Source organism: Chroicocephalus ridibundus, chromosome 13 (assembly GCF_963924245.1).
Source record: "Chroicocephalus ridibundus chromosome 13, bChrRid1.1, whole genome shotgun sequence".
Taxonomy (NCBI): domain Eukaryota; kingdom Metazoa; phylum Chordata; class Aves; order Charadriiformes; family Laridae; genus Chroicocephalus; species Chroicocephalus ridibundus.
Window position 1 is genome coordinate 8789469 of NC_086296.1, and position 60948 is coordinate 8850416.

Below are 60948 nucleotides of genomic sequence, written 5' to 3' on the forward strand. Positions count from 1 at the left end.
CTCCTTCAGTCTGACACCTATTTAACATGATAAGATAAGTCCAGGATTGTGCAAATCAGAACAGAAGCAACGACAATATTGAGGTTTTCTGCCTCGGGTCCATAGGATTAGAAACCCTTGGGCTTACTGAAGGAGTTAACACAAAGTGATCTTTAACACATGTATTGCTTGTAAAGTTTTTCTTTGACACATCAGATTATTCAAGAACCACGATGCCAGTAGCATCAAGTTATTCTGAGGTATGATTTAATGTCTTCAGCACAAGTGTACTTCCATAAAAAATGTGAATGAATAAAGATTTAGAATTGCAAACAGTAGCAAGCCAAGATGAAAACATTACTAAAAGTCCCACCCTACAACTGGACCAGCTCAGGCACACAGACATGCCTGAGCAGCTGTGCTGGTACACAGTGTTTTGGCTGTGTAGAGGCAGATACTAGGCTGAGATCTCTGCCTTTGAAGTTTTCCTATATTATAAAGCCTACAAAAATAGGAAAAACATCACAAGTCTTGGATTACTTCTATGCTGAGACATCAGCTTATCATGCTGATCAATATTGTCTCTTTACCGTGTGTGCTTTCCTTTTATATCAAAACCGCACACAGTATGGAGATGACAATATGCCTTGTCTGCGTGTCTTTGCTAATCATAGCAGATTTTATTAATTTACCCAGTGCTATGAAGCATTTTTTTTGGCTTCTCCTGTACAGGCAAGTACAGGCCCCGCTGTACAAGAGGGACATAGAAGTGCTGGAGCGTGTCCAGAGGAGAGCTACCAGGCTGGTGAGGGGTCTGGAGACCAGGTCATATAAGGAGAGGCTGAGGGAGCTGGGCATGTTTTACTTGAAGAAGAGGAGGCTGAGGGTAGAATTCATTGCCCTCTACAACTACCTGAAAGGAGGTTGGAGACAGGTGGGTGTTGGCCTCTTCTCCCAAGTAAATAATGACAGGACCAGAGGTAATGGTCTGAAGTTGCGGCAGGGGAGGTTTAGGTTAGATATTAGGAAGAATTACTTTACTGAAAGAGTGGTCAGGCACTGGAACAGCCTGCCCAGGGAGGTGGTTGAGTCACCATCCCTAGAGGTGTTTAAGGAACGTCTAGATGTGGCACTTCAGGGCATGCTCTAGTGGCAGAGATTGTAGGTTGTTTGGTTGGACTCGATTATCTTAAGGGTCCTTTCCAACCATGAAGATTCTGTGTGATTCTGTGAAGTCGTATTAACTGAAATGTCTTACGCAGTTCAGACTTTCAAGCTAAGAAACCCATAACCACTGCATTAGGCAGAGAGGCATCTTTATGAAGCATCAAGAGGTCTTGGAGCAGTTTGCTTCCAGATTTTGTAGCTCAGGTTTTTCCCCTCAGACCAATAATGTTCTGAGTCTTGCATATACAATTACATATTACGAAATGCAGCATCAAAAAACAAAGCTGTAGGAATTGACATCAATAGAGGAAACCAGCACAACTCTGAAAAAGTCAGTGGATTTTAGAATAATAAATTCTAATATAGGATGTCTCTTTCATCACTTAATTAGTATTTTCTACTCAAATGTGTCTCAGATTGAAGTATTTGAAATAAATCATTGGATATAAGTACATGCCTTTAAGTACAGGTATCTTTTCCAACTTCATACACCTTCAGATGTTATCTCAATCATATATAGCAAAAGCTACGGTATTTAAGCACACTTCAATGAACAGTGGCACTGAGAAGTTTTTTAATTTTAGATTTATACCCAGCAGGTCAGTCACGAAGGTACAACAGCTCCACTGGCTTCCCTTTTTCCTCACTTGATCCCAGCCAAAGTGTGAATAGGAAAGACGAGAGTTTTGCGAGAGATGACAGTAAGCTGTACTAGAGAAAGGACACATGAATAAAGTGGCAAATTACATATGGCTTCACACTGACTGATTTGAAGGCGCAGTGTGTAGCACACTTCGAAAGCACCAGCTGTTGAGTATGAAACACTTGACACTGCTGAGATATTTGGAAGCCAAACATTGATCACTGAAAGAAAAACTTAAGGATTTTTCATCCAAGAAACTTTGAAACCTTAGAGGGAAGAATTAACTGGATTTGATTACTCAAACTGGCAATATCAATATGAAGGCACTTCAGCCTTCTTATTTAGCATCTCTTTGAATCACGGTGCCTTAAAAAAGACGGTGTTGCTGGAGGTCTTTGCACAATAGTCAGCTTCAAGGTGCAGAGAGCCACAAGCAACCACACGCAGTCTATTGTCCCACTGTGCCATCTGGCACTGGGTTAATGTCTCCATCGGTGACCGTTTTCCCACTCCTGAGCTATTACTTAGCTACATAACTGATAGATCAGTTGTAGTCTGCTTTGATTTGTAAGCTGTCTACCCAAAAGTTACCATTTTTTAAAGTTATATTCTGACTCAAAGAAATGTTTATTTCAAGAAGCATTTTTCAAATGTTTTAGACTTACAATTTTTGCTGCAGTAAGATCTAATGAAAAAGCATGCATGAAATACCACAGTTACAGCAGGTGTTTATTAAGGACCTCACGCAAACAAACTTTTTCTCCTAAATCCATATGATTACATCATTTCATGCACAGTATCAAAGGCTTGATAGCAACATTTCTTCCTACAGGCTTGTTAGGCAAGGTGTCCATGTGCTGGTTATTCTCATGGTCCAGACAGACTCCATCAGCAATTCTGAATGTAAGCCTTTCAGAAAACTTCTCTCCTCTTCACCCACACACAAAGGTGCAGACATGCTGATTTCTGTTTGGCAACAATCAACATTGCACCTCAACCTAGTCAAACTTTAAGTTATTTTCCATCAAACTTAAGCAAATCATAATTGTATTCACAGCTCAAATCCTACAATATGGTCTGAACTTGCTGCTTTCCGTTATGGATAACAAAACCCCCAGTGACATGAATGGCAGGCTAGCAAGCAGGTGACTCGCTGCACAGATGGATTAATAGACTTAAGAAATTGCTATTTGTGAACATTCACAAGAATTAGAAAGTAATTGTGAGGCAAACAACAACTAAAAAATCAAAACTAAAAGATAATAAAGCATACTTCTATCTGTTCACAAACAGTATGCCAACAAACGGGGAAAAAAATAATTTTTGGTGTTAATTTTATCTTTTTACACATTCCTGTGTCTCTTCTTATGGATTAAAGGAACCAATGAAATAAGTTTGTTGACATTCAACTACCAGCATTAAATACAAAACAAGATCACCACCCAGTATAGCCCCCGCCAGGGGAGGCTTAAGAGCTCCTCTGATGTCTCCTACCTATGAAAGTTTCCAGCATATTATCTTGAATGACTAATCTTTGGTAAAATACTTACAAATTAAATGCAAATAAACTGAAAATCTTCAAAAAATGCTCTGTAAAACAGAAGATCACAGAACATTAAAGAAGCTAATAAACAATAAAACTGCTGCTGCTCCACGTTTTTCCTGTAGGAATGAGTAGTCTACCCAGCCCAAATCTTTAGTAATTATTTCCACACAGGAGTGCGGTATTGATTTCTCTAAAGCATACAGAGGGCCAGGAGTGCTTTAGCATCATTTGAGAGAGACGCCTCAAAAAAGAAGTGGCTGCTGAAGAACATTTTCTACATTCATTTTATCATATAACATTAATAACCTGTATTTCCTTGTTATTAGTAATAAATATGGCCTCACAATCCATTAAAGCTAATGAATCTGTCTGGGGTTCTTTAAGCATACTACTATTGTAAATAAATAACAGTGGCTTTAATACAGGGTTACACAAGGGCAGAGTTTGACCTTATGATATCTGCATATTTCCAATGATCTAACGTACCCAAAAAAAAAAAAAAAAAAGCATTTATTTATTTGTTTATCACGCAGGGTTCTCTTCAAGCAGCAGATCAATGATCATCAAGGTTTAGTTAGGAATGCTATCACACCATTAGGAAAAATAAACTTATTTTCTGCATGCAATAAACCTGCTCAGCTATGACCTTTTCTCGTTTCTTCTTTTGCAGAGAGGATTTCTCTTAAGGGCTAAGAGGAGATTAAAAACAATTGGCCAGACTGTAACACAGTCTTGACTACTTTGTTGCAGGGAGAATTTAGTGTAAAACCTCCCTTCCATAAGACTGATAGGCTATCAACTTTGAAGGTTGCTGTTAAACACATCAGTGCTGTCTACAAAGTAGCAATTCATTTTGATTACTTTATCTGCAAGACCGAACATTACTTAAAAAACAAAACAAGCCCAAAACAGTGTCAGTTACTATCCAATGATACCATGCTTTGCAAACAAAACCATAGAACTCGTGTCATGGGTTTCCACAGTAACAACAAAAGCAAATCTATGATGAAAGCTGAATATACAGAATTTGGTTAATTATAAACTGATTATATTTTAAGACCATTTCATTTTCTCTATGAATCTTTTGCACAGTAACAGAAATTGCTTGTTGCAGATCTTAACTGAAAATGTCTCATACAGTTTTCCCCCAAAAAAGTGCTCGAGTATGAAAGCAAAGCTACCGTTACAAGAGAATTGAAGGGCAAACACAACATTGATTGTTAGTGCTACTCATAAGCTTTAATTTACCCTTTTCAAGCACAGGGTAGTAAAACACCTTATAAAATACAACAGTGAAGATGGTTTTGAATAAAGAAAAGAGAAAGCAAAGGGAAAGGAAAAGGGACAAGCTTTGTGCACAGTTTTCTGTTTAAGTGCATCTTTGCTTCTTACAACGACCCTCAAGAAAGGAGCTCTCAGGCCTAAAGGCAGTAACTGAATAAATTAGTCATAGGCAGGCTGTGAAAAACACACACAAAACCCAAAAACAAATGAAAAAAACCCTACCAAAAGATACATGGCATATCTGTGTAACTTGCCAGAGTAAGAAAGGTGGTCAATAGATAAAAACACTGTGCTAAAAAGAAGAGAGGGGGGTTTACTTCAATTTTTTAGTACAGTGAGGTAAATAGAATCTTTATACAATTCATACAAGAGGTAAGTAACTCTCTGGGTATAAAGTAAGCAACTAAGCTATGAATTACAGCAAGCTTATAATTAAAAAGAGCTGGAAATCCTTAACCACTACTCTGTACCCAGTCATTAATGCAGCCTGTTACATACTACAGTCATTAACGTACACATAAATTGTTTACCTAGCTACTGTTATACAGCAATTCTGTATTTAAAATGTGATTCCAATTCAATTGGATTGGAATTACCGTATGTTTTATACGTGGATGCTACAGTAATGGCAGAAGTAACAATAAAATCTGCTCAAAAAGTCATGATAATTTAGAGAATATCTTCTTTAAGAGAATAATTATGTACAATTTCAGTGTTCAAGGAAAACTCACAGGTTGTGTGCATCCTTCCCTAAAGAACACAGCAGCTCTTTAATTATAAGACACCACTGAGATAGAATAAGGAAGTCTGACAGCAGTGCAGGTTCATGCCAAGTTCCATAATGAACAAATGATGACCAAGAAAAAAAAAGCCTTAGATCTTGGCTCCAGCCTGACTAAGCAGAGCATTTTCTACCAAAACAACAAACCTACTTCAATGGTTTGAGAGTGCTAATGTCAAGACTAATATAGTGATACGCAAGCTTTCTATTTTTACTATAAAAAACCATTGTGCTCACGTTGACGCACAAAAGCCTTTATGGTAGCTCTCTCATATACAGTTTTGTCCCCTTATAACCAATACAAAAGACCACAAGCCTGTTTTTTGAATTTATACCAAATCCCATTCCCAAATTATAGCTTCTTAATTACTGAAAAATGGCATGTGCTTCTGTACGGAACTGCTTACCCATCCTGTGCTTTGTTTTCTGCAGGGTCTCTAATTCCAGAGCTTCATATTTCATACCTCCCATGTGCTTGGACTACCATTTCATGCATTCTGTTGGTATGCTGAAAATTCCTTTATATCGCTGAAATGTGATATAAATGGTATTTTTCTTTAGAATCAGCACAACACAGTTTTCTTTCAAGCCTACTTCAGAACTAAAAAGTAACGTATTACTATATACTTTTAACTAAACTGCAAAACCATACTAGATGACTGCACTTCCACTGAGACAGAGAAAAGGAGACTGGTATCAGCCCAGCAAAGAAAGACTTGTCCTTACGTGCTTTATTCTTGCTTTCCTATCTATAGCAAAATTAAAATAGAAAAAGTGAGAGGGAAAGAGATTAATTTTGTAAATTTTTCCTGTTACAGCTAGCCTCTCTTCATCACAGCCAGAACAGCTGGGACTAATCTGAATGAAATAACATGGGCATCCTACCATATATGACTTTTAAACAGAAGCTTATAGTAATTTCAGAGTATTTTTTTTTTGCTATTAATAGATATTAAAGTTGGATGTGTCTTTAAACGTGGTAAAAAAGCATCCCCTGCATTATGATTAGCATCAAGTTTCCTTCCTGATGACAACGTACAGTAAAAGACAAAAAAGTGGAAAAAAGTTTAGTTTTTTATACATACTGGGAAAAAAGGAAGGGATGGGTGCTTTTTTATGATAATGTAAATTCCTAATGCACTATGACATGCTTTTTTAAATACATTAAACATCCCCATATGTAGTCTGCTCAGGTTCCTACTTCTTTTCCTCAGATACTCAATAACGTGAAAAATAACTGTTGTGCTGTAGTCCTGTTCTTCCAGAAACCTCTCTTAATCTCTCTTCTGTTTACAGGGTAATTACATGTGAACAAATAGCCTAGAACATCACATGTTGTAATAAACAGCAAGATGCTGCGCCAGGCCTCAAGTTTCATTTTGTCCCCTTTCTCAAAAATAGACACGTGGTTCCCCTTTCCATTTCTTTACATTATATTCAAACCACCAAACTAACACAAATTAAGTCTTATCCCCTCCTGTTCTTAATAATTCAGTGGAAACATTTTCAGCACCTGGTGCTTTAGTGTTCCTGGGTGTTCTGGTCCCCTCTCGGTTCTTCTACAAATGGCTCAGCTGGCTGGAAAATTGCTGTTTGTTCACTTTTATCCATTTCACCATTAAAGAAATCATTAAAATACTCCCTCCATCTTTCCGTAATTGCATTCTTTGTAACTAAGATTTCCATTTTTGTCCTTTATCTGACTCATGCACAGGTCACATCCTTGTCTCAAATGCTGATATTCCAGAAAAATGGTCTGAAGTTATCTTATTACACTGCCACTTAACTGCACAGAGCCCTTCTTGTGCCATGCTATCCTTTTACTGAATCATTTGCATAACCAGAAGACTTATGGAAGTCACAAAATCCTCACCACATATCCATGTTCAATTGCCTTTCTTATACTCCCTGGCAAAAACTGTTTATTTTTCTCTTGGAGTTCTTGCCGTTGTTTTGTCTTGCTTTTTTCTTTACTTCAAACACTTCCCAGCTGGTATAAAATTGTCACACAATATTCAAGCATGTTGCCACCTGTCTCCTTGGTGTTCAGGTCTGTATTTTGTTTCTCAAAGGCGAGTGTTACACTTAGAACTGCTCTCTTCATTAAAACAACTCAGTCATTATTTTTATAAAATGGTAAGATACATCTGAAGCATCTACCTTTAGCAGATTTGTTCACTAATATCTTTGAAGCATCAGATAATTACTGGTAACTTCCACATATTCATTGCGAAGGATACAGATGTTAACTTTTGTAGATTTTTAACCATCTTTTCTAGGGCGTGGAATGGCAGGTGGAATCTGCATCACAATTACCTGACAGCAGCATTATAAAGTTTACTCAGATTCCGTAGTTCACTGTGAAAAATACCGTGGAAACCCCACGTATTGTTTTCAATTTAATGACTCTAGATTAATAAAGAGGCGTCCAAAGAAGTTTCTAGATTCCTCCTCCAGTAAGTTTACATGGTAGCAGGTATTTCTAAATGCTGACACAAGCTATCCATCTCTTTTCCAGTGCTCGTCCATTGCTTTTTGCACACTCTTTTACGTATTTCATCCCTTTGTGTACAATGATGCCAATAAGTTGTTCACACTGGAAAACCCCAGCAGCTCTGCCTGTATCTGTGGGCACCCAGCATCTGTCATAACGAAGGCTGTGGATTAACTCCCGCTGTGAAATGAAAAGCATGATGTGCTTCATTGCAAAATTTTATTGTAACAAACATATGCAAAACCAACGTGTTTCTTCATACTTCTTGAAGAGTGATGAAAATAATAATCCCGAGGCAAACAATATCAAAAATTTCAGCCCAGATTATACAATTTGAGCAAAAATAGTCTAACGTCTCGATTTTTTGGAAAAGTCCTCCTCAGCGCCACAGCCTTTCCCCTTCCCGCCTTGGCTGCCAGGCCCGCTTTCCCCCTCAATTTCTCATCTGCAGCCTGAGGTGAATCCTGCCGTCTGCTACCCCTTCCCACATCTCTGCCCTTCAGAGCCGCCCACTCCGCCATATCACCCTGCCCCATCGTCCTGCCGAGCCCCGCAGCCCTCAGTCCTCCATTTCCCTCGGCCGATGGCTCCCGCCGTCAGTCCCCTGGGGGGCTCCTCAGCGGGGCGACGCCGGGAGACGCGGCTCCCTGCCTCGTGCAAAGCCTCCGATGCCCCTCTCCCTCTCTTTTAAAACTCTGTATACGCATTTCAGCCGAGATGGACCACAAAAGCGTCCAAACTGCGCCCCCCGCCCCGCACGTCGAGCCCCAGGGTATCGGCAGGACCCGAGCATCCCGCGCCGCCAGGCCGGCCGTCTCAGCGGGGCCGCCCCGCCCCCTTTGTTCCGCACTTTCGCCACGGCCGCTGTGTCGCAGCCGTCGCCTGGCACCCGGCCGCTGTCGCCAGTCGCCACACTGTCCTGCCAGTAGCACGGACTCTCGCCGCACTATATTTTCCTTCGATTTTTACTGCCCAAACCAATCGCGAATCTGCCTGCTGCCGGAAGTCAGCCTGGCCTCTGCGCTACCAGAGGAAGCGGAAGCATCGCCATTTTGTTTCGGGTGATGGCGACTGTGGTGCTGTGGAGCTGGGGAGTTTAGTGCGGGCCTGGCCTTCCGGGGGACTCGCTTCTCGGACAGTCGTTGTTGCTGCGAGTTTCCTCCTCCTCGCTGCATCCCCTGGTGATGTACGGAGGGGTCGGAGGTTCTCGACGGACTGCAGAAGAAGCAGGCCCGCCGCCCCTAATGTTGTTGTCAGGCGGGGGAGCGGTCCCCGGGCCCCCCGGAGGAGGTGGAGGAGGAGGTGGAGGTGGGAATAGCCGTGTGGAGCTGCTGGTGTTCGGCTATGCCTGCAAGCTGTTTCGAGATGATGAGAAGGCTCAGTACCAGGAGCAGGGGCGACACCTTATTCCTTGGATGGGAGACCCCAAGATCATGATCGATAGGTCGGTGTAACACAACCCCCAGACTCTGCTGCGAGATCTCCTGTTATAGCCTCTTTCTGTTCCCCCCCTTATGCTGTGGGCAGGTGAGGGCGGGGGGTGAGCAAAGGGCTCACTCTGGCAGACGTGTGGGGATCTTCTTCACTGGCAGAGTTGGAGGGCAGCTCCTCCTGGTAGAGTGCGTTGAGTGCTGCTTTTGTAACGCCGCAGGGCCACCCCCCCCGGCAGCAGGAACTTGGGGTTCCCTGCTCTGGCAGTGTTGGGAGGTTCCCCTCCTTCTGACAGCCCATGTGCGTTGGGCCTTTCTGCTTCACTTGGTAGGTAGGGTTTGCAGGGTGGCGTGGAGAATGGGAATGATCTGTTCCTTTTCAATGCAAACCACAAACATAATCTTTTCTCACGTGGAAACCAAGGGAGCCTTACTGCATGGGAATACTTACTAGGCGCTTTGTTTGTTCTCTAAGCGAGAAGGGTGCAGTGTGGCAGTGGAAAGGTATTTATCTGCCTTAGGGGAAATACGGTTTTCTTATTTCTCATATGTAATCTGGCTGTGGGGTGTTGCTGGGATACCCCAGAAGCAATTCTTGGCCTAGTTACCTTTTCCTTGTGCCATGATTCGCTGTGTTAGGCAGAATCTCTTTGATTTTGGGTGCTTGCTTTTCAAATTTTCTGTCAGAGGTGGCTTTTTTTGGTTGTTTTGCAGTAGGTACAGGTTCATGGCCAGAGAGAGTAACAGAATCTACTTTGATTTTTTTCTGGTCTCTTTAAGTTGTTTCAGCAGTGCAGGGTGGGATTTAGAAATAAATTTATTCAAAATTATTTTTCTGAATATTTTCCTGGAGAGAGGGAAAATGGGAGGTCAGGTTGGGTATATTTGAGTGGAGCACTGAAAGTACAATTTAAGAGTTGTGGCTGACCCTGAAAACCTCAGTGGGAAAGATGGAAGGATTTTGGTTTGAAAAGGGTCACATGACATACTATAGATATTTGTTCCCTCAATTTCATCATTGTTTTGGTGCTATACATGATTTTTCTTGTTTTGATTTAACAACTGTATTTGGCTTGGAAAGAAGTCCGTAAGGGAAGGTCTATTCATTTCCTTCCGTAAGACTGGAGAAAAAAGAAATGCTTTTGCACTGTTTTGGGGTTTACGCCATTAATGATTTCTATGATTGAAATACTTTGTTAAATTGGAATAAGCATGAAGACATGAAAAAACAACCATAAATGTTTATAGCTATGTTTAATTTCTGACTTATATGAGAATAGAAGTGTTACGATGCACACTTCTAACCCAGATCACTGTTGTGACAGATTCATTAGTAGGCAGAGGCCATTTTTGTGGTCCTGTGCAACAGTAACCCAATTTACAGTCATTACAGAAATTGTTGGGAGCAAAAACTAAGTATGTGCATGTATGTACATAAAATGCTGAGAAGTCCAAATAACATACATTTGTAAGTTAAGGTAGCTTGCAATTACTAATCTTATAAACTCCTTTGGAAGCTTAGAGTCTTTTTATCTCCAGCAGCAGGAAGTCTTCATTTTCACCATTTTGAGAAAAGCACATTGCTATGAGAAGACATGGGTTGAAGTTTGCCTGTGGACAGAGCTTGATTAACCAGACCTACGTGTTTCATTAACTTTTTGCTATAAGAACATTTACTTTCTTTGTTTTTGGTCTAGCAAGTTGGCACAAGTCAAGAGTTGTGTGTGGGAAGACACCTCAGCGGAGTCGAGTTTACTGTCACTTTTCAATCAGTTTCTCTTACTGATGCATAAACATTATCCCAATTCAGTGCTTTTCCTGCAAATAAAATTGTTTTTGCTTAGTAGAAAGGAACTGTACGTCATTGATCTTCACCGTTTTTACGGTGAACCTCCTTAAATTGCATGTATATGTTACTGTTCCTATGTATGTGTGTCTCTCTATCACATAACCCAGAACTTATTTCCTCAGCCAAATGGCTAGGGGCCGAGCCTAGCCATGATTTTACCTCCAATGGACGCAAGTTTCTATGGTGAAGATATCTCCTGAGAGTTCGGGACTAGCAGAAAGAAGCGAGGAAATTTCGACCGTTTGGTTCTTACGGATAGGTATTTATGTATTCGGGTTTGTGTGAATGTAAGCTATTTGACTTTCCAGAAAAACGTATTTTGCAAGTGACATTGATTGGTTGGTTGAAGCACGTACGGTAAGAGCTGTTAAGGAAATGGATCCCAATTAAACTATTAAAGGATACCTTTGCCTTTAATTGTAATAATTTATTAGTTTCTCTGAGAGGAATTTAGACTATTAAACAAATTTTCGATAGTTGGTGACAAATGATTAGCAAGATTAAATGTAACTTCTAAAAGGAAATATGCTTTAACATATAAGTATTTTTTTTTCATTTTTAATGGGTAAGTATTTAAGTAGTCGCATAAACCCAAGCCCTAAGTTTTTTGCATTGACCAGCTGTTTCATCTTGCAGGTACGATGGGCGTGGTCACCTACATGACCTTTCTGAATATGATGCTGAGTATTCCACGTGGAACAGAGATTATCAATTGTCTGAAGAGGAAGCTAGAATAGAAGCCCTCTGTGATGAAGAGAGGTATTTAGCCTTGCATACGGACTTGCTTGAGGAGGAGGCGAGGCAAGGTATTGCTCAAGGAAACTTCCTGAGTTTAGCACATGTTTAAATAAATAATTATGAAATTAAATTTACTCCTAATTTTATACTCTCTTTTTCTGATGTTATCTTGACAGTACCCAGTGGATTCGAAAAACGGGAGTCTTTGCGTATGTGAGAGGACCTCGGGATAGTTTAAATATAGATCCACACAGAAATTGCCCAGATTTTGAGGGCAGGCTGGGATTTCAGACCCAAAAATCCCCAAAATAAACATTCTGCGTCTTTTTTAGTGTTGTATAAATGAAATTCTGTGCTCTTGTATGCATAATTGCATTAGAATGTTTTAACCTGCAGCCTTTATCTCTTCAGGAAGAAATAAATGGTCAGCATATGTATATGCTGCATTTTTCTATTAAATTTTTAATGCAAGTTAAAATGATTAGGTGAAAACTTCTCATTTAAAAACCAAAGTAAGAAATATTACTCTTTTTTTAATTTTATTTTTAAGAAATTAGCTTTTAAATATGTTCTAATGATGGGTAATTGCATTTTTGTTCAAGAGGAGGAATATAAAAGACTGAGTGAAGCTTTGGCAGAGGATGGTACCTATAATGCAGTGGGATTCCGTTATGGCAGTGATTATTATGACCCTTCAGAACCCACTGAGGAGGAGGAGCATCAGCCTGCAAAACAAAGAGGTAAGGGGTAAAATAGCAAGGGTTAGTTGAGAGGAAGAATATATCACCTCTGTGTCTCTCACTTGCTGCTGAAGGTTGAAAATGTGTGTTTCATTAACATGCACATAAAAAAAATCTCAAAGCATTTCAGCAAAATCTTTATGGAAATGTGCTACTGAGTTTTTGCAAACTTCACTCTTGATGTGCTTAAACGCTTTCCTGCTGTGGCACAGTCAGTACTACAGTAGTCAAGATAGGAAATTTAATTCTGCTCTCTTGTAGATTCTTATTTAGGAAAAAAAAATAGTAATTCATCTATGGCTGTCTGTTACTACTATGTTTCTTGGTCAAAAAGGAAAAGTTCATTACAAACAAACAGAGTAGTAATTAAGCAGAATATATGTATTTTTTTAAGTTTAGATTTTGTCATTTTAATAATTATAAACCAGTTTCTCTTCAACATAGCATGTCTCTCTCTATGATCTTAAAAATGCAGAGTTCAGGTTCTCATGTTCCCATCTTTAATTACAATAACTTTGCATTTTTAACATGAAGTCTTGAGGAAGCTTTCAAGTGTTACTGAGCTATGCCTTAGTAAAGTTGGGATTGTTTAATTAATGATCGGGTTGTCTAACTACACGTTGGTGTGTTACCGTGGTATGAGATGTGCTTTTTTTACCAAAGCATGTGCTATAATGCAGGATCATTTTAGACACTAAAGGGTTTTTGGTGTGTGTTGCTGCTGTGTGTGGCAGGTTGTTTCAGGGCGGTGTCCATGCTGCTTGAATTATAGCAAGGGTTTCTCCTGTAGTCTTCAGTACTGATGCTGAATTGCGTTGTCTTTTCTGGGTTTTGTTTCATTTGTTTTATTCCCATTTGTCTAGTAGATTACATAACCAAATAGTTTCTAAGTTCTCTTTATGTACAGTTTTTGAGTCTTTCTTGTCACAGGGGTGTTTTTCATGTTGCGTGGATCAGTGTATATATGGGAATAAGCCTAATGAAAAATTGGGGGTAATAGAGAAGAACATGTTTGTATTTTGGCTCCTCCAACTTTCTCTAGTTCATAAAGATTTAAAAGGTGAATGCCTCCTCTCTATTGGTCACTAAAAAGAGAATCTATTGAACCTTATAGTCTGTCCGTATTGTAGGAGGCCTTTGCAAAACGGCGTGAAAACCTGCTATAATGTACTACCTTTGATCAAGTGCGTAAGGAATAAATAAAAAATCCAGTTTCATTTGGTAAGAGAGTAGTTGTGAGTTCAAGTTGTGGCTGGATTGCTTTATGTTATTTTTCTTTCCTAGAATGGTGAGATACCTAGAAAAATGTATTTTCAGTCTTAATGGAGTCATATTTTTAGGAATAATGTTACAATGTGATATCTTAGTCATTGGCAAAGAGATATAACTACCAGTCTTTCAACAAGTTCATATGTAGTTAATTAATATCTGATGCAACATGGAAGTGTCATGCTAGGCTATTAGAAAATCTTGCGGTGTAATGTGAGAATTCTCTACTTCTCATCAGCAGCACTGAGATCCTTATAGCAGGTAATTGGAACGTTATCTCAGTTGTGAGCTTTCTTACCAAACTCCTTATCCTCTAGAAAACTTTTAGTAATGATGGATGACAAAGGGGCATTTTCTAGTAACAATTCATTTGTTGTACTTGGAAGAAAAAGTACTTGGGGCAAAAGTGAGATAGAAACATCAGTATTATGTTTTGCTGTAGCTGGACTGTACAGACTTTTATTAGATGGCTGTATGGTAACAATTTCCAATAATACAGGACTGTAACTTAAAATTAACTTTTTATAAATCATAATAGAGTAAAATCGAATATTGGAAGATGCAGATATGAATTACAGGCTGTAGTTCTGTGAACACCTAAAGAGTTAGCTGAAGCTGCTGTCAAAAGAAACAGTGCTATTCTGCTTTGTCTGCTGCTTCTTCCTCCTTTCCTTGGTGCTAAGATTTCTGTGTGCCTTTGTGGAGTTAAACTGTTTCAGTTCCTTAAAAAAACCACCAAAACAAACAAACAAAAAAACCCAAACCAAACGCAAACAAAACCCCAAACAACCCACCAGACAGCAATGAAAATGTTAACTCTCTTTCTTGCATGGGTAAGAGAAATAGCAGAAATTGCTGTGACATCTCATGCATGATTAGGCTGTTCTGCTGTCTGTCCATAGTTCCCACAGTCACGTTTTCATGCAGCTTGTGCTATCTAATTTGTTAGGATAAAAATGTAATACATTTTCTCTTAAAGCTAGTAGAATAGATAATACTAAAAGTTACTTTAAAAAGTAAACTTTCCACTTCAAATTTTATAAAAATTTGTAAAGCAAAATATTCTTAGAGGAACGCTTCTGGTATACCAAATAACAGAATGTAACACAAATTGTCCTTTATAAAAGAATAACTGTTTTAGATGAGTAGTTCATGTGATACATCTGTTAAATATTTGGATATGTTAAACTTGGTACAAAAGGAACCGTACCAACTTTAGACTGAACTCAAAGATGAATGGCAACATTTATTTTAATGAATTATTTAAGGCAACTACTGTTTTATCTCTGTAGATTATGAAAGTGGATTTTAGCATCCCTATTGCATTCCCATACAACTTTCATTAGGGTTAGACAGCTGATGAAAATACTTAGGTTTGTTTGCATAGGCTGAAATGGTTGATTAACAGGGAACTGAATTAGGATAGACCAGATGTATGGGTCTTAACAGCTTTAGAGATGTTGGATATCTGTAGTTGTCGTTAGGAAAGGATTCACCCAGTGCACTGGCAATGGTTCCCCTTAATTTTGCATGGGTTTTCTTGTAAAAACAAAAGGTAATATTCATGAAAATGAATGTTTTCTGTTTGACTTGAGACTTTTTTGTCTTCAGCACTGTAGTCAGGGCTAAAGTTTTTAGGGTTTTATTCTTCCTAATTAAGACATATTCATCTATTAAGACATAATTTATGCAATCATAAATATACTACATAACACCAGGGAGAGGAACTGTATTTAAATGTCTTCAGTGCAAATGCTGGTTATACTTTAATTTGAGAAATTCCTTGATTGCACATCCTTTTAGATATACTTAATTTTAATAATTTTTTTTTTACATTTGTGTACTTTGACATGTTTTTCCCATATTATTTTATTCTGTCGTTTCTTGTAGAAACAGCTCAGACAGAAAATGTAGAAGAAAATGAAGAACCTTTTATTGCCCCTCCGGGACTGAACGTACCTTCTGATGTGGAACTGGTATGTGTGTACATTTAATGCAACCTACATTTCTGTCAATTTTCAAGGAGCTTATGGCGCTTTACTGATTCTTTTTTCCATTAACTTTAGTGTGGTACATTTTAAATTATTCTAAAATAGTAGCTTAATTTCAAATGTTCTTTCTTGAATTCTTGAGTTCGATCAACTCTCTTGGATCTTCTTTTTCACACAAATTATTGCAGTGCTTACGTTAAGTGCAGTTAGTATCACTTGTGATATTATTTTAGATAATGCAGAAGAAAGGCAGTTGTTCTTGGAATGGAAACTGACTGAGATATTGAGGTTGACATTCCAAATGTAAAAGACCATTAAACAAAAAGGTTGCTTCTATTGAGGATTTCTTTCTGGATTCTTTTTACTTGAGCCCCAATCTGAAGAGTGTAGGAAGTGATCAAATATAAAGGCTGTGTTTAAGACTATCCTATTCAAGGAGAAAAGGAAGAGTTCATTTCTAGCAAATTCCGAAATAACTTGAAGGTATTAGCATGTAGAAGCTCTTTACTTCAGTGGTGTTACCAGAATTTGCTACGTAGTGAACTGTAAACTTAATTGCAGCTTGTGTATCTTTCCTGAAGGGAGCTGAACAATCGCCTGCTTGAGTACAGTTGTAACCATGAAGATTTTCAATTTATTTTGATTTTCCAAAAGATACTAGGAAATCAGATAATATTCTTCCTCCGGTACCATGGTCATGAAAGTGTTAATTTATATTTGGGCTGCCTTCTCAACTTGATAACATTGGCCAGTAAAGATTCAAAGCCCTCTGTTAGAATATAATAGTGAACACAGGGTATTTATGTAAGAGTGTTTTTCTACTTCATTAGCTTTTAATTGAAAATTTTATCCTGTTCTGTTTTTTATATGAAATAAGAGCTATTTAACAAATCTAATGTGCAACTTTACTTGTTCTAATTTTACTTCCTCTTCTTTACGATCTTATAATACGTTTCATTAGTGAAGTGCTTACAAACCTACATCTGAGTTCAGGGAAGATTTTTATACATTATTGCCTTTAAATTATGAGTTATACTGTAGTCTTAGAATAAGAATGTTGAGTTCTCAGTGAGAAGCTGCTTATTTAGCATTTGGGTGCTGTTCCCAGAAAGTAACTGCTGGTGAGAGAATGTGTGCTGGTTTGGGTAGCTGCTTTGCTTGAATTTTGTTCTGAAACTTAAGGTATGTTTTATGTGTTAGTTGCAGAATGTAGTGTGGGGGTTACTGAAGTAGTTTCTCAGTCAGCTATTGAAATCTAGTATAGTCAAATGAACAGAAAGCAAGTGTGGGCATATTTGTTCTTGATTTTTAAAAAAACAAACCAAAATGTCTAGAGAGCAGCTCTGAAAACAATGTATATTTGACCTTGGATTGGGAATTTTTTAATTCAGTTGCTATGAAGGATAGAAGCTGGGTGAATTATTGATGGGGTTTTCTAGGCATATTTTAAAAATATTTCTCTCTCTACCCTATCCCCATTTAAAAAACCAAAAGAGTGAGTGATAGAGAGAGAAATACATCATAAATTCCATTGCTATTATGTCGATCCACAAGTGATTTGGAAATGAGAAAGTGGTGTTCTAGGTCTCTCCTGAGTTTACTGCTAATTAACATTCAAGTTAAAAGACATGGCATTTGTTGATGGTCGTGGCTGGGGGGAGGCCACTTGTAAACTTTGAATTATTTGGGGTGAGGTGAGGTGTTGAATGTTGAGCATATGACAACTCCAGCTGCAGCAGTAACGTCATTCTGGAACTTAAACCAGAAGAGTTATGTTGAGGATGCAGGTCTTCCACTGCTTAAAACTGTTATGTCAGGTTTATGGGCAAAGATGACTGCTCTTCACCCGTACATTTTCAGAAGTGCAGAGATGCTATGGAAGTGAGCTGTAAGAGGATGTTCTCATTTAAACTTACGAGGAGAGATTGAAAATTACTTTTTTTTCTCTAGAAGAGAATATTGAGAGGCAACATAAGACTTGAGATTATTTTCTGAGCTTACTGAAGATTGGTTAATAGTTGCTTAACTTGCGGTAAGGGAGACTCACTCATGGAAAGCACTTAATTAAAATACTAATTAAAGATTGTAACAGAATATCTAACTAGAGGATAGCAGTTAGGTCATTGGAGTGTTTTTCAGAAGGGTTTTTTCTCTCCTCTGGCAAGTGCTCTTACTTTCAGAAGTTTTAACAGTTATCAGTTTAAGTGTTTACTGTTTATTAAATGTAATAACAAACTAGAACATGTCTATGATACCTGCATCTCTGTTTGTCATGTAATGTTTTTCACTGTGTAAAGTTTAGGAAGTTTTTTAAATCAGTGGTGTTAGTAATCTTAGAAGTCAATTAAAAGCATATTAATAGTTATAATGCCTGCTTTCCAGAGCTTATAGTGACATCAGTTTCAAATTCAAGAGCAGATAGTAATTTCAGATACAATCTTTTTTGAGTTTCCTTGCTGATTTGCAGCTTTGTTTATAGAATCATAGAATCATAGAATTGTTGAGGTTGGAAGGGACCTTTAAGATCATCGAGTCCATTATGAATCTCTTGGCCTTAAGTGTATTTTGTATTTCTGCATAAGAACCACAGAAATAGAGAAACTCGATGTATGGTTAAATACTGAAATTGGCTATGCACAAAATGTTATCAGTTCATTGAGAACTTTGTGGCCTCTAATTAAAGTAATCTTTGGTAGTGTTTTAGAGGGACAAGTAAAACTTGAAACAACGAATTATTTTTCCATACTGAACGTGTTGCTCTAGTAAAGGATCCAATCATCTCAAAACAATTTCTAAAAATGTTCTGTTTGATCACATTCAGACTTTTTTCCCTAAATAGGGCAGCACCATCTCGTGTGCTGAAAAAGATTTTCTGAGATTTGCAACATGCTTCTGTATCTGGAGCAAGAGAAGGGTAAAGCTAAAACAAAGTATTAGTGTGACCGTTTGGTCATTATAGGCACAGAGACAGCTTATTGAGCTCAAGACAAAACAGAGCTATCTGAGTATGAAATTAAAGACAGTGAATGGTGAAGTTCATTCATTCTTTAACTACATTCTTGTTCTTTTCACTTGTTGGGTTTGGTATGGCAGTGCTCCTTACATGGAATTTCAGGACTGGAAATGCATAGATGCTGCTTAACTTTAGCATTAAAAGAAAAAAGGAAATTAATATAGCGTTCAATGACTCTTTACGGGAATGTGACAGAACGTAGGAGTTGCAATTCTTATGTTGGTCTTGTTCCTTCCAAGCAATTGCATACTAACAAGCTTTTCTAGTTAGGGAACAATATTTGCACATTCAGTGATAACAGAATAAAGAACAGCTGTTGGGAAGAAGACCGTACATATTGAGCACCTTAAGGTATTATAAGGTAGGGTCAGTTTTAAGTTGGCACTGCTGTGTCAAGAAACACATCTGTCTCCTGTCTTGTGCTAGCAGAAGTGTCTATATGGCTATGGAATGTCTTAAAAGAATTTTTCTGCTACATCAGACTTAATCAGGATTTGTTCCCCTCTTCAGTTTGATTCGCAATAGCAAAAATAGTTGTGCTGATAGAAGGAGAGAATCTTGCAAAAGGAAATGAATGAGCAGCTAGGGAAGACTTGGATTTGGTTTTTTTGAGTGCTGATATGCTTTCACTAGTTGAAAGTGATTATGAAACTGAGTTGATAGCGAAAGCTGAGAATAGGGGCAGGGAACTACTGTTCTTTCTGATTCCCACTGGAGTTCTAACACACTTTACAAGCTGCTTATGAAAATACAAATATATGTTATTTTACTTCCACAGCCACCGACAGCAAAAATGCATGCCATTATAGAACGAACCGCAAACTTTGTCTGCAAGCAGGGAGCACAGTTTGAGATTATGCTAAAAGCCAAGCAAGCACGCAACTCCCAGTTTGACTTCTTGCGATTTGATCACTACCTCAATCCCTACTACAAATTCATTCAGAAGGCTATGAAAGAGGGACGATACGCTGCTCCTTCTGAAAATAAAGCGGACGAGAAAAAACGTAAGTTGTTGCTGATCGCATGGATGACTTCAGGATGTGAGTCATTGAAACATCCACTGGTCTTTTTTGGCAAAATAGCCACATATTTTTGGTGTGTTGTAATGGCAATACTGTTATCCTGCAATGGAGATTGATGTGATGATTCAAAATTTTGCTTAAATTGGAGGAGATTCTTGAAAGAAAATATTGTTATGGTAACTCTCAGATAGAAGAGCTGCTATGATATTGAAATTTTCAGAAACATTTGTATAGCTCTAGTCCAACAGAAAGTTGGTCCATGCACTTAGGTTTTAGTTTTATTGATGGTTAGCAATATCTTCGTGTATCTATGGTTTTTAGAATATGCAGGTTTATGAAAACTGATTTCTTAAGAATGCATGCTTGTCCTCTACCCTCTTTCTCTCCCAATACAAATCCATAGCAAACCTAAATAAAATTCAGACATTGCTTTTGTTTAGATTCGAGAGTCAAATCTGAGGAAGATGATGATGACGACGACGACGATGATGGAAATTATCTGCATCCAAGTCTTTTTGCATCTAAAAAATGCAGTAGACTTGAAGAGCTCATGAAGGTACTTGACCCTATTAAAATTACAGATTACTTTTTACCTTGCAAAACATCTGATTCATGGGCAGAAAAATTCTAATGTGCAGGTGTTACGATATTTTGTTAACAAAGACTTTTATTTGCTTTTTCCCCAGACTGTGTCTCAGTAATTTAAGTCTGCATTGGTAAACTTTCAAGTTACCTTTTCTCTAGTACACGAATTGTTATTTTTCCATTTCTAAGGAATTAAATTTCTATTTTTGATGTCCTCTGGTATTGAGGGCATCACTCAAGGATTTATCCCACAGAACCTATACCAAAGCTGAAAAAGATTAAGATACTTAATGCCTTCTGTATATAAGCTGGGAGGGAGTGTTCCTTTTTAGATTTTAGTAGATAAAGTGTTGACAGGAAGTAATGGTTTCAGCAAATAATATTTCAGCAGAATTAGTACTACTCGTTAAATGTAAATTTTGCTGGATGTGTTAGTTATTTTTTTTCTGAGTTTGATCAGTGATGGAATAATGGGAATGAAATGATTGTACACGTTTGAGGCTTTCAGATGAATGACAGTGGTGCTGGTTGATATTTAGACAATTCAGGTTCTGCGTCTTATGGCAGTAGATGAGTAATATCCTCCCCCCGACCCCCTCTGCCAGTTTGGGTTTGTTTTTTTTTTTCATGTCATGGATTTCTCTTCAAGTTAAATTAAGTATTTTTTGTTTTCCACACATTTTCAAAGAAGAACTTGATTCTGATGCGAGAGCTACAAAACAGTAACTTCAGTGTTTGGACAATATTATTGATGTCTCTTAACTTAGATAAATTTGCTTTCCAAATTAGGTTGATGATGCTATCATGCTTTAAATATGTACTTCAAATTGTAATCTTTTTTTCTATTCTTAAAATTTTTTCAGCCTTTGAAGGTAGTAGACCCTGATCATCCACTTGCAGCACTGGTGCGCAAAGCGCAGTCAGATAATAACTCATCTACACCACAGTCAACAGATGGGGCAGCTGTACAGACATCGCAAGCAGAATATTCTTCTGATTGTAAGTGCATTGTGATTAGGCAGCTGGTGGTGTGTCTTGATGAATTGTATGTGGATGCTGGTGGGAAGAAAATGTTAGCTTCATATTTGATCATTCATAACTGATATTTATTCTTTTTCAATCTCCTGAATCTTTGAAGGTGCATTCTTCCACTGAATAGCTGTTGAATTTTTAGCTGCTTAGGAAAAACAGAAATGGGGTGGGGGGGTGGACAGGCCTGAGGCCAAGTCTCCACTCTCTGAGTATGGTTAGCACAGCACCCTTAATGTTTTGGTTTTTTATAACTTCCGTTGGTTTCTACTAATGAATGCCTTCACTGTTGAACATAAAACTGTCCTATAAAGCAATTCATGAGATTCCCATTAAAAAAAGCTTACTATATTAGCAAAATGCAGATGATAAATCCGCTTTGAACAGTTTTACTAAAGTGTCTAGCACTAAGAAAAAGCTGCAAAGGTAAAATTGTGTAAGATCACACTGAAGTGATAAAAATAGGTTTTAGTAGAGTATTGTGTTCTAAAGTTGGAAGTAGTTTTACAGTAAATAAGTAAGTCTTTTATTATACAGTCAATTCCTATAATTTTTCATTATTTAACCTTTTATTCTCTGCAGTGGTGCAGTAGAATGTAGAAAATAAAATCCAGGAATATGCAAGATTGAAAATTAAAAATTGATCTTTTAAATTATATTTCTCATTGCAATATCTGAGAGGGAGTAGTAACTTTTAAGTTCCATAGCTACAAGAGGCCATTCTTAATTCTCTTTTGGGTTTTTTTTTTCTAAAAAGAACAACAAAAGCAATGATATATTTAAATTATAAGTGAGCATTGTGGAAGGTTGTGTGTTCAAATGCTTTTTTCCCATGCCTGATGCTGAGATACCAAGACTTTCTCCTATTTCCATATTATTACTAAATCTTTGATCTTAGATTTTTCTTGAACCATTTCCAATAAATATAAATATAACCTCTTTCAAGAATTAACTTTGCTATGAAATTTTTAGCAACATTATCTTAACTCCTCTGAATGTGTCTGGTTTCCGTTATCTTTGAAGCTCCTTAATTCAGGCCTTATATAAAACTCCTACAAGTTTTGTAAACTCTGATACTCAAAAAGGTGAAGTCAGACTTAATTGGATTTATGTGCCTTTAATTCTTTTCAGAATTCTGAAAGTCCTTGGTTCCTTAAATATAGAAATGTAACTTATCCTTTCGTTTATGGGACTTATCAGTTGATACTACTGAGATACAAGAAAATTTATATTGCAGCCTTTGTTACAGTAGGGTTTCATGATGATATAAATTTATAGGTAATGAGTAGTGTTACTTCAAAGGGGTGGTGCTGATGGATTTCTTGGGTTTTTGGTAATGTTGTTGCAAATAAGTATCACCATAATGATCTAAGCTAATTTTGATGCATTATAAGTTCAGAATACCCCAGATGATTACAGGCGTTGACAGAGTGTATTATATGGAGAGGAATATACATGGAAGTAATTTTTATTTAAAACTCTGCCTTAAGAGAACCTTAATAAAACTGAAATAAGATTTCTGTGAACAAATCGAAAATTACTCGTTCTTTCAAGAAAGACTAAAATCGGAATAAGTATCTCTGTAGAATAATGCTCGTCAGTTTCTGGTGGCTTTCATGCCAGGCTTGAATCTGAAAGTACAGGATGCAAACTGGGAGGTTATAATTTAGTAGCAATGCAAGTGAGGTTTGCAACTTCTCTCCCTACCTGTAAAACTTAACAGATCTTTATTCTGCTCTCCTAATAGATTACTTATTCTTTGAAAAAAGTAAATTCTGCCACACAGGAATGTTTATGAAACTTTTAATAGGATAATTCATTGTAATTGATTAAACTTTACCTCCAGAAATGTAAACTCTTACTGTAAATCTTTTGAAATATTTTACCTGAATGCTTTCTCTTTATATGTCTTTCTGCAGAGAATCTTTAGATTTACAACAAGTAGCTGCCATTTAAAAGTGTTAAGTTAATTAAAGCATTATAAAATGTTGTCCTTGAAGAAAGCAAGCAAGCCATAAGCCTTTGCACTCTCAAGAAATAAATATTTAGAGTCAGAGAGGCCTCTAATGTGGAAAACTTGCTCAAATTGGTTGTTCATTGTATTGGCATTAAATTGCAAAACCTGTCTACTTTTGGAGGTTTCAGTAAGTGAGCCTGTGTCTATATATAGCAATACATGGTTTAATATATATATATATAGAGAGAGAGAGAGCGCGATACTGGTGGTTTAATTTCTCGATGTTAGTTTTGAATATATACGCATTTCTTTCTTAATGCATACATAGTTTTAACTGAGTTAAACCACCAGAGGTGAATTAGGTTAGGAAGAATAATTTCATATTAGGTCATTTTTTAATAGGCTTCTCTGGTTCACTGGTTTATTCATACCTACTTGGCTTCCAGCTGACCTTCAGTATGTTCTGATTCTGTATCTTAACCTACATATTTCTTATTCATCCTAAGTGCATTAATATGAGCGTTCTTTTTTTCTTTGGGTTGTTTTTTTTTCCCCACTAGAAATTAGATAGCATTTCTTAGTGTGTTGTGTAAATCTGGATTTTCAGTGTGTTTGTACAATGCAATAATGTTGTGGAGTTTTGTTTTAATTGGGTGTTTTTCTTCTAATTAAAATATTGTTCTTAAATATGTTTTGGTTTTTTTTTATAGCAACTGTGGCAGCCATGTATTATAGTTACTATATGCTACCTGATGGAACCTATTGCCTTGCGCCTCCACCTCCAGGAATAGATGTTGCCACCTACTACAATGCGTTGCCTGCAGGGGTGACTGTATCAAGCACTACAGGGGTAGCAACGGTACCTCCACCCCCTGGTACTACACCTCCACCTCCCCCAGACACAACTGAGAGCAGCAGTGGGTTGACTTCTACCACAACGTCTACAAGGTACCACGTACACATTTGCTTGTTGGGTGGAGAGGTCTCTTTCCTGCATTTCAAGATGAAATATTTAGTAAGGGTTCTATTGTAGATGATTCCTCCGTAACATTTGCCAGTGTTTATACAGCTTTGATTACCTCCGCTTTGATCTTTGATATTGTACGTGGTTATTGTTACTCAGTTACTATGAAGTTTTTGCATGATGGAAAAATCAAGCTATTTTAACTGCATAATGAACCCAGAGAGCAAGCCTCTATGTAGTGTCTTTTATTAAAAATGAGTCTGAAAGATATTTATGTTCTATTTATAAGAACTATGTACTTTTGATGTTTTCAGCACAATTGCTCCAGTGGTTGCCATTATACCTCCACCCCCAGATATTCAACCTGTTATTGATAAGCTAGCTGAGTATGTTGCTAGGAATGGGATAAAATTTGAAACCAGTGTTCGTGCCAAGAATGATCTCAGGTAAGAGAAAATGTTATTTTAACTTCTATTGTAAAAGTTGAGGTTTTCATTTTAAAATGTATTACCAGGACATGCCGGTCTCAAGAAGAGATGTACTGTCATTCTAATTGAAATTCAGGGACCTACTTAAAGGTACTGCAAAAGCATTATTGCCCAAATCAACCAACATTGATAACGATGCAAATAATGCCAAAGCATTATTGCCCCAAAACAACCAACCTAACAAAAACGTCTCTAGAAAGTATGCTCAGAATGTATATCCTCTGGAAGTTAAAGCATAGTTTACAGTTTTTTTCCAAACATTAAATAGCATTCCATCTGCTAGAGAAAATTAGATGGCAAAGGGTTGTTGGTATTTACTATGTTCATGTGCATTTTCACATACTCAGTTTTCTTTTAACAGGTTTGAGTTCCTGCAACCATGGCACCAGTATAATGCTTATTATGAATTTAAAAAACAGTTCTTTCTTCAGAAAGAGAGCAATGACAACTGTCAGGTATGTGTGTGTTTGTACATACGTATATTAAAAATGCATTGTAATGAGAAAAAGACTTGCTTATCTGTTGTGCTACCATGAGACATTTTAAAAATGGATCTCTCTGAATTATGGAGAAATTCTTGAGCAAAGGATGTGAATGCTTTATTTTTTTTTCTTGCTTTTTAGTTTTGCATCGTATTTAAATAAGGATATGTGAGGTGGTGTGGTGTTTAGTTCTTGTTTTTTGGCATAAGCAGCCACTCAGTGTGGTTGCAATATAAAATCGCCACCTGAAAATCTTTCAACTTCTATAAAAGGGAATATATGCTTTGTGGACGTTTCGAGCTTTGTAGGATTGGGATTAGTGTTCTGTTATCAGAAAGGTAAGGTATAGCATTTTAACAACCGTACCTTCTCGTATGCCTCAGGTTCTTTGTAGAACAGTAGCACAGTAGCTAAACTACTTTTCTCATGTGCTTTTTTCTGAGAGAGGTTTTGTTAAAGAAGAGTCCTGTCATGACTGACTGAAACAATATTGGAGCTTCAAAATCTCACATAGGTTTCCTACTTGCTTTGCTTCTTCTAGTCCATGTTATTACAAGATGATACCCAGACTTGGCATCCTTGTTTTTAAGTATTCTCATGTTAGCTAATTTCATTAGATTGTTCTCTTACTGAAAAGAAAATTGCAAATAGTATCAGAAATACATTATCTGATGTTAACTTTTCATCGGAAAGAGCTATTTTTTTTTTAGGCCCTATGTCATTTGTCATCTCAAGGCTTAGATTGGCGAGCCTTAAACTGAAGAAGGTAGGCCTGTGGGTAAACTCCTCAAAATCGCTTTGTGGAAAATGAAGAAATTCAATACTAGTTGCTGTTTGAAAAACTTGTGTCTAATATTTTGCTTTAATAGTGAAAAATGTTTTGAAAACACTGTTTTTAAAGATAAGATGTGGTAAATATGATCTTATTCGGTTGATAAATTACATGCAAAATTACCCTGTACCACAATGCTGAATATTATTCTAGAATTTCTTATTTGCAAACCAGTGGATTGAATTCATAATACTTAAATAATTAATAAGGACTTGTTAACATTTATTTTGGGGGGAAACTGTACACTAACCAAAGTGTAATAATAAAGGATTCATTTTTAAGTATTCAGATGAGTACAGCTAAGAAGCAAGCAGAAACTGGTTTAAGTCCCTTGAGGTCATGTGTAGCAACGCATATTTTCTTTCCTACTGCATGGTTTTGTAGATAATGCCATTCTCTTTAATTTTTTAGAATAATGATTTCAATATTATCTTTATGCTTTAGTAATGTACATATAGGCAACTAATGCAATTGATTGTTCTCCTTTTGGCCATTAAAGTTAATAAGAAATTGTACTACTGGTTTCAGTAAATACAGGATGAAGTCCTTGATTTCCTTGTGTTTTTCCCCTTCGAGGATTTTCAGAAATTAGTTCTGTTGGTCAGGGAATGGCTGCAGGGAGCAATGAAAGGATCTCTTCAATACCTGGTATTTCAACATCAAGTATACTTAACAGCAGCCAGTGGAAAGCAACCAACCTATTTACTGAGAGAGGCTCATTTAAATGTTACATTAGCTAATGTCATCGCCTGACTCCCCATGTAAATATTTTTAATGTTCTTCAATATCCATCTTAAAATTTTTATACTGTGAGTTTAGAGGCTGTCTTGAATGATTCAGTCATGTAATAGTAGAACCAGTAATTCTTTTTTTTTTTTTGAAATCTCAGCACATTTCTACTGTATCAGTCTAATGCCACAAAAACATCGATAGGCCCAATGTTCTTCAGTAAAATGTTGCAACAAATCAAACATGTTAATATATGTTGATCCCTGTAAAACTTGATTTTGTAAAGAAGGTGTCATGCAATTGTACATTAGGAAAAAATGTCATAAGCTTTCATTCTGTTGCTGTGAATTAACTTTAAAGGACTTTGTCCTGGACCCTGGAGATCAAGACCTAAAATAATGTACTTTGGAAAAAAGTATATGATTTCAGGGTCTAATTTTAAAAACATAATTTTTAAAAAAGTTGTTGGCAAAAGTGTACCAGCTGAAGAACATTTTCTTTGCTGTAAAATAGCAACACATTCTACTGTAGGTCTGTAGGTTTTGCAGACTGTGGGTTTAGGTGAAGCAGTGCACTATTTGCAGACTTTTGGTCATGAGTGCTTATTGATGTAAAATCAGCTGTTATGTGATTAGCTGATAATGTGATTTTTGAAATGGCTGGCAAAATTGCAGCACCACAGACACTGCATTAATTCTTTCATGAACTATCCACTTAGTAAGCTTGCACATTTCTTTTGAAAAGGGAGTATCTTCATCTGAAGATGTTCCAGCAGATACTGCCGGTGACACACCAAGTGAGACTCAGTTTGCAGATGAACATGCACCTGAAGATGCAGCTGAGCCAAGTGCAAAGGGAGTTCCAGGAACTAAAAAAGATGTTCCTCCTACTAAAACTGTCAGTGATGGTAAATTGGTGAAAGGTATGTTAGCGTGATTTGTTGGACGTGGAAATATTTGTTGGCTTATAGTTACGGGGAAAAAAAAAAAGGCAGAGGGAGAGATGGGGGAAAGTAGAGAAAAGAATTTCATCATGCAGAAAATATTGTCACTGGAAGCATCAAAAAAGAACTGAAATAAGTAATTTGATTGCTTTCATATTTATTTCTTACCAGACTATCAGGTATTTATGGTCTGACAGAATAAATTGTTTTATTTCAGTTTTGTGCAAAGTTGAAGGCTTTCATCAGTGACCCCAGTAGAATCTTATTTTTGTCATTTTAAACTTGATAGTTACAAGCTCTGTGCAAGAAAGTTATTCCTTCTGAATAAAAGCAGTAGTCTTACTTGAAACCATTCATACGGAGGAAGTACACTAGGCTTATTACTCAGTTGCTTAGTCTTCCCATGTTGGATGTTAGCTATGCTGGTAAAAAAGACCCTTTTCACGTGTAAGTGGAATGTTTTTCCTCTTGCAGTTGTAGCAGCAGAGGGACAAAATGGGAGGATCTCTTGGAAGCCAGTCAAAGAAAGTCAGCTAACACACTGTTAGTGTGCTGAGTTGGAGAAACGATTATTTATGCCTGAGAACTGTTTTCCGGTCCTACCGGGAAGAGATATCTTAAATTTCTTCTTTTCAGTAAAAATGAAAAACTTAAATCTTTTAATCAGAACTGAAAGCCACCTGAAAAAAAAAAAATCAGGAAAAACACTCTTGACTTGTGTTCCCATGGATGGTTACTGCCTTCCTGCCACTCCAGTGGCTTTCTTAATTGCTGATAAGTTTATCTTCTCCCTGTGGTCCCTTAGAATTCTTCTTTCTTCCTGCTCACTGCAATTTCTTTCCCTCCACATGCTGCAAGCTCCAGAGTCTTTGCCATGGTTGTCTGGCTGTCCATACTCTGCAGTTTCTTCTCTGGGCGGGTTGAGTAGCTTGCGCAGGGAAGGAGTGATCTTCCCCATCTTCAAAGATGCCCTATTAAGAGAATGTAATATACAACAGAAAATATTGTTTCTTGTTGTTGTGTCACTAATAAATGGCAAACCGGAGCCCATGTTTTATTAATAGTAATCTGCTCAAATTTAGATTATGGAATGTAACCAGTGAGTCATTTCATGAGAATCTTATTCCTATAAACTTATTTTCATTTCCTCTAATATGGTACAAATCCCACTTTCTTGTAACCTAAATACAGTAGTTGGCTGTAAGACAGATATAACATCCGCACTAGATTTTTCTTTTGCCTCTGAGGAAGTATTTTAGGATTTGTTTTGTCATATGAAAAAGTTGGAAAATCACTATTGTAATAGATCTTCTCTTGGAATTCTTGAGTTCTTTATTTCTGAACCTATTTCCTTACCACAGAATTACAAGGTGCAAAACTTATCTTTTATAAACCTTGGTTTGTAATTTAATTATTGTATTTCAGTTGACATCTTATAGGATATATGCAAAAGACATCCTGAGAAAGACAAATATTGCAGCAGACCATATGGTAGTAGGTTGCTTTGCCTGAGATGTGTGAGAAATTCCATTCTTTATTCTTAGAAGCTGCATTTTGTGTAAATGGTTTAGACATAAATTCTGTATTCTTTTCAGAAAATGGTTCTCAAAAAACATTCTAAGGAAAGTTCTGTGAGGCAAAAGGATTAGTTCAGACTTAAATATAGTTACATATTAACTATCCTTAGTATTTTTTGAAGATGCATTAATACAACCTAGCTTGAAGTGATTCACAATTTCCATTCTATTGTTGTATTCCCTGGTTTTTACAGGCATTCTTCTTCCTTTCAGTGTGCTGGTATGAGTGTGTAGTGCTGTCCTTTTGTGTTGGAGTAGTAGGGGCTGCTTGAAAGGAATAGTTGACCACCAATCTTGCTACAGCAAGACTAGCTAAGGCATTTTGGGAGAAGTCCTTAGCTTTTGCCTTTATGTCTCCTGTAATGAAGTGTTGTTAACTCCCCAAAGTAATTAATTTTCATATAGATGGAAATAAGTCTTTAAATACTGTTCTGTGAGCCTGCCAAATGCTTTTGTTGTGCAAACCATCGATTTAGTGTGAAGGAAACATAAAGGGACCATATCATACTGTAGTGTGTCAGATAGGAGCCTGAGCACAGTGTCTTTTCATCTTAAGCCTGAAAGAGTAGATTGTTCATTTGGGAAAAGAAGTAGTACTGAAACCAAAATTTATTTGGGACAAAATATGAAATTATTTATCTCGTCTCAGGAAATGTAATTCCTGAGATGGTTTTGAGTACCTTTCTTTTTCCCTGCTACTACTGAAGTATTAGAAAGACTTCGACATGAAGTTTCCAACATTTACTTAAAAAAACAGAAAAAAAACATAGAATCATAGACTACCAGGTTGGAAGGGACCTCAAGGATCATCTGGTCCAACCTTTCTGCGCAAAATTACAGTTTAGACAAGATGCCCCAGCACCCTGTCCAGCTGGATCTTAAAAGTGTCCAATGTTGGGGAAACCACCATTTCCCTGGAAGAGATTATTCCAATGGCTGATAGTTGTCGTTGTAGAAAACTTTCCTCCTTGTGTCCAATTGGAATCTTCCCAGGAGTAAGTTCTACCCATTACCCCTTGTCTTTTCCTTCTAAAAGTCCTTGTAGAACAGGAGTTTCCATCTTCTTTGTAGGCACTCTTTCAGTACTCGAATACTGGAAAGTAGATGCCGGCTTGTGCTACACTCTTGGATTATGTTTTCCCAGGTGCAAGACTTTACGCTTGTCTTTGTTGAACTTCATAAGGTTCTTGTAAGCCTGGTGTTCCTGCAGGGTGGCCCTCTCTTCCAAAGTGTCCACTTCCACACTCAGTTTGGTGTCATCAGCAAACTTTGTCAGGGTACACTGATCCCATCATTCAGATGTTAAGCAGTGTTGGGCCCAGTATTGATCACTGGGGGCCCCCACTTGTGACAGGTTGCGGGTTTGAAAAGGAGCTATTGACCGTGACCCTCCAGGTGCAGCCTGTCAGCCAGTTCCCCACCCCCCACACAGACCACTTGGCTAGGCCGTAACACACCAGTTTCTCCAGGAGGAGGCTGTGGGAAACCGTGTCAAAAGCCTTGCAGGAATCCAGGTAGGTAATGTCCTCCACGCGCCCCTCATTAACCGAGCAGGTTACTTTGTCATAGAAGGCGATCAGGTTTGTCAAGCACGATTTGTCTTTAGTGAATTCATGCTGGCTTTTCCCAGTCATGTGCTTCATTTGATTTGTGATAGCCCCCAGGGGGATTCATTCTGTAACTTTCCCAGGGACTGAAGTAAGACTGATGGGCCTATAATTTCCTGGATCTTCCTTTAAGCCCTTCTTGTAGGTGGGGGTGGCATTAGCTTTTCTCCAAGTCTTCTGGGACACCCCTTGATCTCCATGACTTCTCAAAGATTATGGAGGGTGGCCTCATAATGACATGAACCAACTCTCTTAACACCCTTGAGTGGATATTGTCAGGGCCCATCAATTTGTAGGGGTCAGACTCCTGTAATAGTTCGCACACCAACTCCTCCTTTGCTAATGGTGGGGTCTGTGTTTGTGTCTACCTGGATTGCTGTTCCCAGCGCCTGGAGCCCAACAGTGCTGGTAAAGACAGAGGTGATGAAAGTTTTGAGAACCTCTGCCTTTTCAGCATTGTTGGTGACTAATTCACCTCTCCTGTTTTACAGCAGGCTAATATTTTCTTTCTGCTTGTTGTTTATGTACCTGAAGAACCCTTTCTTGTAGTTTTTGACATCTTTGGCCAATTTGAATTGGAGCTGAGCTTTTGCTTTTCTAACTGCATCTCTGCGTGCCCTGGCAATACCCTTATAGTTCTCAATGGGTATTCGTCCACTTTTCCATCTCTGGCACCCTTCTCTTTTGGTTTTGAGCAGACTCGGAAGCTTGCAGTTAGGCCAAGGGGTCTCTTGCTCTCCTTACCTCTCTTATCTTTAAAGAGGATGAACTGTTTTTGTGCTTCCAGCAGAGCATTCTTGAAAAACTCCTGCACTCGCTAGCTCCTTTATCCTCCGTGGAAGCTTCCCATGGAATCCCTCCCAGCTGAGCTCTGAGGAAGCTGAAGTTTGCTCTTCTAAAATCTAAAAACCTTTGTCTTTTGTACTAGCCATTCCGGGTGCTCAGCAGGATCCCAAACTCCACAGTATTGTCAGCCAAGGCTATGGCTAACTGAGCTACTACACAGCAGGTTTTCTTGGTTTGTGAGTAACAAGTCCAGCAGTGTCTTGTTCCTGGTTGGCACATCTAACACTTGTATGAGCAAGCAGTCCTCTGTGCTTTCCAGGAACTTGATGGATAGCATGTGAGCTGCTGTATTGTTCTTCCAGTAAATGTCTGGGTAGTTGAAGTGACCCATAAGAACCAGGTTCTGTTGACCCAAAGCTTGCTTAAGTGACCCAAATATTGCTTCATTGGCTTTTTTGTCTTGGTTTGGAGGCCGGTAGCAGATGCCTACTGTAAGATCTCACAAAAGATTGTGTTGTCCTTTCCCCCAAAATAATTAGCATAATGTAAGGATGAAACAAGTTTCTTCTTTTCATGTTGTAGTCTGCATGAGAGATGGGTAAAGTCAAGAAATTCAACCTGCTTTCTACTGTACTCTAATGATGTGTAAAATCTAACCCATTCATTCACAGCATCATTTGCTCCAATAAGCTTTGCGATCAAGGCCAAAGAAAATGACCTTCTTCCTTTGGAGAAAAACCGTGTTAAATTAGATGATGACAGTGATGAGGAGGAAGAAGAGGGTAAGGAAGGCCAAGAGAATGCTAACAGTTCTTCAAACCATACTCCAGCTGTTACCACTCCTTGTACTGCTGCTGAAGAGAAGAAACCCCAACTTACACAGGAGGAATTGGAAGCTAAACAAGGTATCCCATGTTACACTGAAAAAAAAAAAATGAAAGTCCTTTAGGCAAACTACAAAATTGTCATGTGAATAAGTTTGGCGTTTTAGGTATTTTGAATCTTCACTATGTCATGTTAACAGGAATCAGAATTCTTTTCCCACAGCTTCCTACTTATTGTTAAGAATGAAATCTTCATTGGTTGCTCACCTAAAATCAAACTTGTAACACACTGGAGTTGAGTACTTTGACTTAATGCGTGATCTTTCTGAATTATTTTTTTTTCCATTATAACCTCCGAGTAAAACACTAAAATTCTAGTTTCCAGATTAGCAGAGCCCAGAAAAAGGCATGTCTGTTTCTCATTTTCTTCAGAGGACAAGGAAATATTTCAAGCTATTTTTCAGTTATATAACACTCCCATATAGACTAATATCACCTTGTTGATGTTTTGTTACTCTTATAATGCAATGCCATTAAGTCTGTCTTTGGGTTTTTCCTGTTACTGTGTGTAAGGGCATGTGTATGTAAGGGCAGAAGGGTACGCTCTGTGAATTTGAATTAAATGATCTTTTAAAGGGATCATATTTCCCCCATTCCTCCCCAAGGCTGTTTCACAGCAGGGATTGTTTAATAAAGTGGAGATGCTGTCAGTGTTTACCAGCTTAAAAACTGAATATTACTCTTACAACTGTGAGCATGCCACAGGAATTTAATTTTTCATTTTCAAAATGTTTTTTTGCTCCTAAGTAGCAGTTCCTTTCAAAACTTGAGTAGCACAGGGTATGCAATGGTTATATATATATATATATATATATATATATATATATATATATATATATATTATATATATATATATATATCTCAAATATGAAATATTTTGTATGATAATAAAAACTAAGTGTAGAACATGTTTGGAAAAAGTTGTGTGTTGGAAAAACTGTGCAACTGAACAAAAAAATCCAGTCATCTTGTACATGCACAGAACATGAAAGTGGAAATGTAATATGAAAAAGGTTAGACAAAATATCCATTAAGTACACAGTTAAATAAATTGGCTTGTTCTCTTTCTGTAATCACATAACAACAACTGGTGGTTCTAACAATGGCAAAAAAGTTCCTGAAAATTTCTGGAGCAGGCCTTTGTGTAAACATTTTAACATGTAAGTAGGGCTGGAAAATACAAGGTAAAGATCAGATCTGTGGAAAGAGCAAAATGGAGAGTTTGAATCGCTTTAACAAGTACAAGAAAAACCTTCTGAATTTACCAAGCTACTTTTTTAGATAGCTTTTGTGAATAGAAAATGTCAAGTGTCCTGAATTTTCAGGGTTGTATTTTCATGTCATTTTCTTTAAGCTTAAAAATTTTTACTTCACCTGTACCGCTTTTTATCAAACAAATGATATATCTGTGAATTAAGATGCTTGGAATTTCATAATTTCAAGCTGATATGTCTTTATTATGTCTTTGAACGGATGCGTTAGAAAGGTTTGGGAATGGTTGCAAGGGCTGCTTGGTTGCTTCTGTTGGGGAGTGTGTGTGTGTTTCAAGGAAACCTAAGTTCCCCAAGGTGACTCACGCTAAACTTTATGCTTAATTGTCTTTCTCAGCAAAGCAGAAACTAGAGGATAGATTAGCAGCTGCAGCAAGAGAGAAGCTTGCACAGGCCTCCAAAGAATCAAAAGAAAAGCAGCTACAAGCAGAACGCAAAAGGAAAGCAGCACTGTTCTTGCAGACCCTGAAAAACCCTCTGGCAGAGGCAGAAACTGAGAAAATTGAAGAGAGTTCCTTCAATAACGAGGTAAGCAGGAAATAAATTTCTCTTCACCATAAAGCTAGCAGAAAACTTATCTATAGAGTGTGAATCTGACAGTATGTTATGAAGTTGACTGAAGAGATGGAAGCTTTTATAAATGGAGAGAGATTTGAATTTTAAACACTTAATCTTTTTCGGTTATCTTACATGTGTCTGTCATTAAAGAACTAATAGGGAAACATGATGCATAATTCAGAGGTCAGTTAGCCAGTTACAGAAAGGAAAATGAGCTTGCAAGTTAAACTCTGTACTCGCAGTCCCTGAATTAGAGTGCTTACCTTTCAAGAGTATTTGGATATCTGTTGTGATGTTTACTTATTTAACGTGTATTTTGATATGAGTAGACATCTTCAGGTTCAGAAATGATTCACAGGCAACTGAGCTTACTTTAAGACTTATTTTTCACCTGTTCTGCTGGGTTTTGTTGTTTGATTTTTATTAATTTAACTGACATGGAACTGAGATGAATAGGTAGTGAACTGATCTATGTGATTCAAGGTTTCTAGTTGGGACATCCTTAATCAAGAAAACGAATACATAGGTGGGAGAAAACTGGGCTAAATAATGGTTGCTCTTGATCATCTTTGTGTTAGTTGAGTATTTCCTGTAAACTTCTTAAAAGCTTAGAATGCTAGGATGTTTTTCTCTCTTTCAGGCCCAAACTTAGTATGTGAGTTATAAAATGCTTTTTTTATTATAAGGATATGATTTTAAAAATAAAGCTAAATTTACAGATAGTGGCACAAACTTCAAACAAATATATGTATGCACGTTATTCACTGGACGTAGTCAATGAGGAGTCTAAACAAAAAAACTGACAGTGAAATAATTGGCAGGGCTAATTATTCTCCTAGCTGTCTTCCAGGGAACCGAATGTAGGCACACTGCCTGTGCCTACTTGATCATGAAATGATGTAATCCACAGGGTTTGTTCATCAAAACTTCTTGTTTTGGAGAGTAGAAGCAAGTATCTTTCTGTAGCAAATCAATTTGGAGTGTTAGTATTCCTGCACTTCTTTCAAAGAACAATTTTTGATGGTTGTGTTACAAATTCAAACCCTCTGCTTATTTCTAGAAAGCTACTAGGAAATACTCATGTGGCTGAGGCAGACTGCTTTCCATCTTTCCTCTGCCTTGTAATTCTCTTGTCTGTTTGCGCTCGTTGTCATTGTTTGGATAGTCAATCGCAGTAGATGATACTAGGATAATATCAGTTTGAGGGCTTTCAGAAGCTCTGTTTTGAGTAGGTCGTCGTGATATTGCACTCTTAGGCCAAAACTAAGAGTAACCTGGATATTGATGATGACTTAATATCATCATCACATCATCCTCCTTATCACAAAGAGGAAAAAGAGGATTTATCATGCAGAAGTAACTGCTGATCGGTTAGTTGGCATTATCTTCTGCAGCAAGCAGAACTACTACTAGTCAGTCCATTGATGAGTAGTTGTAATAAAATCTCTTTTTGCGTAAAACCTTGAGAAATCAGTTTTATAAGACTTAGAATTTTTGAGTAGGCAAGGTTAAAGAGGAATCTTGGGCCAAAAGAAAACCTGTATTGATCAAAGCCACACATTCACATTTTTTCCTGATAAACAGAAAATGATGTTTGAAATACCGAAGAAATAATGTGTTTCACATAAAACCTTTCTGATTTCAATAAATATAGTTTTAAAAGCCTAAGTGAGGGATTTGAATTTATTATATAGGAAAATCCTTCAAGTATTGATTTGTTCATGCATCGTAGCACTGTCCTGAAGCTTTTCTCTCCATCTGCGCATTTTGGCAGCAGAGCTGTGTTCTCTACTGAAGAGTCACTTTTCCCATTTACATCGTATATTTTCCATTTCAGTTCCTAATTGCTTAACTTCAACCACAGAGGAAACTGGCTGTTTTCCTACTTGGTTTCTGTTCTTTCTTTTTTCTTTTCCCCTTGTTCCAGCTATTTCATTGAGCCACTCTCTCTTTCTGCCAGCATAGTGCTTGTCCTAGCTTAAGAAGGGATAATTTTACTTCCAGGAGCGTCACTCATTTTCATTCAGCCTAAGCATCATTTTATCATAAGCACATCCCAGTCCAGTGTGATCTGATGCATGCTTGCTAAAAGACTGGGGAGTCTGCGTTTCCAGCACCTGTACAGACACCTCCAACAAGTCCAGACAATCTCTTTTCTTAATGGAAGAAAAACTGTCAAAATCCATTTTCAACAAAGTCACCTTGGACTTATGTCTTCACTGCAACTGCGAGGAAAAAGTAGGAATGGCATTTTGTGTAGACTATGTAGTTTCCTGAAACTTAATCTAAATAGTGTCAGAAATCTATGTGGCTTGGGGCGTTGTTGCAGGATCCTTCACAAGCCAGACTGAATTTCTGTGTTTGTCTATGCATGCAGCAGACGGACCTTCTGTGCACACCGCAAATACAAATGTTGTTGGGAAATAGGACCTCAGTTTCCTGGGTTTGGAATTTTATTGCTTCCAGAAAAGCCAGTAAATCACTCTTGGTTGGACTAATCCAGCAAAACTTCATCTGTGGATACTGCAGAATGTTTCAGATATTGATTGTGACAGACTGGTTACGAGAATGAACAACATGGCTTTCCATGTTTCCTTTCACACAGAAAGAATTCCAGTACCTAACAAGTAATTAATTGCCTGGTTCTTGATATTTTCCAAATAAATCATGGATTACACCTCAAAATACTTTCAAGAGAATAGACAATTGAAAGAGACATACTTGCAGTTTAGGTGATCCAAATCAGCATAGAGTAGCACATACGTGAATTGAGTGTGGCTGCATCCCAAAAGACATTCTGCTTGGGATTCTCATTGCTACTGCTAATGAGTACTACAAATTGTCCCTGACTGGTGCAAGTGTTCAGTACTTTTTTCCAGTTACATATCGAAGAGTGAATGCAAAGAGACAATGACAATGCAAAACTCCCCAGACTTGCAGTTCTGCCCTGCTTCTCAAGGGGATTTCTCAAGGACATAGATATTTCTAAGCTAAGGTTCTTTTGATACTTTTCTTTTAAGAGAATGCCTGAAATAACCGGTAACTCTTCAGTAGCAGCTGACTTGTGATCCCTAATCCCACTTCTTAGTAAACTTATTTGCTAAAACCTTCTTTTTCCTTCTCCCACATACGTACAGTTTCAGAGAAGGCATCTCTCTCTCACACACAAAAAAAAACATTTAAGAATTTTAAAGCAACCAGTTTTACTGCTTCTTACCTATAGAAACGGTTTGGAGATGCTTTCTTTATAAAGGTGTTTATTTAGAATTTCAAATATATATTTAAATGTTGCTGATGTGACCTTGCTTTTTGAAATAAAATTGACTTCTGTATTGAGAATGGTAGTGCTGTGTTAATGAACAGTTTAAAATGCCATAATTTCATTGGAAATAGTATTCCTCCTAAGTGTAGTTTCCATATTGACACACTTGTGTATGTTTATATAGATATATGCCTACAGATTTTTGCATATAGAAGTTTATTTTGAAACATTAATTTTTTTCAAGCTGTTGTCTTTCGATTTGCCATATTTGAAAAAGCTTCCATCTACATGTGTTCCAACGCGTAATGTGTCTTTTGCTCTACTTGCCTAGCTTGCCTATTTGTAACAGCCCATTTGATTCAAGAAATTTTATTGGGAAAAGATAAGTGAAATCATGTTGTGGATTTGTTAACTTCTGTTGTATATACACTGAGAATCCAGCAAGCTGCATCATGATGTCTAAATCAGTTTATAAAGAAATACGTAGTGCGGGGCGGGGGTTTTAAGCTTTTCACATGCATTTAGAAAGACTGATTCAAAAAGTAACTACAGCAGCTGTAACTTTTAAAAGTATATTAAAAAGTCATGAGAGAGAGAGACGTAAAATTAGTTTTGTGGTTTGGTCAATGGAACTAGTTGGGGAAATTTCAGAAAACAAAGAAAAAATAAAATAAAAGATTTAAGTCCACCAAAAATGTCGCTTAACGTATTTCATCTCCCTTTTTCGGGGAAGGAGCATCCAATGAGGAGGCCAGGAAACAAAGACTGATATGCAGTGGTCCATAGAGTTAATGTAGTGGAATGACTTTTGTAGCTTAAAATGTGTCTCAAAAAATGGAGTAATGACTGAGATGTATAATAAAGAGGAGTTGAGAATGTCTGTGAGAGGTGTAATGAGACTGCCCCTGCCTACTAACTGCATAAAAACTGGTAATGCTGTTTATGTGTATACACAGTGTACATTTGTGCTGAAAACCTGTTTATCACAGTGTGTAGAAACACATTAAACGAGCAAAGCTTTTTTGATCTCTGTCAGATTTTTCGGATTCCTAGCATTTCTTGAAAGAAATGCTGGTGCTAAGTACACGTTATACCTTTGAACAAAATTGATTCCACTAACTGCATGTAAAGGACAGTCGATACCACAGAACATAATGCTTGTAAAGTTGGGGTTTTTTGGCTTCAGTTGAATCATAAAAATAGTCGGATGTATTTTTTCCAAAGCTGAATTATTTCTTTTATATGGTTTCTTGTTTTTCCTTAAAGTGAAATCAAGCAAGAGGAACAAAACGCTGAAAAATGAGCTTGAGCATTAAAGCAGCACAGTTTTTCACAAATGGCTCCTCACGATGCTTGCATGTGTTACAACAGTACAGTTACGCATAGTATTTCCTCGAACCAGTACTTGCGAAACACGTAGCTTAGCTCAGTTTCCAAAACTGATCAGTTCCAGTAACCTTGTAGCTAGCGAAGTCTGTGCCCTTTTTCAGGACATGGGTAAACAGCAGCTGGGTATCTTCTTGTGTCTACGTATATAATTCACATAGGCACTTCTGTAACAAGAAGATCATGCCAACCAACACACCTGTCGGTCGTGTCTCAGTACAGAGAAGTTGCGATTATTCTGCAATGAACGTGGGCTCCCTGGCCTACAGTAAGTTTTAACTGCTGCGGTTCTTCGAGATGTGCAGAGCTGGAGTACGCCGGGTTATCTGGAGCGCTGCATTGAAGTGCTTTTTTATTTTTAAACAAATAAAGTAAGGTGTTTCATAATCTGAAATGCAAATCTTATTCCAAAATTGTTAAAATTATTTAAATTTTAAAAATTAAGTTGACATTTATATTTAAAGTAGAAGAAAAGCTAATTGTGCGCATTCCTATATATATTTACCCAAACCTAAATTAAGTAGATCAGACATTGAGAGAGCTCACTTAAGATGGTATGTTTGTTTTGTTTTACTTTTTTTGTTTGTTTTTTTTTGTAGTAAAGCAAATATGAAGATGGTATGTTTGTTTTGGTTTACTTTTTTTGTTTGTTTTTTTTTTGTAGTAGAGCAAATATGCTGTCTGTTGGCAAGAGTTGAATTCTTAATACAAGTGTCAGTCACCCTTGGTCGTAGGCCTCGGAACAGTACGCTTGGTGCACTTTTTGTCACCTTTTTCAAGGGCTAAAATGATGTTTGTCTGCACATGTGCCAGTTCAAAACTTTTGATTATCCCTAACCCTGTCCATCTGAGCAATGTTGTTAGGTGCATCTGGGAGCAAAAGGTTGAAAAAGAGAAGGGAATGGTATCTGGTAGGAGCCGTGGTTTCCATCTGTGTGCAGCCGAGCCTCACAGAAGAAAATTGGCACGGTTCAGTGTCTTGCTGGTGAAGACTTGCTTCATGTTTTTGTTAACAGCAGTTCTTAATGGTAGCAGGTTATAGGAGTCTTGCAGAGGGAAAATCTAAGCTGTCAAATCATTGCTTCCTGCAAAAAGTTTTGGTAAATAAAATTTCTGTCAGTAAAGTCCCCTCCCTGCTGTCCCTGACAAAGGCAGGCCTGCAGACCTGCGTTCTTTGTCAAAGAAATCAGTCAAAGTAACCACTAAAGTAATTTAATTGATAAAGCATCTCCCAGAATCTACTGGTACTTGTAATACCTGACAAAAATAGGAGAAGGCTGGCTGGCTAGACAAGGCACAGTGTGTTTCAAAGAAGTTACTTGATGTAGTGACAGGTGTTCTGCAGGTGTAGTACAGCCTGATTTTGTCTACAGGGCATGATTTAACTAATGTGTGTCTGATGGGTTCCTAATACAGATTATTCTGCTAATCTCTTGTATTTTATCCCATGTCAGAAATGCTTTAGGGGTGATAGTACTTTGGTATGAATGTCAAAGACAGTTATACCCAAACTGTTACCTGTATAGACCTTAGATTCCATTTAAACAAGGAGAGAAATCCACAATCATAATGCTGCAAAAACAGACAAGCACACGATTTGAAAGTAACTCTATTTTAATGGCTTGTCCCAAATGTCATCTGCTGTTGTGCCTCTGAATATAAAGATTCTATAGCACAAAGCAAAACTTAACTACTTTTGGCTCTTTCATCTTCCCTGTTTTGAAGCCCTGTTTTATCGTTTGTTTTTTTAGATGGCTTGTCCTTACTTTTGTCCTGTATGTAACAATTTTAATTTTTTCCCCTGTGGAAGGTAGTCTGTTTACGAGTGAAATAGAAGTTGGGCATGTTTAAAAATAAGATCCTATTCAAGTTTTGCCAATCATAACAGGGTTATCAACAACTGTAGACAGTGTACATCTGTCACACTTGCTGCTGTAGTTGATCCTTCTTTTTTTAGCAATGGACTGTAGATATTACTGCATGCCTCTTTGGAATAATAATGTATAACATAATTTTATACTTGCATATTTTTTTAATGTTAACTTGTGAGCAAAACGTAATTGTCTAATGAAGAGCATCCAATAAGTATTTAAAGAAAAAATGCTTTAGAACATTTCAGGGCCATTCATTTCTTGCTTTCCTTTTTTTTCCCCTGGAATATAGGTATTTATATCTTCTGTTTAGCATGGAAGGGGGAATGTTTGTTTGTTTGTAAATTTCCCTTACCTTGCTTTTTCAAAAGGACAGGTAAAAACATTAAACAAAATGTCACATACTAATGTGGCATTTGGGAGGTGGATAGCTTGCTGGCATTTGGAACTTTTTTTATTACAAGAACCCTACTGCCAAAATGTTGTAATGAGAGTTGTAATTCCTCATACTGTAAATACTTAAATACTATAATTAATATTTAATAGGGGAAAAGAGGTAAATATCAGGAACTACCATCTTAATTAAGATAGAACATTCTTCCATCCCTCACCTATGCCTTGATTTTTATTCTTCAAAGTATTCAAGATACAAAGGCATATTGATGCATGCAACAAACAGATTCACAGCCACTAATTTCTTTACAGTTGGCCCTGGCAAAATTGAGAATGCGAAATTCTGTCTGTTTTTGAAGAACTTATCATGGTCTGTGTACTGTTAATATCTATATTTCAGTGCAGTAGCTAAACCCTGATGAAACTGTTGAGTGAGTATTGAGTATTTATTTTGTTTTGTAGGAATTTAAGCTATAGGAAATGTTTTTATCGCTTCTGCTTAATCATTTTGGAACAAATTGTTGAGGCTAGGACTGACAAACTCTTCTAAAAGCAGTAACTGCTCACTTTGATGCACAGAGCAATCATACGCTCCCATTGCTGGTAGATAGTTGCTTATTAATTCTCAGTCAGGGAATGCTTCACCATAAGCTTTGGAGAACCTGCAGTACAAAAAGGTACAGTGGTAGAAGAGAACCTGGAATGTTTTCAGATTTTAACGAAGTAAAAGAATTGTTGATTAAATCTTTACAGTTCTGACTTTCTTCACTCCTCCTAATTTTGATCTAAAATAGGATTCAAATTACTGCTAAATTCAGCTGTTCGGAATAGACGAAGTATAAGCCAGTTGTAGAAGTGTTAGTGACATTATTGATAATGTTCTTTACCAGTTGATAATGTTTGTACCAGGAACAATGCCAGCATTTTGTTCTCTTGTAGTAAGCACCTTTTGGTTCACTTCTAATGTTGGCTTTGTGTATTGATTAAGTAATGTAACCCCAGAATAACTAATGTGTGTTCTGGTCTTACGAAAACTGCAAATATGCATATATCTTGTAATGAACTGAAGTGTTCGTTTCTGTTCTCATATAGCTATAAATTCTTCCTCATTACAGAGCTCTTTCCTAACCCATTCCTGCTAAACAAGAGTTGTTGAATCATCTTTGTTTTCCAAAAAGCTCTCTCTGAAGCGTTTTTTATACCAAGTGTTTCTGTAGGAAGCATTATTTCAGTAGGTTTTACTTCAGTCATGCAAATATGCTGAAGAACGAGTCTGCCAGTGAAATTGTCTGACACTGTAGCATTTAATAAGGGCCAAAAAAATGTGCTGTTACCCAAAATGGACAGATAAGTGAGATTCAGTGAATGCTCCCTGAATGTTTGCAGTGTGCCTTCCTAGAAGAGCTCTCAAAAAATTTAAATCTCTCATCCCTTGAGATACATAATAAAAATCATCAGGTAACCAGCTTGTTGCCATGCTTTCCAAAACTGTGTTCTGCTGACCTGCAGGTTTGCAGAGCCTGGTCAGTAAAACAGAGTGTTTCTGCCTTTTGGAAATGCTTAATAATCTCCCAGTATATGTGCTTACTTTGATTTATTTTTTGTAATTATTTTTTTTCTTACATTTGTGCCTCCAATTTTAGTTCCTATTTCCTTAGCTAGCCTGGATCAGCTTTCACTAGTGAAAACACAAACTGCTGACAGCTTCTTTTTGACAGTCACTAAGATAGTTTATTTTTTCTAAATATTTTTATTCGTCAGCATCATTTATGCACCTAGAAATTTTCTGTATGGCCTGGCAACTTGCTGACATTAAGTTCTTTCACTGAGCTCTTATGTTCTGCTCTGCTGGTGTTTCAGGCCGTTTTGCTGGTGATTTTTTTTCTTGAAGGCAGCCAGAGTTGCCACTGGGGGAATCAACACGTTTGTTCACAGTTAATTTTGTGATTGTGACCTGTCCACTGTCACCTGAGCTCCTGGTCGCAGTGGTGTGTCGTGTAGGTTTGGACAGGCAGGTGGCTTCTCCCTGTGTGTTAGCTCTTGTGTTATTCTCTGGGACCTACGTGTTCATCTGGGGGTAGCTCAAGTTACTTCTGTATGGCTTCCCAAACGTAATTCATTAGTAGCTTGAAGCAGTAGCATCTGAATGTACAGCCAGCCTGCTGCTCTCAGAGATGTCTGGACGGCGCCGTCACTCTTTAGTAACATCCTGAAGGTCAAGGAGAGCTCACTGTTTCAGCATCTGATGCTTTTGGTGGATGCCTAGGGGTGCTCAGCATTGTGGGTTTCTTCATTCTGATTGCTGAGAAAATCTCTATGTGTGACCTAAAAGTAAATGTGTCATTCAGTTATTAACTTCCTTTTTGGCAGTGGTTTGATATCTTGCGTTTCATACAGCCAAATGAACTTGGGCACTGAAAACCATTGTTTTTTTCTTCCCTCTGTTGTTTTCCTCTTAACTGTGCTTTGCCTACAGCTATTTTGTTTCAAGCTGTTAGAGGTGTCTACTTCAAGGCAAGCAGGTCTATTACATATTCAGTAGTGTTCAAAGTGAAGACTAAGATACTGTATAAAGAGATGAATAACACTGGCTAGGAACAAAAATGGGCTGCTGTAGTCTCTTAGGAAACTGAAGTTTGGAGATGAGGTGTCTGCAGTTACACATGGATTGTGAAGTTAGTGAAATTGGAAATGGGCCTCTGCTAAACCAGTCACTCAAATGCTCATGCTATAAAATGTCTATAGTTCTTGAAGCAAACTACTTTAGTACTGCTTTGTTGCTATTTTTGTAAATATTGTGATAGCAGTTATCAGTTAAAGCTCGGAAAAGCGTCATGCCTCTCTAACTTGAAGCAAAGCTGTATTTCTGATTATTCAAATGTGGTCAATTATTGCTTTGACATACTCACAATGGGAGATGGGTAAAAAGAATGGAAAAAATCACTGGTTTCTAATTTGGTTATTTCAGGTTTTAATGTATTACTTTTTATTCTGATCACGGTAAGCATTCTTGTATCAAACGGTGAAAGTGTCAGACCGGGTGGAGCAGAAATTATGACAGAGGGAAACTGATTTCTCCAGTTGCCTTGAAATGGCAGCTGGGGGAATGACAGGCTTTGAAATGAGGAGCATATCTGTAGCGCCTGACTCGAATTGTTCTAAACAAGGTATTGAGCAGAATTCTCTCAGGTACAAGCTGATAATTTGAAAATTCTTGGAGTATGGTGTGTTTTGCTTAACTGACTGCAGTCAGAATTACTCACTGAGCATGAATTGTGCGTGGTCCTGTTCTGTCTTTGAGATTAATAACTTTTGTGATCTTCTCAACCCTTTACATGCAAAACATAAATTATTTCTGTACTTTGTGAAATAAATATCGGCACTAATTCATTTTGCTTTTTCCTTGAGGTTGTAGTCTAAACAGCACAGTTCAAGGATGAAAGTGACTTTAAAACTTAACTTTGAATGTCAGTAGTTCCTGATTGTATTTTCAGGTTTATTCTTTTTTAAATTAAAGGGATAAATAGATGAAAAGATATCTGATAGTACCCATTTTTTAGAACAAGTTTCTTCTAAAAACTAAAGATGAGAACTTCAGAACTGTGCCCTAGTTCAGGTGACAGAGTTAGCGTGCGTATCCCAACTTGTATATGTATCTTTGGGGAACTGTATAGGCCTCCATTAAATACTACTAGATGCAAGTTTTTGACGGTCAGCCTTACTTATGCTCACTTTACATAATACTGATGCAGCACTGTGGGGTGTTAAAGCATTTGTGGGAGGTTAGATTGTTATTGATTTCACAACTACTTTCTTAAGATGGATGTATTTCTCACACACTTTCATGAGTCAAAAAATGTAAGGTGATTGTTAGTTATTATTTTCCTTGCTGTTGTTATCCAGCATTTCTGCAAACAACCCGTATTGTATATTGGCAAGACTACGGAATCACGGAATCTTCAGAGTTGGAAGGGACCTCTAGAGATCATCTAGTCCAACTCCCCTGCTAGAGCAGGATTGCCTAAACCACATCCCTCAGGGCTGCATCCAGGCGGGTCTTGAAAATCTCCAGAGAAGGGGACTCCACAACCTCCCTGGGCAGCCTGTTCCAGTGCTCTGTCACCCTCACTGTAAAGAAGTTTTTCCGTGTATTTGAATGGAACTTCCTATGTTCCAGCTTGTGCCCATTGCCCCTTGTCCTGTCGCTGGGAACCATTGAAAAGAGCCTGGCTCCGTCCTCCTTAAACCCACCCTTTAGATACTTGTAAACATTAATCAGGTCCCCCCTCAACCTTCTCTTCTCCAGGCTAAAGAGTCCCAGCTTTTTCAGCCTTTCCTCATAAGGGAGGTGCTCCAGTCCCATAATCATCTTGGTTGCCCTACGTTGGACTCGCTCCAGTAGTTCCCTGTCCCTCTTGAACTGGGGAGCCCAAAACTGGACACAGTACTCCAGTTGTGGCCACACCAGTGCAGAGTAGAGGGGGAGAATGACCCCCCTCGACCTACTGGCCACAGTCTTCCCTATGCAGCCCAGGATGCCATTGGCCTTCTTGGTGACAAGGGCACACTGCTGGCTCATGGATAATTTGCTGTCTACCAGGACCCCCAGGTCCTTCTCCTCAGAGCTGCTACCAAGCAGGTTATCTTAAGTTTCTTTGCCAGAATGTGCAGGTATGTAGCACACATAGGAGTAGATGTTGCCCTCTGTTTAGTATAAAGGACTAGAGATGCTTATGTGTTGTCCACACTCATAGGGCTTTCTCAAATAAAAAATTTGCATGCAGCTTTGAAAACTGAACACTGTTCTTTGTTTGCCTTTGATTTCAGAGTGTCAATAGTATACCATGTCCTGTGGCCGCAGTCAGAACTTTACCCACGTTAGAAGTTAAACAAGCAGAAAGGCCTTCAAGCAAAAGCAAAGATCCTCCTAGGGATGAAGAAAAAGAAAAGAAAAGAAAAAAACATAAGAAAAGATCTCGGACAAGATCTCGATCACCATTCAAGTATCATTCATCATCTAAGTCCAGATCTAGATCACATTCAAAAGCAAAGCACTCACTTCCCACTGCCTATAGAACTGTCAGGCATTCAAGGTGGGTTTGGAAACCAAACGTATTCTTTAGAGTTCTGTGTGGGGTAACACTTAAAACATTTTTGCGCTTCTTATTCCATTATGTAAGTGTGTTTATACCCATTACAAAGCGTATAGTCACCTTGAAGACAGTGAATAAATATCATCAAATGTGGAAGATCTTTGAAAATATTTTTAATGAAATAACAAATCATTAATTTCTAATTACAGAGTGCAAAAACTGCACCAGTAAGTGCCGCTTCACTCTAGTCTGTGAAATACCTGGCGATAATATGAAGAAACGTGATTATAGCAGGAAGAGGGCTTGCTAGTAAGTTTGTGGCTGTTGCTGGAGTAAAGTAACCAGGCAATGTTAAGATAAGAAATAGAGGTGGAGAGCCAGGTAGCTGAACAGCAAAGCTCAGAAAACAAGCAAGCAGTTGGGTAGCATGTGAAAAAATGTGATGGATGAATGGCAGGAGAGATATGACAGGAATCCAAGAAGGGTGAAAACAGAGTTGATGAGGAAGGGTGGCCAGAGAAGAGTGTACCCCAGTGCAACTGACTCTATGTTTAGTTGGTAATGAGATTAAATTCGGTATATTAATTACCCAGCTATAAGATGATACATAATGTGTTATATTAATACTGTTAATTACATCTAAGACGTTTGGGTGTTGGCACCTTTAGTGTTTGCTGTCTGTAAAATTTGTCATATTTGAATGCCCTGCCACATAGCAGTTGTTGTGGTCAGTCGGAAGGGCTTATTCTTGAGGTTGCATTCTCTGGATCATGCTACAGAACAGCGTTTAAGTAACTTGTCGTTCAAATGAATTGTGCATATAAATACTGCTACAGCTATATATGGATGTGACGCATGCAAAATCAGACATTCCTTTATCTTTGTGGCCATGCCTGTGACATCTGCTTTTTCCTGAAAAACCGCTTCTAGCCCTTTATAGTGGTGTGACAAAACTTCTCATCTTTTATTTTCCTTGTGCATTTTTTTGTTTGTTTAATGAAGTGTCTAACTATACTAATATGAGTAAGTGTTAACACATTACAAGTTGTTATTTTATGCTAGATTTTTAAGGTTACCTACAATACTTTGCCGAAGTCATCTCTGCTATTCAGAGATGCAAGGAACTAATTGAACATAGCTTGGGCTGAACCGATCAGTCTGACATGCTACTTATTTAACTGCCTTTAACAACAGTGGTCATGATGCTCTATGTTATAAGGCACATTCCAAAATACTGTGTGCCATTCCTTTTCTGTGCTTACCAGCGTGTAAAAGGAATGAAGCTGAATGAAGCTTTCCTTAAGAAGTGAATGCAAGTCCTCTCAGAGTTAAGGATATCTTGGGGAAAAGTCTCCTCAGGTGAATCACTCATATTTCAACTCCCTGTCATGCCATATCTTCACTTGAACCTCCCACTTCAACCAAGCTATGTTGCATATATTTATCCATGATTTTACTGATATATGGTAAAAACAAGGAGAAACATAGTAATGCTAAAAAAAAAAATTGAATAATCTTCTGTGGTACATTGAAAAGGAGAAAGAATCATCTGAGAAGATCCTTACCTGTACTTGGGTATGCTACTTAATGGTATTAAGATAATCTTGCATGTTGCATGAGCTCACATCAGGCAGTAACCAGATTAATGGGAACTTGCAAGTTCGGTTTGATACATAGTGAGATATGCCTTAGTGACTTTAGGGAGATACCTGTTCCTTTATAGTGCCTTGAATGCTTCCACTGACTGGTTTACGTTTGGTTCTCCTGGTGAAAAGACAAACAGTCTATTGAAGTCTACCAGATACATAATGGATAGTCTCATTATGCTTTGGTTGTTTCTCTTTTTTTTGTTTTGTTTTGGTGGCCATAGTTCAGCTAGTGGAGAAATTACACAAAAATCACCGAGAATAGTTAAATCTACTGGAGCTAACCTTTGTGTGCCATCCTGAGTGTGCCTCCTGGCACGAATCAAATAACAGGCACATAAATGTCTTAACATCGTGAATCAACACAACACCTGATTAAATCTGGTGGGATCTTTCCTAGATCAGCTGCTGAATGCTACAACCTGAGAAGTCCAGTAAGCTTGATGCTGGCTGGTTGAATTTTAGAATTGTTTCAGAACAACTGCACCACATCTTGCACTGAAAACATTTTGCACATTATAAAACTTGACAGAAGTTAAAGCTGAACAGGGAGGGGCTTTCAATTCATCCTGTCTCTTCTGTGCTGTGAGTACCAGTTTAAACAAAGGTCTCTGGAGGGTCTGTCTCCCATTCCGAAACCCATTGTATCTGGGAACTGAAGGCAGTATCATCAGTGCCGAGTGGGTGCCTGTTCCCTTTGAGCTTTTTGCAGGCTGTATGAAATGCTTTTATCAGGCAGGAGACCTGTTAGAAATCTGAATGTACCTTCCTATCTACAACATTTCATAAGAACATGACTAAATCTAAGGCCCAAGGACCTCTTGGTAATTCAACTGTAATTAATACCTTTCTCCTGTGTCTGATACTTAATATAGTGACTGTATTGGTTTACTTTAATGTAGTCAGTAAAGACAAGCAAGTCTTACGCAGGATACATCAAGTATCTCCACATTTGGAAGATGATGTTATTCTGTTTGGCCTCAGATGGAGTACTGTGCAGTTTGTGCATCCTTTAGAAGGAATTAGACCAGTTGGAGGAAGATCAGAGGGAATCATCAAAAAAACTAAAAAAAAAAAAAAAAGAGTTAGAACAACTATTTGTGAAGACTGAAGAGAGATGAAATGAGTCTTCATGAACGCCAAATAAGAGGAAATAGAACATTCTTCTTCAGTCTTTGGGGTTTGGACAGTAAATAATGGATTTAAATTGATAACAGAGAGACTAGAAAGCTTTTCATAGTGTCTCAGTGGTAAAGGTGGTTAATACAGCTTGTGAACGCTCCATTGTGGGAAATTTCGTATCAAGAATTATAGTTTGGATAATATTGAATAGTCTTATTTCATGAAGTCTTTTCATTGTACAAGAAATGGTGATGATTGAAGGTTTGCTTTACTGAAGGTGTTTATTACACCTTAACATACTCACTGTATTTCCAAAATTAAAGCTCTTGCTCCTGAAACCAGAAAATTTGTAGAGTAATCAAGAGTGAGAGCTGATTCATAACCCAGTCGAATACTGATGTGTTTTGCCTCAAATGCTTAGGCAAAAATAATGCCATGTCTTAGTAATTGCCAAAAAAAGGCAAATGCTCTTGCCTAGCTAGAAGATATGACTTTCTTTTTTTAATTTATTCATATATTTAGTGTTGATTCAGAGAAAATCATTTCCATGCATTTTCTTGTCTCATTCAAAACACGGCACCTTTCACATCTCTTTGCTCTTCAGTTTTCCCAGTGCTTCACCTAGAACAATATTTTTTTCCTAGATTCCCAAAACGTGGGATGTTACATGGATGTTACAGCTTGCTGCTGAATGAATAGTTATGTAGAGAGTCATTCTCTCCTGGGGTAAAGTGTAAACTCTTTGTACATGTTAATGTGTTCATCTTGTATTGGATGGCCCTCAGAGATAGCCTTTATTGTGTGGACATTGATGCTGAATTATACTGGAACATCCTTATTTTGAGTAACAGCGCTTTATTTGAATGTCTCAGTCTGATGTATCTTTGAGGTTTTTATGCCTTATTTTATTCTTTTCAAAATGTATATTCTAACCTACAAATCTCAATATAAAGTGATTATTGATGCTTTATTTTACCTCAAGAGTAAACTGAAAAAAGCTGGAATTTTGCCTTTCTGTAGTAATTACTGCTCCAGTTCCTGTTAATCAAATAATTTAGAATAACAAACTTTCCCACTTTCTTAGAGAGTAGCTTATTAGGTTTGAAGTATCTGCACAGTGAAAATAAGTATTTTGGATTTGAAGTTATTTAAACTATTATATTTAAATTAACCATGACAGCCAAAAGATAAGCCAAAATATGTTTATTTCATAATTTTTCATTAGGCTATATTGCATTCAGATTGTAAAGAATTGTGATCCTTAAATTGTAGTAATGAACACTCAGCACTTCCCCTGTGTTTGGGGAACAGTTTTAAAGCCTTAGATTTTTTTTGAGGTTTGCATGTAGACATTAGTTGAGCTTCTGTTTAAAAACACTTTCAGTAGTTACTAGTTAAAGGTGTAAGTTATTCCAAAAATTAAGATAAAAAATCACCTTTACCGTATAACTTCCTGTGACAAGTTTATAGGTAATGAGATGTGGGAAGTTAAACATAGAATTATTCCAATGTGATGTTCAGTATACTTTTCAAGCTCTTCCTTTTTAGTTTGTGTATCTTAATTATCTTTTTTTTTTCTTCCAAAATGCATATTGTGCTTAGAAATCCTACAGATGATCTTTGCAATATACTTCTCTGTATCCCATTTTATATCACTCGTTTATCACTTGGTTTTGCATTGTTAGGGGTCTAGAGGCTCTACTTCATTTAAAAATAGTCTTTGGTGGTAAGATACAATTTTTGTACTGTTGTATTTTTTTATATTTTCTAATGCATCTTCAGAGAGCATTAAAAATGAAAAATTCTGTTCAAATAACATGAAGTTGATTCAAAGCATGTTTTGAATATTCATTTTTCTGGGTAGCGCAACCAAACCTGTTTTACAGAAACAAGTTCCAAAAATTGTAGCTATGTAAGGAACCCAGATATATTGGCTTAGTTGGGGCATGTGGTGTGCTAACAGCAATTCTCTCTATAAATGCATGTTACTCTCTGGAACAAAATTTCTGTACCAAAATTAGTCCCATAAAGCTCCTGGTATCGTATAGTTTTAATTCTAGGCCAGCGTGACAGATTAAAGTTAAATAAAAGTTATGGAAACAGTAAACCATGTCCAAAAGTGCTGTAAGGCATCGCAGCGTGGATTGCTTTGCAGCTCTTAGTCCCAAAGAGAGAATTAGTTTTTACAAATAAGTACTTAATGTCAAAGGTGGGGCACATTTGTTGAATATATCTTGGAAAACAAACAGCCTTTGGTACCTTTTGGTCATCTGTAGTAAATGCTTCATCAGTGTCTTTTTTTCTAATCAATTTCAAAGCACCATTAAAAAGTCGGGTGTGAAATGTACCTGACAGTGGTGCTCTTTAAAGAAGTGTAGGTTGTCGGTCACTGGAGTTTCCAGTTTGCCATTCCAGCTGAGAAGTGAGGTTTCACAGCTGGCTGGCAGTAAGCGTACATGATGATGGTGTTCATCGGAGTCTTTTTTCTACCAATAGATCTTTGTAGTCCATACCTAAGCTAATGATGTGTTTGTGCGTGTGAGCGTATGTGAGAGGAGAGGAAGGGAGGCAGCGGCGCTCGTTACGTGTGGAGTGACTTAGTGATTTGGTCAGATGAAATTTGGATGTTCCTTTTGAACTAGAGTAGAGATGGAAAGGCTAAACTTCTCTTTGATAGTGATCGTTTTTCTTTATTCTGTCTAGTAATAGAGTAGTACTAAGCCACATAATTTATCCAGTTAATGAGTTATAAACAGTAATTAGTAGTGGCATACTTTTATTAACAGGTTATTTTTCAATAAGTTTGGATAGAGTACAACTGTATGCGTGTTTGTGTGAGACTTTTTCCCTCAGTGTTAGGAATTTAAGAGACTTGAAAGTAGCTGTTCTTTGTAAAAAAAAAAAAAAAAAAAAAAAAAAAAGAAGATTGTTTGGGATTTTTTTTCTCCTTCAGAACTGATTTTCATGTTGCTGAGGCAGTGTCTGTTCACGTAGTTTTAATTCCTAATTTGTAATGAGACATGCCAAGCTTCGTAACCCTTTGAAATTTTGGGACCCTACTAAACACAAGTGATACTGACTTTAAAGGAATAGAGTGCCTTTTGAAATCGCAGTCTAATGAAAGTAATAATTGATGCATTGCAGTAATCTGTTAAGCTGTTTTTAATTGTTTGAAGCTAATGGCTGAAATTCTTAACGTTTGGTGATTGGAAGAATGTTGTAGAACCGCAAACATCAGTTCATAAACATGAAGCTAATGCCTTTTTCTTTCTGATTGTTTGGACTTTTTTTAGGCTGGTCCATATAGGCATGTTTCACTAAGGTTCAGCTTTTGGTTAAGGGACTGAGCCTTTTCAGGATTCTAGTTAATACCAAAACTAGCACATTTTATTCTGAATGTGAAGTGTGTGCCTCCGTATCACAGACTCACAGCATCCACAGGGACACTGAGCATGGAGCGGAGTCTGAGCAGCTCATCAATGGCAGCAGCAACAGAGCGGGAAAATTATCAGGCAACTTCGACAACGAAAAGATTTGACTGCTGGAGCTCTTTTGAGGGAAATCCTGGTAAAATGTCAAGGTGTCTGACTGACCCCAAACTTTATAATCTGTTGGTTTTTTTCCTTTTTTAATCCTTCTGAATGGCCTGGTAAAGATCAGATTTCTAAGTGACAAAGCAGTTAATTTGCAACGCTTTACTACCATTGTGATTACTTTTTTCATTTTCAGTTGATCTCTTTTGTTGTAGGTGTAAGAGAAATGGCTCAGGAGTGTGTGTATATATTGTATATATGGTGTGAGTCTGCAGAAGATCAGTGATTTCACAAATGGCTTGTCTTTTTGTCACTGCAAATTAGGTATTTTCAAGAAGATGAATGTTTGATATACATGGAATGACATACCTATAGTAAATAAATAAGAAAGGCTTCAAAAATAAATAAGTAAATAGAATTAAAATTATTAGAACTATATATTTTACTGAGAACAAAACTAGCTGTTACTATCAGGAATTTTGGGCAGATTTGGGAGTTGTTTTTTCTCTTTCATTTTTTCTTTTTTTTTTTTTTTTTTTTTTTAATCCGCCCCAGGCTGGGTCCATGAATTGCCCCCTTCTCCATCTTCCCCCCTCCCCTCCATCTCTCAGGACTTATCTCATTTAATTTATTTTGTTATTAAGAAATACTCATGTGTTACTTGCACATCCATTTAATGCCAAATCACAGAGAAAAAGAGTTAAGCTCTTAAGTTGATCTCTGATCTTAACTGGGCACGCTTTCTTTTTTCCCTTCTTGATCTCTTTCTCACTTTTCTAGGAAAAATATCTCAAGTTGAAGTGCTAGTGCCAAACCATGCTGATCATGGGTTGTTGGTCACTCGCACAGGTGAAAATGTTGGCTGTGCTAGGATTATTCTGCAGCATCAGGGACAAAATTTCCTGGACTTGTCAGTGTTGGAGGTGTGCTGAAAACAAAACCTTGTCTTTATCTCTGTGATGCAGCAGTTCTTAAAACGTACCACTAATTTGAGAAGACGAGGTCAGGCCTGACAATCCCAGGCTTCGAGCCAAATTGGCCTTCTGCATACCAATTTTAGTAAACTCTGTTGCCACAAAAGGTGACTGGACTAAAGTAAGCCTTTCCCGCTTACTAATACAGAAGGTGACATTAGCACACAGTACCAAAAAATAATTGCTTTCCTCCCCACCCCCTGTTGGGAGTGAAACGCAATGCATAATTACATCCTAAATGTCTTGGATGGGTAAGAAATTTTTATGCAGCTGACAAGTCTTGGAGACTAAATACACCATGTTGGTATAAAATAGGCATTTGAAAGGTGTTATATTTGCATTTGGTGACAGCACAATTCCACTGAAATAGAAGTAATGAGATAAGTAACAAAAAGCAAACTTTTGGATGTTTTTTCCTGCTCAGGTCACGATCAAGGTCACCTAGGAGAAGGGCTCACACACCAGAAAGGCGGAGAGATGAAAGAAGTGTTCCAACAGCTTATCGCATTAGTAACAGTCCTGGAAATAGTAGGAAACGCCCACGTTCCAAGTAAGTATACCCTGTCCTGGGGAGAGTTATGTCCTGGCATCGTAAGAGACTTTAAACGTTGCCGGCTGTGCTGTGTACTCCCTAGGTATGTTCTGGAGCTTTATTTTAGTAGACAAATGTTCTGCAGTTCTACTTTAATAGGCAAATACTTCTGTGGAGAAAAATATAATAGAAGTACTTGTTCTTCTTCACCCATTCTTTCATATGTTTGAACACTAAATGTACAACCAAATCAGTGAAGGTTAATATGCTACACAGTAAAATATGGCAGTAAGCGCAAAAAATGTAGACTGAAGAAAGAATATTGTATCGAGGATATTTTGCAGCTCTGATTGCAGAAAGGCCATGGTTTCAGACCTATTAGGACTGACACGTTGAATTTTCAAGTGAAAATGTAGGTGGTGTGATAGACCAGTTTTAATCTTCAGTTATAGAGTAGATTCTTTGCAACGGTGTAATGGAAGCCAGGTTTGGGTTCTAGGTCTGTTAAGAGCTAATTAGTTTACTTAGGCTTTCTATCAGTGAGTAATGTATATTTTGCCTGGTAGCCGAGAGCCATTTCAACCTTACATGGCATCAGTCAGCCAAGTGTTTTTTATTAACCATAGTTACACTAAGAAGTAGGCAAGCTTTAGAATCCAGTACTGTCAGAGGGCTGAAAATTATAATTGATAAATACTGCAGTGTTTTAAACTTGCTCAGGGCATTAATCTGTTATCAGTTGTGATGCTGAATAACTAGCATTGCTTGTAAATTTTTAGGTATATTTCCAGAAGAAAATATTCAAGAACGAGGAAGCTATACTTTACTTTATCTGTTTGGGAGTTGCTGGCTCACTGCCAGTAGAATGAGTGTACTTCAGAATAAATATAATAATTGGGTTTTTTTCTTTTGCTTATCCTGTACCTCAGTTGCCATAATAGTCACTTTAAAAAGCAGTCTAATGTAAATAAGTGTTTTAATCTGACTGCAGTGAATTACTTGCCACAGAGAATATGCATAGTTCTTTTATGCTAGCTTTTGTACCTAGAAAAAAATTAAAAAATAAGCCTAGTTTTGGCAAATGGACTGTTCTAAAAATAGAAAATCGGTAGACACATTGATTCAGCTGTTATGATGTTTGTTCATCATAATCTGAGATGAAAAACACCAGAAAACCTTACTGTAAAAATTCTTCTTGCATGATGAATGTTTGCTGAGATTTTCAAGAGTTAAGTATGAAATGTGATAACAGCTTGATTACATTATGAAGTTTTAAGAAGCTGAGCAATTACGGTATATAATTAGCTAGTCAAGAAATAACTGACTTCGTAGCTGATGTCAAGAAATAACTGACTTCGTAGCTGATGTCAAGAAATAACTGACTTCGTAGCTGATGTTTTTTGTATACTCACGTAAGTGTTAGAGGCCAGTATAGCTGTGGGGGTTTTTCTCCTGCCACTTAATGATAATTTATGCAAGAAAAGTGTAAGAAGATTTTGCAATTTTAGGTCTTTAATGTTAAATTCTATGTAAAAATCAGATATTTGTATGATAAACTCTTAAGCATGAGGGATGTACAGTATTTATATGGGAACTTAATGTTACAGCACAGCTGCTTTTCAAGTACCAAATTTCTAAGAAAATCAAAGTAAAGGAACTAATAATGTGATACTTAAAAGATGGCTCTAAGTTTTACAGTGGTTTGAGATATTCTAGAAGCTTCAACAACACTCTTCTGAACAGATTTCTAGCTGTGCATGCTAGAGAGAGATACGTACAATGAGGTATTGCCTAACTCTAATTAAGGCATTACTCTAGTAATTCCAATCACAGTCATGTCAATACTGGTATGTAAATCATACAGACATAAATTCATAACCATGTATAAAGATTTTGATAGTTCCGTCTCTAGTATATTACTAATTGAATTCTCTTTGAGCTTAACATTGCATATGAGGAAGCTACCTCTGTTTTCCCCTCCTGTCGATAATGACCACATCAGGTACCTGTAAGTCCTTTGTTCCAGCTCTCGGAGTGACAGACATTTGTGTACCTAATTTCCAAGTCATAAACGGTTTGCACTTAAAACATGGTGCTAGGTCTAGGTTTCTTTGAGTGGCACACCAGAGCTTGTTTATAATTTTGAGCCTGCGGTTTGTTGCATTACAGATTGGATCAGAAGGAAAGGGATAATTTCTTTTAAAAAGCAAACAAACAAACCATGGATTTGCCTTGTAGATCTTTTGCGTAGCTATGATTCCGTGGTTTGTTTGTTTATTAGCTAGGAAAATTGGAAGATATATACATTTCTCATTGTATTCTAAGTGTCTGATGATGTTTGGGAAGGAACTTCCCTCTAGCAAAGTTATTCTGCAAATCTCCAATAAAAGACTTTTCATTGTCATCCTTCAAACTATCACATACTGGTCAGTAATTCCTGTGTACCTGTGAAGCAGCATTCCAAGTGAGAACCTCAGGTACTAGTAGTTGCCTAATGTAGTGTGTTAAAAAGACCTTCTGAGAACGTATTTTGCACAGCTGTAGAAGTGCAGTATTGGGGTAAGACTCTAATGCTTGCTGAATGCATAGGAAGTATCCTGTGGAAGTGGGCTACATAAGCTTTTAGAAATGTGAAAAGTAACTTCAACTGAGCTAGTGTAATTTTGCTTTAAATACCCTTTAATAAAATATTTTCTTCTTGCAGAAGTCCCCATGAAAAGAAGAAGAAGAGGCGGTCTAGATCACGTACCAAGTCCAAAGCCAGGTCTCCTTCACCATCCATGTCACCAGGCAAACCATCCACACACAAAAATTCTGTACATTCAACTAGTGTCTCTCCTGTGGAGAGCAGGGAATCCAGCCAGGAACGCTCCAGGTAATGTGTTCTTTTTCTGTAATAGTTCAGTGCTGATGTCTTTTGACTGCGAGTATGTCTTTTGACCTAACTTTTATGGTGAGGAGCTCTGTATGTAAATAACATGTGCATATTAAAAGTAGAAAACACTGGGAAGACAGTACCACGTGCATCAGTCTAATGAAGACATCGGATCTCTGTTTCCTACTGGAGTAAACATCTCGACATACTCTTACAGTAGAACTGATGCAGAAAATTCTGCAACCTAATTCTAAGTTAGAAATTGGAAACTCTTACTAAATGGGATAACTCTTTGAAGTAGAATTTTAATAGAGTGGTTTGAATTGTAATGGGTGTGCAAGATTCATAATTAAATTATTTCCATAGAATATAGAACAGTCCTGTTAAAAATTCCTAGGCTGTTGTTCAGATTTCTTTGTATCAGTGACTCTTCTGACTGGGACTTTTCATGGCTTCTAGTTGAATGAGAGAACTGTTGACTGACATATTATTGTACAATAAACCCCAAAATTGTGATGGTGAGTGAAATGCATTTCTAAAACATTGACTATAAATGTCTAATTCTAATTTTACTTTTTTAGGGGAGTTTCTCAGGAAAAAGATGGCCAAATCTCTTCAGCAATTGTGTCTTCAGTGCAGAGTAAAATCACTCAGGTACAAATAAACACATTCAGAGTATATTGCCTAATTAAGTATGTCCATCATATCACTTTCTTCTCTCACTACCTGGTACAATTCTGAGCTTCGCATATGACGTAGAGACATGTTCATTGTCATTCTTAATCTGTTTGCTTGTGAGAAAACCTATTTTGTTGCTTCTCTAGCTGCTGTCCTTTCAAGTTTAATCAAGCCTCTAAAGACCAAGCTAAATTCATTATGCTGCAGTATATGCGCTGTTAAGATATGAAAGTCCGCATTATGCTACAATACCCCAGTTAGCAATAGCAGGTATTACTGAGAGCCCATCTCACCATGTAGTGCTCTTAACAAGTTTCATGGAAGAAAGAAGGAGAAATACCGTGGCAAAGGCTAAGTTTATAGTGTTGGCAGTACAGGAAAAATATGTCCTCTTGCAGACTGAAGTAAGTGTATGCTTTGCATTCAGCAGTATCTTCAACTCACTTACCTTACCCTTGTTGCTCTTTATGTCTCTGAACTATTATTGTTATGATTTTGCTGATATATTCAAGTTTGCAGTAAATCAGGGCATATCAGGTATGTGCCTCCATACGCTTTGCAATAATTGAAATGCATTCAGCTTCTCTAATGCAGTTTTAAGATACCCAACATCCATCAAAATAATTCCATTCCTTTTTTAAAACCTACTGCGTGGTATCACTCCTTAAAATTTTTAATTTCACTCATCCTCTTAGAGTCTTCATGCATATTTAACTTTCTTTCAATTGAATATGCCAAGTTTAAAGAGTTTAAAGCTCTTAATTATGCTTTGGAAAATTTACAATATAAAATCAGAATTGCTTTTTATATTCTCATTTTTTTTTCAGTGGATAGATTATTCTTTCAATAGATTAATATTGTTCAAAGATTTAGTTCCGCTAGGGAAATAGTGGTAGTTGGGAATTAGTACTAGTACCTTACATACCATATCTGATCCGTTCTCAATGAGAAACCCAAAACAAAAATATTCAGGAAAATAGAAAATAGCAAGTATAGGCAGCAGAGAAAGAAAACAGAGTACAAACACCGTAGCACGTCTTAGGCTACCGAACAAAAGTATGGAAATTGCTGGTATGAGAAATGAGATATGAACTGCATCATGGTCTTCAAAGTAGAGTAAACATCCCACCCTTTAGAAATATATACCCTTCAAACAAAGGTGATAGGTTCATGCATTTCTTGGGTTAAATATTGCTTATGGCATAGCATTTACTAGTTTCATACTAGTCTGCTAATATAAGTCTTGCTTGAAGTGCAGCTGTAAGAGGAGGAAAGATTACTACATTAAAATACAGTTCTTAGTTGCTATTTGCAGAAAGTTAAAAATAGGAATGAAGCTTTTGTGAATCTGCAAGATATTTCCCAAAATAGATTACTTCAGCATCTTTTTATCTTTAAGGGCCCAAAGAAATATAATTTACCTAATTATTAGTAAGATTATTTTACTGCTGCTGTGCTGGCTAACCCTGACCAATAAAGTATCTTTTCTCGTTCAGATTCTTCCATCTGTAAAGTGGAATAATGATGCTGAATTCCCCTATGAAGTGTTTTGGGAGCTTCAGATGAAAAATGCTTTAAAAGGACAAAGGATTTTAATTCATTTATATTGCATTTCTGAAGAAATGTTTTAAGTATTTATTTCATCACTGATACACACTTTTTATTTTGTGATCATTTTTCGCAACCCAATTACTCAATGCCGTTTACATGAAATTTCATTTCCTTTTGTAATGCTGTTCCCACTGGTTACTCGGACAAGACTGAGAGTTGCTACTGAGAGTTTCACAACAGTCTTAATGTTTCAGTCACTCTGTCATATGTGAAAATACCGCTGCTATGTAAATTTTCGGTTCAGGTTTACAAAGCAAAAAAAAAAAAAAGCCTTCTGTCGTAGAGTAATTGTTAGCACTTTCTTCTTACCAGCTCTCTCTTGTTTTTCTTTCTTCTTTTTTCTTTTTTCAACCTTCAGCGGTTAGTAGTTGTGTGTTCATTACGGTTTTCGTGAAGATACGGTTGTAGTTTCTTTCCATTTCAGTTGATGTGATTTTTGTGTCTTGCTGTATAGAAATTGCTCTAGATATTTATGCGGAGCACCTTGTAGCATTGTAGTAAAAACAGACTTCAGTTGCTGTCATAGGAACTTTCTCCAAATTATGTCACTCATTTAGGCCAGGGACTTGTTAATAGCTGATGCTCATGAATCTAAGTGTTCTGTGTGACTGGAGCACAAGCTAACCCTTCCATGCGGGTTTTTGCAGTCACATACTTCAGCTCTCTTCAAAGCCCAGACATGTCTGATCATTTTCCTTTTATTTTCTACAGGATCTTATGGCCAAAGTGAGAGCAATGCTTGCAGCTTCCAAAAACATACAAACTAGTGCCTCCTGAGACCTGTTGAACTGACCATCAAGAAATTGTGTGAAAAAGAACAATATTAAAAAAAAAAACCTGCCTCATCTCAAATGTACAGCTGAGCTTAGCTCACTTGGTTCACAACTTGTCTAATATTACCAGAACTCGAGGAGCTAAAACCTATCTTTCTGTACAGACGCGTCTCCTTGAAATTTCATTAAACTTTTTCAGCCAGAATATCTTTGGAAAGTTTTTGGTTTTTGTAAATTGATTTTTTGACTAATTCTTCAGTAACATTTTATGATCAGCGGTCTATATGTGTATATTTGTAAATACCATGTTTCTGTGAAAGAAGTATTACACAATAATAAAGAAGGAAACATCTTTCATTAGCTAAAGTTTTGTGGAGTCCTTAATTGTTTGCGGTTTTTTTCTTTAGTACTTTCTTCTTGTTAAAATAACAACTGTCTAGCCTGCTTGACCACCTTAAGCTGAGAAGTACTTTTTATCTTCTTTCATGCACAGAACGATCTGAGAAGAGTGCCTGTTTGCTTGGCTGTTAGTAGCGGACAGTTTGTGGGCACGGGACATGA

At 37.4% G+C, this 60948-nt stretch overlaps 1 protein-coding gene across 8 annotated transcripts; it reads left to right on the top strand.

Annotated features, from left to right (window-relative positions):
• The first annotated feature begins 8931 nt into the window (after positions 1-8931).
• SFSWAP (splicing factor SWAP) lies at positions 8932-60747 on the top strand. 8 transcript variants are annotated; one of them, XM_063351613.1, is made up of 19 exons: positions 8932-9338; positions 11810-11979; positions 12514-12651; positions 15811-15896; positions 19703-19928; positions 20387-20502; positions 21395-21530; positions 24228-24465; positions 24796-24927; positions 25331-25424; positions 27757-27934; positions 32597-32830; positions 34418-34608; positions 46378-46643; positions 52836-52991; positions 54343-54468; positions 57155-57325; positions 57907-57979; positions 60326-60747. In XM_063351613.1, exons 1-19 carry the CDS (start codon positions 9079-9081, stop codon positions 60389-60391), a joined length of 3057 nt encoding a protein of 1018 aa, XP_063207683.1. In that variant the 5' UTR covers positions 8932-9078; the 3' UTR covers positions 60392-60747. The 8 variants fall into 8 exon arrangements, with proteins under 8 accessions (XP_063207683.1, XP_063207684.1, XP_063207685.1 ...); XM_063351614.1 differs by having other exon boundaries at positions 52836-52978; XM_063351617.1 differs by having other exon boundaries at positions 9196-11432; positions 11810-11932.
• Positions 60748-60948: the final 201 nt, after the last annotated feature.

Excerpts from the sequence above, each read along its gene's own strand:
- SFSWAP (XM_063351613.1), top strand. The coding sequence starts at position 9,079 with ATGTACGGAGGGGTCGGAGGTTCTCGACGGACTGCAGAAGAAGCAGGC. Across the intron at positions 9,339-11,809 it reads CCCAAGATCATGATCGATAG|GTACGATGGGCGTGGTCACC; the intron begins GTCGGTGTAACA and ends TTCATCTTGCAG. Across the intron at positions 46,644-52,835 it reads AGAACTGTCAGGCATTCAAG|ACTCACAGCATCCACAGGGA; the intron begins GTGGGTTTGGAA and ends TCCGTATCACAG.